Source organism: Vicugna pacos, chromosome 25 (assembly GCF_048564905.1).
Source record: "Vicugna pacos chromosome 25, VicPac4, whole genome shotgun sequence".
Classification (NCBI taxonomy): domain Eukaryota; kingdom Metazoa; phylum Chordata; class Mammalia; order Artiodactyla; family Camelidae; genus Vicugna; species Vicugna pacos.
The window spans coordinates 11,567,353-11,628,300 of NC_133011.1; the positions used below are offsets into that span (position 1 = coordinate 11,567,353).

At 49.9% G+C, this 60,948-nt stretch overlaps 1 long non-coding RNA gene across 2 annotated transcripts; it reads right to left on the minus strand.

The window, feature by feature from the left end:
* Positions 1-29,491: 29,491 nt before the first annotated feature.
* Positions 29,492-60,248, minus strand: LOC116285598 (uncharacterized). 2 transcript variants are annotated; one of them, XR_012063985.1, is made up of 4 exons: positions 60,131-60,248; positions 46,446-46,582; positions 43,774-43,873; positions 29,492-29,760 (listed from the first exon to the last, which is right to left on the minus strand). It is a non-coding gene; the product is annotated as an uncharacterized lncRNA (long non-coding RNA). The 2 variants fall into 2 exon arrangements; XR_012063984.1 differs by lacking the exon at positions 60,131-60,248 and adding an exon at positions 48,891-49,016.
* Positions 60,249-60,948: the final 700 nt, after the last annotated feature.

Here is a 60,948-nt window from a genome sequence, read left to right on the forward strand (position 1 = left end):
CCCTGGAGTTCATCTCTTTTTCCTCTTTGCTGCTACAGCTTATGTTGTTAATTTTGCATTTTAACAAAAACCTCTACCACAATAAAAGCTTTTTATCTCGGGGGGGGGCCAGTTTAAAAGTGATAAATGCTTTTCTTTTTAATTTTGGAATATAAAAAAGAAAATAAAATCTCCCCAAATCAAAACGTCTTAGAGTATTTCTTTCTTGTCTTTTTCCTGCATCAGAGCATGAATGAGTAGCACATGTGTAGGAGAAACAGGTGGGACTAGCGTGCTGTGCTTGTGACAAACCTGGGACACGCCAACGCTTGTGGAGGGAAAGGACGAGGCAGCCTGCCAGGAGCTAATACTGCAGAGAGAGTGAGGAACCTTCTGGGGAGAGCAAATCCTGGGGGGGCGAGAAGGTCAGGCAGTGAGAGAGCCTTTGTTATCGGAAGAGAGGATGCATGTGAATATAACCTGGCTCAGCTGGAGTTCAGAACCTGTGGAATCAGGTCTGAGCTGTGTGTGTGCGTGTGCGTGCGCGCACACGCGCATGTGTATGAACAGGAGGTCCTAGCCAACCTCAGCAGACAATGCACAGCCGTTTGATAAAAGTGCTGTAAGACTGGGGCTCAGCCAGCCTGGGTTTACAGCGCCCTGGTGGAGGGTGACGCTGACGGGGGAGAGGTGTGCTCTGCAATGTCACCCCAGGTCCAGGACCTGATTCACCATACCCTGGTACCCTGCAGGGGTCGGTCAACAGGGCACGGACCAGAGCAGGGAAGAGGAGGGAAACAACCGTGGAAACCATGCGTTAAGGGCGATGCCTGGACTTAGGCCCAAGCCCACGTGAAATACCCATGAGAAACTTCTAGCAACACCTAGGGAGACCTCGCAGAGGCAGACGGGAGCAAGAACCTGTGAAACTCAGGAGCCTGTTACTGTGATGAGTTGTTTCACGACCCTAGCGAGACAGTGAGACCCCTGAGAGCAGGGCCCTGTCACATTTGAGTTTAGCCCCCACCACGCAGCTCCCAGCCTGTTTGATAATGCAATTTAATGACACGGTTTCCAGAATCATATTGTGATTTTTAAAAAAAGGGGTGGAGGGACTGTCTGGACAGAAAAATGAAGTTGGAGATGATAACAAATTTAGCCTCAAGAAATGTTGACACTCCCTTCCCCGGAATTCCATGGGTCTCTGCAAGTCATAATGTCTGGAAACATCAGGAGTAGAAAGATGCCAGCATTCTCCATCAACACCCTTGAACTCTGACACTTTTCTTCATAATTTAAATGGAATCATGGAGAGAAGAAGACAGCTCAGAACCACCCGTGTCATTCCTCAGATGGACAGGAGCCGGGGGGCCCGGCCTTTGTTTTACTGGTGACTTAGAGGATATTAACTGAGTGCCAACCATGTGTCCGGCACTGTGCTGGGTCTCCTCTGTTTCTCCTAGAGAAAACAACATCCTAGTCCTTGCCCCCAGGGAGCTGATCACTAGTTAGAGAGACTAACTGGCTAAACACCTCTGCGCAACAGAGCTGTTCAACGCTGCGTATAATCAGGAAGCTACAGGTCCAGATAATGTGGCGGGGGGATCTGGGGAAGCAGAGGTGGGGGGGTGATCAGAGGAAGGAGAGGGCTTGGAACAAGTGGGCTCAGAGGACAGTGTCATCTTGGAGTCAAGACGGAAGACGTCCAGGTCCACAAGCTGGGTGCCATCCAGCCCCACTCCTTTCTAGCCATGTAACCTTAGGCTGGATGGTTCACCTCTCTAAGCCTTGGCTTCTATAAAATAGCTCTGACCTCACAGGGTTGTTGAGGAGGAAGCAAAGCCAATACGCATGAGGCCCCCAGCCTAGTGCCCCGCGCGTAACAAGCACTCAGCGCAGCCGATGTCAGCCTTTGTCTTTGTTATCAGGAGGGGCTGGTAGGGTTGAGAAGCGAAGAGGCTGGCGAGGCTGGAGAACTTTTGGAGTAGTTCAGTTCAAATGAACACCTGCTATGTACAGGCACTGTGCTTGGCTCCACGTGGTACAGAGGGGCCCTGCCCTCAAAAAAGCTGCAGGGCGAGTGTGGATATAGTCAATAAATATGTGGTTACAACCCAGCAGGAAATGTGTGAGGTGCTCTGGGCTCACAGAGGAGGTCACCAGGCCAAGGCTGCAGGTAGCCCGAGACCACTTCCCGGAAAGCACATCTCTGCTGAGATCTGGGTGTGAGCAGGAATCAGCCAACGGTTAAAGGGTGTGGAGGGGAGAGGAAAGAGAGTGTCTCAGGCAGAAGAACCTGTCACCATCTGGACAGCCCAGTCCATTCAAGCCACTACAAGTCAATTCCATGCGTCTGGACTCAATGAGATGAGGACGCAGCAGAAACTGGTCAGAGCGCCTCTGAGGGCATGGGGATCCCCAAAAAGAAGTGCTGTAAAGTCACCTGTGCTTTCAAAGGTCACCCCAATGCTTGATGGGGGGGCAAGGCCAGAGGAGACAGACCATGACATTTTGTGATTGTCCTGGTGAGAGACAGGGGCAGCCTCAACTGGGGTGGTTGGAATGGTGACAATGAGATAGATTCCAGAATTACTCAGGAGCGAAAGTGACAGGAGCCAGTCCTTGTCCTCAGGGATCTCACATGCACACCGCGTTCACATTAGATGTGAGAAGATGCACAGGGACCCTGTGAGACCGGTAGCAATGGAGCAATGGCTGCTGGGGGCGCACAGAGGAGGAGGGCACAGCAGTCTGGCAGGGGGGCCAGGACACCGATAACTCCTGCTGGGGTGTTAGTGGTGGCCCCGGAGCTGTCGGGCAGGGCATGGATTTACACAGTCCTCGGGATCCCAGCAGGATCATATTTGATGATATAGGTTGCATGGATCTCCTTTGGGCCCAAGAGGAAAGGGAGCAGCGGAAGTGGAGTGTGGGAGAAAGCAGCCACCCACAGGGATGATTGCCGCGGGAGGGAGCAGGAGCCCAGAAAGGCAGATGTGCTGGTCTGGGCCCAGGGGAGAAAGAAGAGGAGGTGTGAGTAGGAGAAACACTGCAGGAAGTGACTTGGCTGATGGAGGGAGGCAATCCTTCGCAGCTCAGGGAACCAGATTGCAGCAGTGACCCTGTAAGACTGGGTAGCTGGAACCAGTATGATTTGGCACCCAGTGCAATGAAGTCATTATAGCGGTTCTGCTTTATTGAATGGCTGCTGTAGCCAGGCCCGAAGCCAGGCGACAGGCAGACGTCATGATGCTATTTCATCCTCACCATCACCACCTTTCATGTTGACTGCTCCCCCGGCCCCATTTTACAGATGAGGACACTGTGGTTCAAAGAGGCTAAGAAACTAACTCAGGTGCACAAGTGATGTAGGGCCGTTAAGTCAACACACCTTGCGAGCCAATGGTGTGAGTTAGCGTCATCTATGAAACGTGAACGTGTTCGGAGAACATGGGAAAGGGCCTGGGACAGAGTGAGCATTTTCCAAGTGTTTCCTGTTACTATCACGTGCCAGACACAGCATCAGGCCCTGTAGAGACCATGGTTAACAAAACATGAGATTCCTGACCCCCGGGCCTTAGCGTCCAGTGAGGGAGACTGACGTGAAACAAAGAAGACGCAAGTAAACTTAGAACACAAATCACAGGAAGGGAAATGGACTCCAAGTTACCAAGCCTCCGTCTGAGCCCAAGGCCCAGACCCCTGGACCACAAAGGATCAAGGCATTGGTGGTCGGGCCTGGGCTCTCCAGCTAGCTCTGAGGCAGTACGAGTCATGGGGGCCCATCCAGGCCACGGTTTCCTTACCAGAAGAAGCAGAGTCAGGCTACAGCAGCAGCTTTCAAACTATGTTTACCTGAGGACCTTCTTATTCAAACATGATCTTAAGCAAATGCCAAATCCAAGATGCCAACAAATACAAATTCTGCTGCTCTGACTGAGGACGGAAGTGCCCCACTCGATCCCCTTCCCTTCCCGCTCCTCGGCAGTACCGGGGTAGCCTCACCGATTCCCAGGGCTCCGTGGAGCCCAGCTGGAAAACCACGGGCTCGTAGTCACAGATGGCATTAAATGGGCACTTACTAAGGAAGAGCTCCACTCATCACTATCTCACTTAAATTTCTCAACAAACCAATGAAGTCATCATTTTACCAGCGAGGAATCTGAGGCTTGGAGGGGATAATAATGTAAATCAATCAATCAGTAGCTGCTTGTTGCTCATGGTCTGGCCCCTGCCCGGTTGTCCAGCCTCATTGCCCACCCAGCCCACATCTGCCTACATATACTCTCTCTTTAGATCATAGGTACCCATTTCTCATCCCTGGCCTGGCATATACTTTTCCATTCTTCTCCTAGTGTGTTGGTTCCCTGTTGCTTCTGTAACAAATTACCCCAAATTGGTGGCCTAAAGCAACACAAATTTACTATCTTACAGTTCTAGGGTCAGAAGTCCAAAACAGGTTGTCAGGTCTTCCTTCCTTTTAGAGGGTCTAGAATAGGATCAATTTCCTTGCCTTTTCTAGCATCTAGAGGCTTCCTTGGCTCATGGCCCCCTTCTAGCAACGCAATCATTCCGACTTCTGCTTTTATTGTCACATCTTTTCTGACCCTCTGCCTCCTTCTTATAAGGACCCCTGTGGTTACACTGGGCCCACCCAGATAATCCAGGAGAATCTCCCATCTCAAGGTCCCTAACTGAATCACATCTTTCTTGCCATGTAAGGTAACATATTCACAGATTCTGGGGATCAGAACGTGAACATCTTTGGGGCCACTATTCAGCCTGTCACACCTCACAACCCCTCTCAGCCTTCAGATCTGAGCTTAAAGGTCATGTCTTCATAGAAGCCGTGCCTGACCTCCCTGATAAGATGGTCACGTGCTGGGTTCTCACAGCATCCTATTGTTGGTCACAGTCATAACTTAGCATTTGTTTGGATATTATTTGATTAATGCCATGACTCTAAACTTCAAGAGTGTGGGGAGTCATTTTGTGTTTCCATTTGTATTTTCAGTCTGGCACACACTAGGGGCTCAATTAACATTTGTTAAATAAATTGATGAACAAATAAATGAATTTGCCTGAGGTCACAGTGCAAGCAGCACAGGCAGGACTTGAACTTGGGCAGTGGGTTTACAGAGTCCTGTACTCAGCCTTCCGCTAGCTTGCCTCTCACGGCCCTGCGGTAGCCCAGGTGCAGGGGGTATAGTTAAGTATTCCCAGCAACATCCCAGCAGGCATGTGGTTGCCTGGCCAGCCCACACTTGAATCCCTCCGGGACCCACCAGTCTGACATCCTGTGATTTAGGACATGTTTTGATGTCAGGGGGCAAGTTCTGTAAACCTTGGCCATGTGGGGGTGGGGACCGTGGGTGGCCAAGGCTGGAGAGGTAGCAGTGGTGGGAGGTGGTGTGTGGTCCCGAGAGGATGAGCCCTCCAGGGGATGCAGTGGGCACATGCTCCAGGAAAAGCCTAGGGCAGTGCCTCGGTCACGCCCACGATGAGAAGCCTGGAGGAGGCGACGTCAGCCAGCGAGGAAACGAGCTGTCAGAAATCCGGAGGAGACGTGAGAAAGTGCAGTGTCATGGAAACCAGGGGAGTGAGCACGTCCATTGGTTCTGGAAGAGGCGGCTGTGGAAGCATCAGGTGCCGCCGCAGGGAGGGAGCAGGAGTGGGAGGCCCAGGGCCACCTGTCCTCCAGCTCAGATGCCCTTCAGCAGGGTGATTTCAGCAAACTGCATGGGGGCTGGAGCGCAAGGCGGAGGATGAGTGGGTGCTTCAAGGATTCAGGAGGAAACGGTGGAGACCACACATTTCCGGATCTGGCAGGGAGAGCGGAGGGTGGTTGCTAGGAGCGGCGGTGTGGACAAGGGGAGCCCGCGCCCGTGGGTTTGCAGGCACCTGGGAAGAGCCTGGGAGACAGTCTGGAGAAGCCAGGAGGAGGGCATGTTGTGGGAGTGCACCTGGCTGGACAGGGAGAGTCCGAGGATGAGTCAGCTCCCACGTAGCTCCTGGTTCCAGGCCTTCTTACACTGGGCATGTCCGTAGGGCCTGGGAGCTAAACTTTCTCCCCTCCACGTTCACGCCAGATTGCTCTGGAGGGGACCCTGAAGACCAGGGGCTCAGGCCACTGAATGCAGACCCATAGCACAGCTCTTGTCCAGGGGCCAAGTGCTCCCTGGGCTCTGGGAGACCTCAGAGGACCCCCTGCTCTGGGTGGGGAGTCCAGTGTGAAGCCACCGGGAGAAGGGACTGGATAGAGAAGTGTAGTGCCCCTCCTACAGAAGGGTCTAGAACTGCCTTCCTAATTCCAAGGGGTCTGACAACCATCTTTTGAAGATGTGAGTCCAGTTTTATGCTTTGGACACTGTTGGCAGGCTGGTAAGGCCTATGGACCTTTTCTCAGAATAAATGCATAAAATAAAATACCAGTGAAAACAGTTATCAAAATGTATATTTACAACCAAACCTCTAATATCATAATATATGTGCTTCTTTCTCAAATGTGTTAAAGAACAAGATCTAGAACTAAGCCAGGATTTTAGAGTAGTGATGAGCATCGATGACATTTGGAGATATCTGTGAATCTCTAGTGTGGTATGAAAATGTCTGTGATTTCTTCACTACTGTGGTCTCTGCCTACAGTTATAATGGAAGGAAGTGCTCAGTGTTAGGTGGGGGTTAGTGAAAATAAAGATGTGATTTTTACCCTTTCAAGTCCTTGGATCCCCTGAATTATATCCAGGATGTTTAAAATGTTAAAAGCTTCTGTTCTGTAGCAAGAGTCAAAAGCCTCAGTGCCTACGGGGTGCAGGCAGGTGGCATCGCGAAGGTGAGCAGCAGGGCATGGCCGCAGGCCTGGTGCCCCAGAGAGCACACACCTCTTCCAAGGGTCGCAGCACTGCCCGGCTCCTGGAGCAGCAAGCCTCATATTGCCCAATCTTCACACTTTTAAGAGATGCCAGAAACACAATTCTTATGTGAATTCTCCTAATTTTAAATGTTAGCCCAAAACTCGTATTTTAAAGGATACTTTGGTGCCAATCGCAACACAATCGCTGGTCAGATGCAGCCTGGAGACAACGGATTTGGGATCCCTGTCAGGTAGGGTCCTTGGTGGGGTCTGGACATCACCAGGTCTCTAGTCTTCTATGAGAGGCCTATCAGATCATACACAACTCACAACTCCATTCTAAAAATGTACTAGGCAATCGCCCCAGTCCACAGCAGAGTACCACATCACACCCAGCACCTGTCGACTCTGCCACCTCATGGGCTCTGCTTCCCCTCTCCACCCCACCTGGCGGCTGACAGGGTCAGGGCTGTCTCTCCACGTGCATTACTCCTGGAAGGGAGTTGGACCTGGAGTGAGCCCTGAGTTTCAGTCTTAGCAATGCTACTTATCAGCCCAGTGACTCTGAGAAGTCATGAATCTCCCTCAACCCCTCCAAGGTCTCATCTACAAAATGGTTTAATGGGTTAATGGCACGTTGTAAGTTGCAGGATGCCTGCTGGTTATTCCCCTCCCCACAGGTTTCTTTTTGTCCTCTGCTCTGGTCATCTGGGTCCCTGTGGGGTGAGGGTGTAAGACATGAGGGAAACCCAAAACATCGCATCCTGGACAATATCTGTAAAATGCAGGAGCGTGTGCAAGGCAACCGTGACTTATTCAAACAGTGATCGCCTTGGAAGGGTCCAGGGATCGGACAGTGACTGTAGTCATTTTCTGGCAGCACTGAAATCGGCATCTTGCAGATTTAGGAGGGGAAGGCAGAGATACTGCAGGCCTTGGGGATGGCTGCTTTCATTTCGCACGCACCGCGTTAGAGCCGGCCCCTGGGGGGGTTTCCTCTCATTTTCGCATGGTGCAAACCGTGCCCAGCAGCAGGTTCTCAGGGGTGGGTTGTTATGGGAGCTGGGAAATGAGGCTGGATAAGATTCCTGCCACCACACTGTCACATCAGAGCTTTTAAAAAAAAAGAAAAAGAACTCCCTGTGGCTCTGTGGGAGTTTTGCCTGCGTTTTCCGGGTAATTGCCTCGCCTCCGCCCTCTGTAAGCTGGGCTGCAGCAGGCGCTGCCGGCTGGGGGTGGTGGCCAACGTCTGCCTCCTTCCCTGCGATCAGCCAGGCGGGGCAGGGCGGGCGGGCTGCCTGGGACACGGGTGCGGGAGCCCCAGCCTCCCCCAGCCGGCCGGGCCAGGCGGGAGGAGAATGAATTAGGGTCGTGGGGAAGTGGGAGCCACAGGGGAACAATTTATCCAGGGTGCACAGAAGAAAGCCAAGATCCATTGTCGGCAAATGAATCTTCCAAGAGGCAGATCCAATAGAGGCTGAGGGCTCATGTTCAGAAGCCCGACTCCTGGGTCAGAGTCCCAGTTGTGCCCTTGCACAGCTGTGAAAATCTAGCAGATATTTAGAGCTCTCCGTACTCTGAGTCTCTACCTGCCTTGTGTTTTACTGTGAAGATTAATAAATTACTACAGAGAAAGCCTTCAGAGCAGCTTAAAGAAAAAACAATGTTTCCTCTACATGTAATAGGTTTCTTCTGTCACCAAATGTGTGGGGATTTTCCAGCTGTCTGGCAAATTTCCAACTGTCCGGACACCAACTGGGTATTCTGCAATTCTGTCCTGACACTAACTGCCCGGAGTTAGCGCAGACCCCACAGGCTGAGGCCTCCGTCCCACAAGATTGGCCCCCACTTCAGATGCCAGTCACGAGTCCCAAGTTGTCACCTGTACTTCTGACCACCTGCCCATAAACTGGGGGCTCCTACAACCCCCTCCTCGGGTTCGATCATTGGCTGTACTGGCTCACAGAACTCAGAGAAACACTTACTGACATTTCTCAGTTTATTATGCAACAAAGGATACAGATACACAGTCATATGAAGAGGTGTGGGCCCAGCACAGGACAAGGTGGAAAAGAGGGGTGCCACCCTCCCAGCACCTCCCTCTGTTCACCAACCCAGAAGTTCTCCAAACCCCACACTTTAGGGATTTTATGGAGACTTCATCACACAGACATGATCAGTCAACTCCGTCTCCAGCCCGAGCCCTATCTCCAGAGAACGGGCAGTGGAGCTGAAATGTCCAAGCTTCCATTCATGCTTGATCTTTCTGGTAACCCACCAAGAGTCACACACTAGAATAAAAAGCACTCTTATCACCCAGGAAATTCCAGGGGATTTAGGAGCTCTGTGTGGGAGACGCCTATCACCCCATCACTCAGAAAATTATGAGGGTTTCAGGAGTTCTGGGCCAGGAACTGGGGACAAAGACCACACAGATTTGTTGTTATGCCACAGCAGCTCATCCCAAGTGCACGACAAATGGTTGCTTTCATTATCCTATCAGGAGCACCCCTGCCGACTCTAAAGAGCCCACGGGGATATACCTGAAAAATCTGGGAGATGCTTGTGTTCTTAGTATCCCATTCAGAAACCAGTGAGCCTCCGTAAGGACCCAGCTCAAGTGCCACCTCCTCTGTGAAGCTCTTTTTTTATGTTCCTCATTATTAAGTGATAGCTTTATGCTACGATCTGTGCTGAGCGCTTCACATATTGATTGTCCCATGCAGGGGCAGATCCAGCTTTTGTGGGGTCTCACACTTAGACAGTCTAGGAGGAATTCTTTAAAAAAAATTATAAAACTATCTGATTTTATAACATTTGTAAAACAAAAATGACTGAGCGAGCACATAGGTAGGGCCTTGGAAGGAGTCTGAGCAGGTGAGGGGCCTTAATGCTTAAGCTTCATCAGCTTCATGGTAAACCCATCTTTGGTTTCACGTAATCCCCACAGTAGCCAATGCGGCTGGTAAACACTGTCCCCGTAAGGGTCTCCACATACAGATGTGCAGAGTTAGACCCGAGACAAAAAGTCATTGGCCCAAGATGGTACCCGTGACTGGCGTTCCTGCTCTCCCTGATGGGCAGCCAACGCCTTCGGGCGCATCCCTCCGCTGCAGGGCTTCCCCTGTGAAAGCACGGCACTGTAATCACCAGCTGCCCATCTGTCTCTACCATAACGTCAGCTTCTCTCAGGCTCAGAGGCAGATTTCATTCATCTTTCCATCTGGGGTGACCACAGAAGGCACTCAATACACGCACACTGAGTCAACGTAGACCTCCTCCTTCTGTTCTGTGCCCTTGGTCTCCACCAATGAATCGATTTCCTGCTCCTGCTCAGGGGTTCCCAGCCCTAGCTTAATGCTTTAGAAGAAGTTTCTAGGGAGCAGAGGGGGAAAAGAAAGAACTCTTCCTATAAGACCTAAACAGACCTGCAGAAGAAAGTAGTCGGTCCAGACATTCAACAACCATTCATCAGTTACTTCTGTAGTAGGAACCAGCAGCGAACAAAACACACAGCCATCCCTGCCTCCAAGGAGCCTGCATGCCACTGAGGGGAAGTAGATCGCAACAAAATAAATAATAATGCCCCAGTCTGTCAGATTATGATAACTGCTGTGGAGAAAAGTCAAGCAGGAAAGGAGATCAGGTCTACTGGGGGGAGTAGGGTGTGTGGGAGGGCTTCATGGAAAAGGTGACATTTGATTTCTTGAATATGTGTAAGCATATTTGACTGTTCCTTATGATTGGATTACTGCATTCTGTTGATTCTTATTTTGTAGTTGGCTTTATTCCTTTGATAACTATGTAAGTTTAAAAAGCTAAAGATCTAATCTGTTCTTAGAAACAATAGTTAGTACATATATGTAAACTAAAAAAATGTGCAGTATACCATATATATATATTTAAATGCAATATAAGGTATATGTGCAGTCAAACTGTAAATATAATTCTACCTAATAAAACTGAAAAAGGAGAGGAAAAAAAGGTGACATTTGAGAAAGCCCTGAAGGAGGTGAGGAAGTGAGCCATGTAAAAATCTGTGTAAGGGTCTTTCGGGCAGAAGAAACTGCAAGTGCAAAGGCCCTGAGGTAGGAGCACGCCTGATGAGTAGGAAGGACTGCAACTCTTGTTTATTGTGAGTTAAGAGAGAAGAAAAGAGAGAAGGTCCGTGAAGCAACAAGGACCAGAAAAGACAGGCTCTGCGGGCCACTGTGGAGAACTGGACTTTCCTCAGAGAGAGAAGGGAGTCAAGCCTTTGGAGGGCAGTGAGCAGGGTGACCTGATCTGACTTCCATTTTAGAAGGATCCCTCCATCTGCCAAGTTGAGAATAAACTGTGGAAGGCAAGACTGGAATCAGGAAGACCAGTGAGGGACTATTTCAAGAATCCTGTGGGAGGTGGCTGCAACGTGGACTAGGTTGTTGGCTGTGGAGGGGTGAGAAATAGCCCATTTCCAGGTGATTTTGAAGACAAAGACGATGGCTGTGAGGATGTGAGGGAAAGACTAGAGCAGGGATGACTCCAAGCCTCTCTGGTCTAAGAAACTAGAAAGTTCAGAAAGCCTAGAGGCAGAGAAGCTTTAGAGGATAAGTTCAGGATGTGGGGTTTGGACATGTTAAGCTTGAGATATTTCTTGAAGGTGAGTGTGCATTTGGATACAGGAGGCTGGAGTCAAGGGAGAGGGCCAGGCTGGAGAAGCAATGTTGGGAGTTGTCCACACGTTGTTGGTGGTCAAGGCCAAGAGACTGAATGGGATCACCAAGGGACCATAGGCAGAGCAGAGGGCCAAGATCTGACCTCGGGGTCTGCCAGCGCTGAGGTTGGGGAGATGGAACTGGGAAGGACAACAAGGGAGACTGAGGGAAACCAGCAGAGCGTGGTGTCTCCAGGAGGTGGGAACAATGCTCTGAGTCTCATGCTGCTGGTGGTCAGGCAGGTGAGAGCAGGGATCTTTGGCTTAAGGACATGAAGACCTTTGGTGACCTTGCTAAGAGGAGTTTCCATGCAGCAGTGGGGCTGGAAGGCCAACTGGAGTGGTCTAAAAGGGACACAAAAGAGAGGAACTGTGGACACAAGTGTAGACCACTGTCCTGGGGACTTCTGAGGGGAACAAAGAAAGAGACAAGAGCTGGTGAAGGAACTGGGGTCAAGAGGTGGTTTCTGGCGATGGGGAGATAACAGCATGTTCCCACACTGGGGGGAAGGAGTCAACAGAGATGAGGGGTTGATGATGCAGGAGGGGCGAGAGAATCAGGGGAGTGATGGGCTTGAGTAGGTGAGAAGGGTAGGATCGAGGGTACCTGGGAGCCTTAGGTCAGAGCACCCATAGTGGCAGGAAAGAAGGATAAGGTTCTGGATGCTTCTACAAAGTGAGAGGAGATAGGGAGTGGACGGTCAGGAAGAGACTGAGGAGGGCTGGTGAGAGGAGCTGGGAGGCCAGGGAGGAACAGTGGAAAGGGGCTGGGTTCAAGGGATCCAGTCCCAGTAGGGAAGGAGAATTGTTAGAGATTGTGGCAGGCTGTTAGCTAGTCCCCCCAGATGCACCCTCTCCTTCTTCCTTAACTACAGAGTCTGGCTTTGCACATTCTTGCCCAGGGAACACCCCAGGCCTCAGCGTGCCAGCAGCTAGGCGCAGCCACATGACTGAGTTCTGGCAGTGGAAGGTGACGGAAGCAAAGTGTGCAAGTTCCACACCACTGGCCTAGGAGGAATTTGTTTCCCCTGCACCTGGATCCTTTCCCCTTCTGGAATGTTGACGTGCGGCCGTTCAGCTTCGACCAACGGAGGGAGCACCAGACGGAGCAGCACTTCTTGACTTTGGGTGTGCCTTGGACCCCTCTGGCTATCTGGCAAAGCCTGTGGGCCCTTCTCTGAATATGTCCTTAAATTTATGCAATAAAGTCATAAGATTCCCAAGGAAAACAACTGTGCTGAAATATTACAAAAATATTTAAGAATTATAATTTAATAGTACATGGATACTTCTTATCAACACATTAAAGAACAATCTAGCAATGGATCTAACAGCTACTGTGCTTTCAGAGTAACAGCCACGAGCACACATGTACTTCACAGCAGGAGTCACAGATGTTTTCCTGTCACGTTTAGTTGTTGCAGATACCATACTTGCCAACGCTCCTGGTAGGCTTCCTGTCATATGGGAGAAAATGCTAATTTTCAGGTAGATCTTGACATAAATCAAGATGTAATTTTTTCCCATGCAGGCTCAGACAGCCCCTGAACTCTGGCCAGCACTGTTCAGATCCCAGGTTTAGAACATCTGTCTTTGGAGATGGGAGGACCACGACACGGAAGAAAACTGCATTCCCGAATAAGCGCTCGAAGTGGAGCCAGACCGTCCTATGAGGGAACATTAAAATCTACCATCTTTGGGGCTCTTTTTGTTACAGCACCTTCTCCTGTACCCTAGCAGAGAGGCAGACAGTGACTAAGCAACTTTTAACACGCAACTGCATGAGTCAGTGAATTGCCTCGCCCCATAGCAACCTGAAACCCAGCTGTGGGCCTCTAGACCGTGCAGCCTGGGAACTCAGAAGTGAGCCCTTCTCATTCCACCCTGTACCTCCCGAGGCCCAGAAGCAGGCCTCCTCACGTCCCACCCCCGTCTGGGCCTCAGCAAAGTCCACCTGTTTCCTGTTCTTGTCCTGGATGAGCTGTGCCCTGGCCTCACCCGCACCACGGCTGGCTAACAAAAGAGCAGCTGCCGCTCCCCCTCCTCCACCCCCTCCCTCTCAGGCGCAGACACACCCGGACAGACCTTGGGGCAGATCCCTGACTACAGTTCACAGGAATGTCAGTAGAGAACTCGGGTTGGTTGGGGCCATGATTGCTGGCAGGATCTCAGGACTCCAACAGGGACTGAACTGGAGTTGCCTGTGCAGCCGGCAGCAGCAGCAGAAACGCCCCTAAAAAGGGAAAGGAAGGATGCCAAGGAGAGAGCCGATGCCTGTGCCAGGAACACAGAACTCTCAAGAGGTCTGCAGAGGGAATGAAGCCAACAATCAGAAGGACTAGAGCTGCCTTGGACTGAGCTCCTACTAACTGCCAGGACTGCTCTGTGCTTTCCACACACAGCCTCTTTGAACCCTCACAACAGCCCCCTAAGTTATAGTTTACCATCTTTACAACTCTGCAAACCAAGGCTCAGAGAGGTAGAGTCACCTGCCTGGGGTCACACAGCCAGTGAACTCGAAAGGTGCAAACTTCCTCTCAATAACAAGGACTGGAGCTAAGCATGAGGGGCCTCTTTCTGTCCTAGGAAAAAGGAGGTCTGACCCTCACTTTAGAAATTCTTGCTGTTCTGGGAAAATGTGTGGCCTTCACAGAAAAAGACAAAGCTGGAGTCTCCAGGAAAACTGCTGTGTCCTGGGGTGGTAGGGACAGAACATGATAACCACACAGAGCCACAGGATGAAGATGGAGCCAGAGCTGGGAGCCTGGGCTGGCCAGTCTGTCCCTCCCTGCCCTGCACAGGACAGGCTGGACAGGAGCTCTGTTTTGGGAAAGCCACAGAGGATGGGCTGTGGAATTCCAAGTGCCTGAGGAAGGAAACAGGCTGGCCTGAGATTTTGTTGAGAGGCCCCAACCTCCGGGGAAGGGTGGAGTTAAAGGAGCAGCCCCAGCCGGGAAAGGAACACGTGCTGTGGGGTCGGGCAGACCCAGCACGGCCCAAATACGCAGCCTCAGATGAGCAGGTTTCTTCACCAACAAAGGAGAATTACAACCACGCAGCATCTGTGTGGCCTGATAATTGAGATCACATGCACTCTGGGTTATAAACACAAGGGTGCTGAGGAGAGTGCTCGGCATATAGTGTCTGGCATTTGGTCACCCTAATTTCTGTCCTGGAGCTCTGGGTGAGGACAGTCAGGTCATGATGTTGCAGCCACGTGTCCTGAGAAGTGGGCGAAGGCTCGGGGGGGAGGGGCAAGCAGACCCAGCCTGCTCGTGCTGCCGGGTCCCGGCTGCAGACCTCAGTGCTGTGACCGAGCTCTCTCCCCCAGGCCAGGCCTGCTCCAGGCTGGGGACCGTCTGGCTCCAGGGCAAGGAACACAGAGAGGTCTGCTTTGGCCTTCTGCCCACTCCCCAGGACTTCTCCCTCGCACCAGAGGCTTTGCCCTGCACACATGTTGCAGGAGCAGAGCCCATGCTTCGCGAGCCCCTGGGGGAGTCTGAGCTGGTGCCCCGCCTCCCCTCACTTTCCCGGTACCCAGCCCTCCCCAGACTGCTCTGGGCCAGGTGAGCCCTCCATGAGCCACAGTTTCTGCTGTCAACTGCTCTCTCCCACTGCTGCTCGGCTCTGCCCCCAGCCTGCCTTCAACCAAGGACTCTCCCTAAGCAGGGTCCTACTGTCCCACAGCAAAGTCTGGTCCTCAGGTGAGGTAGTCTGGGGCTGTGAATTAGAAAGTGAAGAAATCAGGGCAGAGGTCCCCAAACCTCCATCCACAGCATCTTCAGGTGGCTGTGCAGTTTGGGAACCCCGGCATCAGGGTGATTCATTCATTCAACAAAGCATCTGTGGGACACGTCTTCTATGAATTAGACCCTGAGCTAGAAGCTGAAAATACCACCAGTAAATAATCCAGCCCCAGATCTTAAGGAGCTCCCTGTTTAAGGGATAGACAAGGCAACACAGTCATCCATTCCCCACAGTCACAGGGCGGAGAACACAGTGGGATGTGTGCAAGGGGCATCTGCCTGCCCCTGGCTGCTCAGGGAAGCTCAGGGAAGGCTTCCTGAAAGAGGTAGCTTCCCAGCCAAGCCCTAGCACTTGGCCAGACAAACCTGGGAAGTACTTGGGGCAAAGCACAGAACGATGTAAGAAGGCTGTTAGAGGGAGCTTGGCATCGCATTAGAGACCAGCAAGGAGGGATGCAGGTGGGTGGGGTAAGCAGGAACCACTGAAGGGTTTTTACAAAGGAAGAAATGGACTGAACCAATCTTTTAGAACCAACATCCAGCTGCAGTGTGAAGAGTGGATGGGGAGGACAAGACTGGCGCCCAATTAGGAGGCTGCTGCAGGGATCCAGGTGCTAGGTGGTGGTGGCTGGAGCCAAGGCAATAAGGGTACAGATGAGGAACTGTGGGTAGGACTGGGTGGTTGAGAGGATGTGGGATTAAGGGAGAAGGAGGAGAGAAAATAACTCCCAGGGCTCTACTGTGAACTGCCGTGTGGGTGGGTGGTTGAGTTGGTCTCAGGGGTCTAGGAAGGGAACGGGCTTGAGCAGAAGGGAAATGATGAGCCCCTGTGGGACCCGGGTTCAAGGTGCCTGTGGGGACTCCCAGTGGAGACAACCCAGGGGGCAGGTATACACAAGAGCTGGGCATTCAGGAGCCCACCTGGGGAAGGGGCCTGAGGGAGCACATAGGTGGAGCAGAGCATCCAGGCTGGGAGGCTCAATTAAAGGGGAGACCCTGGGGGGAAAGAGCAGGCAGAAGGGACAGCATGTTCGTGCCCACACCTGGGAGACCAAAAGTGATTCCAAGCTGCTGGGACAGGGAAGCTTTAGCTCGAGGGCAGTACATTTCAGCAGTGCTGTGTGTTGCTGCAATTGGCACTGCATTGACAGAAGAGGGGAGATCCATGTGTAGCATGAGCTGCCGGAACATCAGGAAGTCACAGAGGCTGCAGGGACATGGGAGGAGGAGCACGATATGAGGAGTCCTGCTTGGTGAGCTTGGGCCAAGATCCTAGATTCCCTTGGCCTCAGTTTCCCCATCTGTAGTACAGGGGTTATAATACTTGCCTTCTTGGCCATGTGTGAAGATTAGGTGGGGTGGGTTTGAAATTGTGGTCTAAGGGGCTATGAGAGGGTATGATGGGTATCCATGGATTCTGGATGGGCACAAAAGCTTTTTGGAATGCATTTGGAAGGATCCTGGAAGTGAGGGAGGGGAGAGAACACAGATGCCCAAGTCCAAACAGCCTATTGACTCACCACGTGTCTCTTTTCTTGTCAAGAATTGATGAATAACCTTGGCCAGGCCAGGAATGAGATGAAGGACATATGAGGGGCTGGGGTCAGCCTGAAGGCTTCTGGTTGTAAATGACAGAAAACCCAACCCCACTGAAGCACAAAAAAGACTGTCAGCTGCATCTCACGTCATTCTTCTACTCACTTCATCTCACTCTGAATCTAGGGTCTCAAATGATATTGTCAAAGCCTAGTGTCCGTTTTCCCGGCTCTTAGCTGACTTCCTCGGGGTTCCTTCCATTCTCAAACAGCTCCTCTGGGTTGGCAAGCTGGCCACACCAGCTCCAGCCTCACAGCCTCCCAGGTTAAATGCAGGGGTAAAGCTCAGATCCACCCTCATTCTGTCTCCCTGGCTTGGATCGGGTCATTGGCTCCTCCCTGAACAAATCATGCAGCCAGGAAACCAAACCCAGGGAGGGCTGGGGTGGAATGAGATCCCCCAAAGCAAAATCGCTACGTGCCAGAGAAAGGGCAATGAGGCCACTGCTTCTCACGGAAGCAGTGATCTTGAACGTTGCTTTCCTCTGTTCGGAAAGCCAAGGCCAGAAGCGAGGTGCGGGCTCCAGTTCCACGTTCCCCTTCCCTACCCACATGCCGGCGCCTGCTGGCAGTGCCCTCAGCCCGCAGCCTGTTCTCCTAGGGGCTCTGTGCATGCACTATGGGTAGAAATGTATGATAATGATAGGATATGATAATATAAACTTATCTCCACGCCTAGCACTGCTTCTGTCTTCCCAGGGTGTGCTCCAGAAAGCGCTGGGTCTGGCTGCCACTGCATGGGCAGCCCAGGTTCCCAGAGGCCTGACAGCAAGTCCTTGAGTCATCAAGAGCTCTGTGGGGACTCCTGGCCTTTAGCCAACAGGACTACACAGGCCAGCTTTGCCATCTCTAGCTGTGGGACTAACCACTAAGCTCTGAGTCTCCATTTTCTCACCTACAAAATGGGATTAGTAACACCTCCCTCGGGGCTAAATAAAATAACATGTGAAAGTTTAACAGAGTTCCTGGGGCTTACATCAGTGCATTTCATACTATCGGTAGTGGAGCAGTATTTGTGTAAAATACAATAAAAATGAATTACTAGGAAAGTTAAATTTGAAGATATCCAATTTTTACTGTTACATTTAACCAATATGAAATTATTCTGTCGAATAGCTATAAAAGTTTCTAAAGTCAATTTCTGTGCTTTTTCTCATGTGCAAACTAGCTAACAAACACTTCCCAGACCAATCTGGATCCATGGACCCAATTTTGAGTAGCACTGATTTACAGGGCTCCCCACAAATGGTTGTGGACTTTTCCATAATCCACTCTTGTTCCTGTGATCATTACACGAAAACTGATTTTTCTCTTCCCCCTCTTGCAAATCCAGGTTTCACTGGAGTGTGAAGCAGGCTTGTTGACTGGTTGAATGGTGGAAACAGAGAGCTGTGTGTGAGGCCAGGAGAGGTTGAGCATCACCCCTACCCAGGATATCATGAGCAGCTGCAGCAGACATATGGAATCTCTGGTCCCACCAAGTTTATAACCTTGCATGACAGAGTCCTCTAGGTGTTCTCCAATATCCATTCTTCCCTTTTTCTGTAATAATAGTTTTAAATGGAAACATGGTCGCCTCGCTAAAGACTACATTTCCCAGCTTCCCTTGCAGGCAGTTGTGGGCATGTGACTGCATTTTGGCCAATGGGATACAAGCAGAAGTGACTTCTGTCCTCTCGATTGGGTGAGTGCTCACTGTCTCCCTATCCGCCTTCCCATCATCTGGCAGATCACAAGAACTAAAGCAACTTTGGGGTCAGAGAATCTGCGCAAAGAGAATGGTAGACTCTCCCCAAAAGCTCTGGGTTGCCGACCTTCCAGCAAATAAACTTCTATTTTGTCTGAGCCATTATATCTGAGGTTTTCCTGTCACAGTAGCCTAGTCTGGATCCCACCCCTGAAATGAACAGTGGCAACAGATCCCAGTGGATCTCTGACTTCACCTGGATTCTGCATGCTTTCCTAGTGTCTTAGGAAGATTTGGCAAATCCTCTTCTGACAGTGAATAAGGCTGTTGCTGAGACCTAAGGTCTGAGAGATGTGCAGAAATAATAAATAAATGCAATCTTTTGACATCCTACAAGTACTAACATGCCAGAAACAATCACCTGTAATCCTCACAATAGCCCTTGGAGATAGGGAGGGCCTGCTACCACTCCCTGAGCTTCTCCTGAGTTCTACCTTCTCTCTGATGGGGCCCAAATCAAGAGCACCTGGATTCAGGCTGGCTCTGGAAGCAGAACATCTACAGAACTCCAAATGGTCTGTAGAGCTAAAGTCACTTAACTCCCTCATTCAGCAGCTAACTCATAAGCACCGACTGTTTGCCAAGCTGTGAGCTAGAGGTACCGCAGTGAACAAGCTGAATAGTGCCTGCCCTCTGAAGCTTGCTGCCTCTGGGTGGGAGACCCAGCCTAAACAGAAAAGCATGCAGGAGGTAAGTATTTACAGTGGGCATGAAGGTGAGGAAGGAGGAGACTCCTGGGCCAAGGTCCCAAGAAGTTTCAGGCAGGGCATACAGATCCATGTTTGGAAAACACCATAACTGGGTTGGGGGCTGAACCTTTGGGAGCTTGGGGAGATGGCAGAGGAAGTAGTCTCCCCAACATGGGCACTTAGGCATCTCACCAACACAGGAAGGCTGTCTGCATGTTTATTATGACATCCCATGAGCATGGCACCTCTGTGCAGAACAGTACTAAAACACTGTGTCCTGAGTCCCAAAAATCTGAGATAAAGACTCCCTCATACCAACTTGGTTTCACCCCAACATGATGATTTTCAATATGTTTTAAAAAGAGCTTCTACTTCATCTACTAACAACGACAAACTCCATCATGTTCCTACTAAAAAAGTCGCTTTTTGTAGTTGAAGAACTCAGAGCCCACTTGACCAGTGTTAAAAGAGCCAGAACTGTGAGCTGGACCACTTTCTCTTTGTGTCTGTCTGTGCAGCACAACAGGGCTGAGAAGCTTCTGGAAGCATGTCTGAATTGTCATTTAGGGATGTATTTGTCTGGGAGTCTCCAACTGATGACCTAACTCCTGAGGCCTGGTGCATTGTCATCTCCTGTGATTCTCATATTTGTTTTTGCAGTCCTCCAACTCAACAATGAAATAAACAAGGTGGAGGTATATTTTATGGAAGGATCAGCAGTTTAAATAGTAAACGAGCAAAGATCTGTCTGTCCAGCCAGCAGTAGGGGTATCTTATGTAAGATAATTGTCTGCCCAGCTCTTGGGGTTGAACCTGTATATAGGTATGGCTTCCACCCAGTTTAGATTTATACTGGGAACTGGGAGGCTGCTGATAAGGCTCCCCTTATGGTTTCTTGGTGAGTGAGCACTGCTACTTTTTTCTCTTCCACAGAAATCTGGGCCTCGGGTGGCGTGGTGGGGTGGGGGGTAGGGGTGAGCCCAGAGCAAGCAGGCCTTCCTGGACCTGTGTGGGTGCTATCAGTGGGGCCAGGCGGAAGCACAGACAGGCAGCTGGGGAAGGGAGGTGGCTGTGGGAGTGATGTAGAGTGAGACCCACTTGGGAGTGCCTCCAGTAACAGTCTACACTCCACAGAGTCACCAGGAAGCGGGCCCCAGCCTTCAGCCCCCAGGACGAGGACGGGCTCCCTCATGATCAGAGGAAAAGTTCTGGTGGGCCCTCAAACAGGAGCCGGTACCAGGCCTGTGTGATTGCCTGTCTCTGGGAACAGAGTGGCGGAGGTCTAGAGGGGAAAAAGTAAGCTGAGTCAGAGCTCCAAATCCCCGCGCCTCTGGCCTTCTCCCTGACCAGCCCCTCTGTCCTCCCTTCTCAGGCTGACACCACTCCCCAAGGGCCCAGCAGCTGCCCAGTCCCCGGGAAGGAAAACCACGACATCCTACCAGGCAGTAGCACCTGGAGAAAGGGAACCCTGCGCGTGAGCAAACACAGACATGCACGTGCACGAACGGAACATGCTTGAGGGTGATAAATTCTAGTCACGCGCTTTAAAAATCAAAGGCAGGAACATAATAGCTATTCAGCAAAAGTTTGTGAGTTTCACCATAAAGTGTTAGCGGAACAGAGGCCATGGACATGTCCCATATGGTTCAAGGGAAGGGAAAAGAGGTTTGGAGGGGAGAAAAAGCACAAAGGAGGGGAAAGACTAGATGGCAGTGAGTTGAGACGAAAAGGGAGGAAGCCCACTGGGCTTTGCTCATGCGCTGGCCTCCTTTACTGTAATAATTCATCACCCACTGTGTGCAGGCTATTTACTTCCATCACTTATTTTGACTTTCACAACAAACCTGGAAGGGGAGTAAGATCAGCCCTATTTTGATACTCCCGCCTTAGTGGAGGGGATCCTGGCACCTCATCTGGGTCTGAAACTCTTAATGCTTCCTACAGCACCTGACACAAAGCAGGTCCTCAAGAAATGTGCAGTGAATGAGAGAAGAGAGGATGTGGAGGACCAATGGAGAAGGGAGAGCTACTGCACTGCTACCAAGATGGGGAGGGGAGGGCAGAACAGCAGTGCAGACCCACACAGGTGCCCCGTGTCTATGGGAGCTGTGCTTCTGCCACCGCCCTTTTACTTCTCTCCAGGCTTTCCCACCCAAATCCCCATAAAACTCCACCCTCTAGCCCAGGCTCTCTCCCCGCTGAATCACCTGGGGAGCTGTGAAAACAGCTGCAGCTTGGGCCCCACCCCCAGAGGTTCTGCATTAATTGGTCTGGTTTGGGTCCCGGGCAGCAGAATTTATTAAGTCCCCCAGGTAGCTCCAATGTGCAGCCAGAATTGAGAACCCTGCAAGCTCAGCCTACCACGTACATCCAGCCCCTGCTAGGTGCTGCCCACCACCCTACAAGGTAGGCATCCTGTGCCCCTACTACAGGTGACAAACCAAGTTTCTGCGAGATTAAGAGCATTGTAGTTGTCACTACTAAGGAGAAGAGGTGTGATGGGAATTCAGATCTGACCTCAGAACTCCAGCTCCCCCATCCAGCACACAAAAGCCCATCCATTTGGAATGGGCCTTGACTGGGGTCGCCCTGGGTTCTCTTTTAGGAGGCTGCCACACTGACTTTGAGTCCCCCAGCATACTCTCCCGTGAAAGGTGTGCCCAGCTCCTTAGCCAAGGAGGCCTGGGAGAGTTCCAGCTACTAACAACAGAGTTGCCCTGAGTACAGCTCTTCCCATTCACCGAGCTTTCCCCACACTTTATCCCATTTAGCACTCATACCTACACCACGAGGTGACCCCGGCTGGAGTGATCATTAAGTCCACTCTACAGTGGAAGGAAGTAAATCTCTGAGCAGCTAAATGATTTGGCCAAGGTCACAGAGCTAATTAATTGGCCCGGGGAGACTAGAATACAGCTCTTCTGTTTCTGAGACCAGACTTTTTTTCCTTTTTTCTTATTCCTGAGTCAGGGTTTGGAAAATCTGCCTTTGCTAGAGGAAAGTGCAATTGGCCACAGAGCAGGCAGCCCAGCCCTTGAATGGTCTAGAGAATGGCACTTTGAAAAATGCCATCTACATGCTTACAAAAATGTTAGTTATTATGATTATTATTATGTGGCACAAAAGTGTTCTGGGCCCTGCTGAATCTAAAATCAGGAAACACTATCCGGTAAGTTCAAGTTTTAGGCTTTTTTTTTTTCTTAAATCAGGATTGAATTGGAGACCTTTCTGTTTTTATCTTAGCAACCCTCAAGATGGTCACTGGACCAACAAGGGCAGGGCCTGAGTAACCTGATCTCAGAGCCTTCCTGCCTGGTGAAGAATGTACTCTCTGACCTCTGGCATGTCCTGTGACCTTGGCAGAGGGGAATCTGTCCTGTTGGAAGGGGTGTGGTTAGAGGCCAGCTTGGGTGTTGCAGGGTGAGATCTCTGGCTGTGTGGGTGTCGGCAGCATGTGACTCGAAGGATAATTGCTGTTTGCCACAGGTCCTTGAGGACTTTTGACTCACCCATCTTAGCTAAATGGCATTGTTAAGAAGCCTGAGAAAGGAAAAGTAGACAGCAGAGCTGGAAAACCAGGAGATAGAGTCCCACATGTGCTCAGCTGACCCAGCCAGCGCGGGAGCCTGAACTCTAGAATAGGGTCCAGGGGCACAGTTGGCTTTTAATGCAGCTTCCTAGGCCTAGTTGAAGCTGCTTGGATCCCACGAGGGCGGGAATAGAGACGAGAGGGCAGGAAGAGGGTCTTAGGCAGCCAGGGGACCTAGCCGAAGCCTCACTCACTCCTGGAGGGCAGCCCTGGTTTGCTGCCTCTGTGCTGAATCTCTCCGGTTTAAGCTTGTTGAAGTTTGGTTTTTGTTTCTGTTTTTTGCTGCCTCACATTTTCCCAGTTTAAAAATGAGTATGGTCCTAGAGAGGGTTGGATCCAACCACTGAATTCATTTTAATAAACAGTGATTGAGGAATTACGAGCTTCCTCGGGGTAGAGGGTCCAGAGTGAAAGACCTCACCTTTGCAGCGATGATATCATGCTCTCCACCTTCCTCTCCACATGTTCCCAACCCGCGCCCCACCCCCCAACTCAGGATGCCACACCACTGCCTGTTCTGAGGCCTTTGCACATGCTGTTCCTGCTGCTTAGGTGTTCTTCTCCCACCCCCACCTTGGAAAGCACCAAACCTTCAAGATTGAGCATCATGAATAATTCATGTTTATTGAGGACCTACTAAGTACCAGGCACTGTGCTACGCATTTTATGTCCATCACTCCCTGAATGTTCAGAGCAGCCCTGTGAGGTTGGTACCGTTAGCATCCCATTTTAAGGACGGGGTCCTGAAGCTGGCACAGCTGGTCACAGGTAACTCTAAGTGGCAGGGCTGAGATTGAAACCAGGGCTGCCTGCCTCCATACCTATTGCTTTACCAAATAGCCTCTAGTGTCACCCAGGAAGTGAAAGGCTCACTGCATGCCAAGATGGTCAAGTTAAGATGAGATCATTTCAGTTATGATTGGTGTCCTTACGAAAAAGGGAGATTTAGACAGAGACGGACCAGCACACAGGAAGCACACCATGTGAAGATGAAGGCAGAGATGGGATGATGCGTCCCTGAGCCAAGGAACACCAGAGGTGGCCTGCAAACCACCGGGAGCTAGGAGAGAGGCCTGGAACAGCTTCTCCCTCACAGCCCCCAGCAGGAACCACCGTGCCCACACCTTGATCTCTGAGTCCTAGCCTCTAGAACTGTGAGAGAATACATTTCTTTTGTTTCACTCCAGTTTGCGGCAGCCCCAGGAGACTAATACAGCTGGGGAGGGTCTCCGCTGGCCGGCTGGGGGTTTGGACCTTGGCAGCCAATGGGAAGTCAGTGAAAGCTTCTGGGAAGGAATGGTCCCAGCCAGATACTTGTCCGTCTGTTCTACCCCAATGAAAGTGAAGGATTCTCTGGGTGGAAAGATCACTGGTGGCCAGCATGGAAACAGGCTGAAGGAAGCTTCTCCATCCATATTAATGGATTGCACAGCATGGGCTCAGCTCTACCCCAGGGGCTGTAAGTTATGGTGTCTTCCCGCCACTGCTCACAGTGGGGGTGAGGGGCAAGACAAACTTGCAGGGACAGTGGCGAGCAGCTCAGATATGGTCTTGCAGTGATCCTGCATTGGGACAGAGTAGTGCATGACCACAGCTAGAGCAGAGGGTGGTTACCTGGCAGTAGCCCCTCCTGTGGGCTCTGTTGGGCCTGGGATGGCTTATCAGCTCAGGTTATTGGGGGGTTCCAATCTGTAAAATACAATTCTAACTTGAACAAAAAGAGGAATTTATTGGGCATATATAATCAGTGTGTGAATAATGGTGAATAAAGATTGAATGAATGGAGATGAGTTGGCAAATAATTATATGCAAGTCAGTGACAGATACCAAAAGAAAGGTCTGAACAAAATGCTGCTAGGCAGGAAGTGATCACATCTGTTGAAGGAATCCAAAACCATCTCCCAAGGGAAGCTCCCAAATGGAGGAATGGCTGCCCACCGGAAGGATAAGAGCAGGCAGCTCTGAGGGTGCGGAGTGGGAACCCTGGAGGTCTCTGAGGGGTGGACATAGCTGTGGCAGCTCTGAAATCTCCCCTAGGATGCCAGTTCTCAGGGAGAGAACTGATTGGCTTACCTTGGGCCTTGGGCCCACCCCATGGGGGCGGGGCCTGTGATTGGCAGCTCAGGTCGAAGGAATTAGTTGCCCAAAGGAAAACAGGACCATTCACTAGAACCAGGTGGAACAACAAGGGATTCCGAGCAGGCAAAGCGGGAGCCACCCTGTGCAGGTGAGGAGAGGGCTTGAAATTCAGGAAGCTGAATGACGAAAGAAAAGAGTTGGAATGAATCATGGATGAGCCTCAGGCTGAGAGGAGACACACCCGGTGGGAGCCAGGTGCTAGTGTATTTGTGGTGGATATGTATCCTTTCATCTGCCTGGAAGCCGTACCTCACGCCCCTGCCCTCCTTCTGAGAACTTTCTCTCCCCTTCCCTGCCCCAAACTGCATCTCTGTGGTTCCTGTGGAAGCCCCTCTGATATCCTGTCCTGGTGGACCAGTCCAGAGCTGGCAGTTGTCCCAGCTTGGGCCAACCATAGTAATCAGCCCTTCACCCTAAATCCTTCCTAGTAGGTATTCAGGGAGTTTAAACTGGATTTATGCCCCTCATGGTTGTCTAGATTTAGGATCCTTTCTACTGCCCAGTTTCTGCCCTCAAGGAACTCAAAATAAAGCAAGGGCGACAACAATTAGAACAGCTAGAATACAGTGTGAATATACTTAAACACCATATTTACTTGCTACCGTAAGTGAGCACACAGATAAATCCTTATAAGTCATATATATGCATTCGTGTACAAAGGTACTGGAAACAGATGAAACTTCATAGAGGAAGAAGGGCATTCCAGGAGAGAGAACAGCTTGAGCAAAGTGTAGAGGTGAAAAAGCACTTGACAGTTTTGCAGAATGTAGTCCAGCGTGACTGCAGTACAGCGTATGTGACAGGGAGTGGCCAGAGAGGGGGTGAGGACCTGTTAGAGATGAGCTCCGATGTGTCCTGGAGTTGGGAGAAGAGACAGAGCACACAGTGTTGGGTGGTCATGGTAATAAGAGAGAGGATGACTCCCTGATTTCTGGCTTGAGCAGCCCAGAGTGTGGAAGTGCTGTGTCCAGCAGGACTGGGCAAATCCAAGGAGAAACAGGTTGGCAGGTGGGGGTGGGGCTAGGAGTTCACTTTGGAGCCTGTTGGATTGGAGGTGCTTGTTGAGCCCAGTAAGCAGTTCGATGCACAGGCCTAACTACATTAGCCCTTTCCTGAGGGAGGGTGAAGTGATGTGGTGAAAGAGGGCAGGCCATAAGGGAAGGAGGGAATCAGAAAGATGTTATATTTGAAAAAGGACCATTAATTGCCAGGGGATAGAGCAGGAAGACAATCCTTACGAAGCAGCCAAAAATGTAGGTATCGAGAAGTAAGAATTTTTAGATAAAGCAAGGAAGTCTACAGCTGATTCACCAATGACAATCTGTAAATGGTGAGTACCGGTAAGATTGCCAGCCTTTGTTGTAAAGTTTCTACCTCACTCCTGTGGGCTGGTTGAGTCCACTATGCTGTCCTGAGCAGAGGGGGAACAGAGGAGGAGAGAGAGCTGCCACATTGCTGCTCACTCCTCGGACAGGGAGTAGTAAGAGGCAGTCCCAGGCAGATCACGTGCTAAACTGTAGTGGTACAGACTCCGTGGATTGGAGCCAGAGGAGAAAGCTCTCACCGAGGTTTGGGGTAATCACGTGTAGCCTCCTAAAGGCTGGATAGGATTTGAAGCACTGTGAGCAACATTAGTGAGTCAGGGTGAGGCTAGCCTCAGGACAACCTAGATACTCAGGCCACATTCAGACCTAACAGGCATCGGAAGCAGATCCGTGAAGGTTTTTGAGCAAAGGAGTAACAGTGAGAGGCTGGCATTCTCTAGGAGGAATGGTCAATGCCACGTAAGAGAGACAGAAAGCTAGGAGAAACAAAGGTGGTTTTTAGGGAAAGTTCATTTAGCAGACATTTCCTGGGAACCGAGTATATATACCAGATACCAGGTAGAGCCACAGAGATGATGATAAGGACAAAGATCTGGGAGAAGGATCAAGAAAGCCTTCCTGGTTTTGAAGAATAAATGGAATTTGCCAGTTAACCTCTCTGCTTAAAAATGTCTTTATTTATCTTCAGAAACACATATAAAAAAGTCAAACAATACGTAGGGATATGCGGTAAAAGTAAATCTCCCACACAGGTTGGCCCGCAGGGCCCACCTCCTGAAAAAGCAGCCGCGATCATTAGCTTCTAGCCTAGAGCAGTGATTAAATTCACAGATTCTGGCACCAAACTGCCTGGCTTCAGATCTCAGCTCCACCACTGGCTAGATGGTCACCTTGGCCAAGCAGCTTAACTTCCCTATGTCTCTGTGCCTCAGCCGCATGAAGAGCGTGATGACAATAGAAGTACCTCCAGGGTTGCTGGAAGAATTAAATGGGTTAAAATATGTAGAGTTCAGAATGGGTGCCTGGAACATGATGAATTCAAAGTACATGTCCTCCTGTTAGCGCTCCTATTATGCTCCAAGTGTGGGATGTGTATGTGTAAAATCACCTGGCACGGATAGGGATGAAATAAGATAATACATGTAAAATACTTAGTATAGTATGCAGCCAAAAAAAGGAAAAGTGCTCAAAAATTCCAGTTGTAGCTGTCATCCTTATTAGTGCCCCAGTGTAGCTACTCAGATGGCCAGGGAGAGTCAAAGGCCAGAGCTTCTGCCAAGGATGGTCCTCTGTACATGTGTGTTGAAAAATGAAAGGATGAGTGAGGGAGGGAGGGAGGGAATAAGCCCTTCACCTTGTAGTCACAAGAGTGCCTTACCAGTTCCACGCTGTTTTGTTTATGTGTTTCTTTTGAGGGAGGGGATAATTAAGTTATTTATTTGTTTGTTTGTTTGTTTGTTTAAATGGCGGTACTGGGGATTGAACCCAGGACTTCGTGCATTGAAAGCCTGCGCTCTACCAATGAGTTATACACTCCCTCGTAGTTCCATGCTTCTCATTCTAATTTTTTTTTAAGTGCAAAAGTAGGAAGAGGAACGTTCTGTCTGTACCAGAGTGTCTTTGCACCATTCCCCACCTTCTATGCATCCCCTTTACCATGGAGGCTAAGAGCCTGGGAGCTACAGATCCCAGAATCCCTTGCTAGCAGGGATCTGGATTTGATTGCCCTAATGAGAGGTACCTGTGCAAGATTTGGAAGGCGGATGAGAAGAACTCCCATGAGATTTTGCAGTGGCCTCTAGGAATTTGCCTGAAAATCATATGCCATGGTCTGCAGACAGCTGTGATCACGTCTCCTCTGGTTCTTAGAGCTTCCTGACTCTGAGAGCTAGCAGCCAACCTGGGAACTCAGGCTGGTTTGCCTTTACTTTCGTTCCTCCAGCCCTTTCAGCAGTTGTGTAACCACTTAAGTCCCTATATTAAACCCCTTCCTGCTTGAACTACCTGAGTGGTGTCTGTCTTTCTGACTGAACCATAACTAAAATTTTCCTTTTTATGAGGAAAGAAAAACTCCTAGAGATCCACCATTGAACTTTTACTCATGTCTAATTGGCTAGAACTGTTCACAAAGCCCAGCCAGTCGGCAAAGGATTACCATTAACAGGCTTAACCCAGTCATGACTCACGGCCACCCCCCACCCCCCAGGGCCGGGCATATCACTGCCTCGTACCTGAACAAAGGAGAGGTAAGTGGCCATTCTGCAGGCACCTGTACTTTCTGTTCCTCCCTCAGTGTTTTGGGACCCAGTCTTTCTTTTTTTTTTTTTTTTCAGTGAGGGTACTGAGGATTGAATCTGGACCTCGTGCATGCTAAGGATTTGCTCTGCCACTGAGCTATTTCCCTACTCCCGGGGACACTAGTCTTACGTGGAGGGTCCTAGTAGGAAAAGTTGGACTGGGAGTCAGGTTCATCTTCCAGTTCTGGCTGATGGCAGTAATGATTGTCTAAGGAACTAGGCTTCATGATCAGACTGAGAACCCACTGAAAAAGAATCAATGTGTTTGTATTGATTCGAGATGAGTACTTGCGTTTTCTCTGCAAGGCTAGGTATTCTTGGGACTTATTAAAAAATAAAAGTACAGTGAAGTAAAGCAGGACTAAAAATTATCCATACATTATCCATTGAAAGACCAAATAATGTCTCTCACAGCTATCCTATGTTTTAATTTTTTAAAAATATAATACTCACTTTCATAGCATTTACAATGAGCCGAGCGTTTTTCCAAATGCTTTCTGCATAGTAAGTCATTTAATCCTCCCAATAATATAAAGTAGGTATGTGCCAAAGGTCACACAGCTTTACGTGACAGAGCCGAGATTTGAACCCAGACAGTCTGGGTCAGAGGTCATGTTCAGAACATGTGAATGAGTGAATGAATCCCCCACCTGGAATGAGCTGGGTGTGAGTTATACTATTTCTTGAACCTTTGTAGCTGCTGTCTGGTTAGCAAACTGTACATGCATTACTGAATTCAAGGTGGCCTTTTGTCATTTGAATATATTTTATTTGTCAATAGATGCTAAAAAAAAAAAGTCACAGGAGGAGCCATGACATTTGTTCATGTTTATATTCGTCTCCAGTTGCTGCTGTAACAAATTACCACAAATTTAGTAGTCTTAAACAACATAAATGTACTCTTTCACAGTTCTGGAGGTCAGAAGTCGAAAATCAACACAGCTGTATTCCTCCCGGAAGCTCAAGGGGAGAATCTGTTTCCTTGCTTTTTCCAGGTTCCAGAGGGCGCCAGCATTCCTTGGCTCACGGCCAGTTCTTCCATCTTCAAAGCCAGAAGCAAAGCGTCTTTTCTCCTCTCTGTCCTCCGGTGTCCCTCTTCCAAGATCCTCTGTAATTACATTGGGCCCACCAGGTAAACCACGACAAGTTTCCCATCTCAAGATCCTCAACTAAATCACATCTGTAAAGTCCTTTTGACCATGTGAGGTTTCCTATTCCCAGCATCCAGAGAGCTGGACATCGCCATCTTTGAGGGGCCGTTATTCACACTACCACAATGTCAGAAAGAGATCCTACCCCTGGAAACGGTGGGAGAGGCCTCTGCTAACACAAGGAGTCCATCGTACAGATAGGAGGCGGCAGAAGTCATCTCGTGATGGCCTAAGCCCTTCCCTCCCTCCTTCCCACGTGTGGCTGGTGGGGCTGGCAGGCTCCTGGGCTCTAAGGAGAGAAGGGGAGAGGGAGCCCTGAGGGGCAGAGCAGCCAGTCTCCCAAGAGAGCCCCTGCCCTCGGCTCAGCAGGGCCAGCTCTGAGAGGCCTTTCCAAAAGGGCCTTGTCTCCCAGAAGGAAACTTAGGGGGGGATAGTAGACCCAAACGATGAGAACTAGATGAAATCTCTGAGGACATCCAGATGGGCTTTGTGCCTCTCATGGGGGACCCTCAGATTTCAGCAGCACAGGATGCACAGCGTGGCCCAGTGAGGGGGATGCAGGGAGACCCTGCAGCCAAAGCCCAGGCAGGCACGCTTCACTGGGTCTTCTCAAGGGTTTGGGGACTGGGGGTGTAGGCAGATGCACGGTCAGCAGTGTCTGGTCCCTGGGGGAGTGTGGGGGTGCAGAGGGACAGACAGGAGGCTCCTGCTCCCATTTCTCTGGAGAAGCTCAGCCTTCTACATGGCCACGGGTCATGTTCCAGCTTCACCATCGTCCCTAACAACAAACATTTATCTGCATCTTTTAGTGAGGCCTGGACTATGAGTCAGGCAAGTGGCCTGAGCTGGGAGGGCAGGGGTTGGGGTGGGGTGGGGGAAGGTAGCTACCAGGAGGTACGGGTTGTTTTGGCTTCCTGCCGTCTGTGGCTTCCCGTCTACGTGAGGAAACGAGGCATGAGCACAGAATGGCCACAGCACAGAGGACATGCCCCTGAAGTGCCGCCTGGCTTTCTGAACTCTCATTTGTACGTGGAAATTATGGAAGAACAATTCAGTCCTTTGCTCTGTACAGAGCGTGTTCCCAGATCCCCCAGCGAATCTCTTACTGCAGGAGAAGTCACAATAAGGCTCTTTCCAAAGGCATCCCATCCCGCAGCTGAAATAGGTCGTTGCCTGCAGGGCTCCTTCTCCCGGAGGGAACGCGGAGGTTTCTGTGCCTGCCAGGAAGTTTCCTCTTCACCGCCTGGATGAACGCAAACTCCGTCAAACAGGAGTTCAGGTCTGCACGTTGCCTGTGAGCACAGCTGGGCCAGCGTCCCACAGCTGCCAGCTGCAGAGGGTTTATTTTCATAGCAACTCGCCCTGTTCTTGACAACGGCGGCCTGGGGCCCAGCTCCAGGATGACAGGTACAGTCAGTGGTTTGCAGCAGTGGCTTTTGTCCCAGCCGCCCACGGGGGCCAGCAAGGCATGTTGGTTCCTGCCACTCGTGAGTGTGAGTCCCCACACCCGACTCAACTTCCTTCGGAGCTGGGCCTTGCTCGAGCTCTCGGAACCCTCCCCAGGCTAAGCAAGGGCCTAGGGAATGTAGACCTGTCCCCGGGAACCGAGTAGGGGAAAGGAAAGGGTTACAGGAAACTCAGGAGACAGAGAACGTGGGGAAGGCAGTCAGGCCCCAACACGGCTCATGCCAGCAGGCAAGGCTCCTTCTAGCCCAGATTCTGTCCCTGAAGGCCAGAGCTGTGAGGGCACATAGCCAGCTTACCCTCCTGAGCAGACTCCTGACTCTTGGGGCTGGAGGTGCCTAAAGATGACCAAGACCAATCCTGTCATCGACTAGATGAGGAAGTTGAGGCCCAGAGATGCCAAACACAAGCACACGCTCAGACAGTGGGTGGGCAGCAGGACTCCAGTTAGAATCCAAAGTGAAATCAGTCGAATTAGCTTCCAACTTCCACCCCCAGCACACACACACACAGGCACATGCATTGCAGGTGACCTATGACTTCCACACCCTAATGAGAGCACCCTTGACCCGAGTTTGCATACAAATGTGGGCTCAGGGGGTGCCCGGAACCCACTCCATGACAATTGCAGCAGCCCCTTTTTGCCACTCAGCTGTGTGCCAGGTATGGGGCCAAATGCCTACCTGCAGTAGCTCATGTAATCCTCACAAGGTCTCAGTGGAGTAGTGATTATTCCCAGCTTACAAAGGAGGAGCCTGGGCTCGAGGGGGTTCCTTCACTTGCCCAAGCCATTCATCTAGAAAGAGGCAGAGCCAGGATTTGTGCCCAGGTCCGCTGGCTCCAGACCCATGCTCTCAGCCGTGCCGGGATCTGCCCGCATTTAGACAGGACCTGCTTCTGTTCCTCCCTCTAACAGCCTCACAAAGGCTTCTGGGGTTCTCCCCTGGGCCTTCTCTCCAGGGAGCAGAAAGGGAGGGTCAAGGGCTGTCAGTTTTGAGGAGTACCAGTCCACATGCAGGTGTGTAAGAAGCCCATGGACCAGCACGGGAGCCATGCAGACCCCTCGAGCTTACCTGAACCTAGACTGGGGAGCGGACTGAGGTGCGCGGGCCTGGGGCCAGAGGGAGACTTACTTCACAACGTATACTGTTTAATATCTTTCAAATCAAGTATTGTATGTATATCTTGCCCTTTAAAAACTAAAACAAATGTTTTAAAAAGTCACCTAAACATATTTGGAAGGAGTTATGATCCCAAACTGACCCACAATACACACTTTTTGTGGCATAAGCTCTTGTGACACCTGCTAGCTTCCAGAACCAGCCAAGTGCTTCACGCTTCACGGAATTATTGTGATAAATCATAACCTGTCACCACCTTGGTGGAGCAGCATAAATGGGATCTCGCAGCTCCTGGCCCAGTTCATACTTTGACTAGCCCGCAAGTTCCACTTAGCAGAGGCCCGGGGTTCTAGCCTCCTTCTTACTCTTCCAGGAAGACACATAGAGGTACAGGAGATACGGTTGTCATCAGCCACCACCCACCCGCTCGCCTGCCAGCACGGTCCTTGTTGCTTTCTTTAGAGCACTTTACACTGCTTGAAATGGTCTCATGTACGTATGGTTTCCCTGCGAATTGTATCTCTCCCCAACGGGAGTGGGGACTTGGTCCTGTTCTCAGCACCTGGAACAATGCCTGGCACATAATGGGCACACAAGAAGCCTTTCCTTGGATAAATTAGTGACCACATAGACTCACAGACCGTCAGAACAGAACTGCATCCCTATCTTATAGAACTGAACTGAGAGTTAAGTGAGAGAATCCATGATGCATGTAAAGCTCTTAGGAATGGAAGTTTTGCGCCCAGCACAGTGCTTTGCTTAAGGAGCTTAAGAAATATTGAGTGAGTGAGTGATGACTGAATTATCATGATTCATGATGAATGAATGAATGATGAAAGGGACCATCAAGATAAACTAGCCCAAACCAAATATCTGACTGAAGACAGCAAGCAGAGCAAAGTGGCCTTCACTCATTTCACCCTCCTTCTGGTTATGAGCCAGATTTTGGAGCCTGCTAAGTAAATGCCAAACCCTGCCCCAGTCCCAGCCTGGGCCTATAGCCCACAAGAGCGTTCAGATCCCTATAGACAGCCCTGTCCTTCCCTGAGCATCAGTGAAACAGCAAAGCAGAGCATGAGTCCCCTTCTCCCCACTGGCATGGCAAAAGATTGGCTTTTGATGCTATTATCCCAAGGACTGTTTCTTAGAAAATCAAGTGTCTCTGTGAGCTCTGCATTCCAGAATATTTCAAGGAGAGGCCAGGCTGCCTGGACAGCCTCTTCTGCTGGGATCCCTTGGCCTGGCTCTTGGTTTAGCCTGTCAGCCCTTACTCCATCTCTATACCACACATTGAAACTCAGACCCTGCTCTGCTCTTTCAATTCAGATCTACCCTGGGCTGGCCCAGAGCTCCCAGGCCACGATTCGGATTTGAGCACAACGGTCCAGCCCTTCTCCTGGGTTCACCACTCCAGCCTTGGCATTTGCCCCTCATTTGGACTTGCTCCACGACCTGGCCTCCCAGCAGGCCCCAAGCCCAGCAGAGAGCCCCCAGCCCCATCCCTGGAAGTCAGAGGAGGTGGCAGAGGCAAGGCTGGGAGTAAAGGAAGGTCATCCGACAGGGAGTTGTGGATTAGCCCCGCCTTCATGAGGATCTCCCTCAGTTCCAACCTGTCCATACAATGATGTGCATGCAGTAGAAAATCCCCACTGAATTGAGTTTCCTTTCATTCTCTCTCCCCAGAAATCCCCTCACTCACATAATTCAGTTCTCTGGGTGGTGGTGAGCACAAATATTTAATCAAGGCAAGTAACCAGATAAGCTGACAGAATTAGAAAGAAACTGGAACAAACACCCTGAGAGACGGTGTTTTCTGCCCACTCCTCCACAAGCCAACTTCACATCTGGTTTCTGTAGGTGCAGATACCCAGGCAGGGCCAGGCTGCAACCCAGGCAAACACCCAGGAAGGAGGGGGCTCATTTCCAAACCAGAGGGAAGAAGCTGGTAAACAGCCTGAGTAGGTCAAAGGGCAGGGAGAGGGGCCATGCCGACTTCACCCTGTCCCGGCGTGGGAGCAGGCCGGTTCAGCAGCGGATGGCAGGCACCACAGCAAATACTTGATTGACATTTCCTGGCACACCCCCGTGGCTTGGCAATTTCCTGCTCCTGGGACATATGGGTGCCTGGGAACAGTTTAACCCAGAGGCAAGTAGGGAAGGTTTTTGTCTTGATCAAGACTCCTCCAGCTGACGTGACAAAAAATCCAACTCAAGTAAAAGTCAAAACAGGTAACACTATACAGCATTTACTGTCCCCAGGCCCTGTCTGTACCTTATCTGCTTTTCCTGTCAACAACTCTAGGAGGAAGGAATGATTAGTGTCCCCATTTTACACATAAAGTCACTGAGTAGCCTGCCCAAGGTCACACAGCTTGGCAAGTTCGGATGAAAACTCAGCCATGTGGTGCCGCCTACACTTTCCTGACTCCAGCTCAAACAGGCAAGAAGAGGTCTGTGCTAGCTTGGGTCCCACCTCCACCCCCATCATGGGAGGGGGTGGATGCAGGTGGGGCTCAGAAGACAGGTGACAGGAACAAGGGGAGCTTCAGACTTTCCGTCTTGGTCTTTAGTCCCTCTTTTCCTGTCGGCTGGGCTGACCCTCGTCACCTGCAGCCTGATTTCCTCCACACACAGAGGGGAGCTGCAGTCAGCACGCTCTCCCTGTGCTCCCAAGTTGGAACCTTCCAGAAAGGGCTCTCTCCTGGCAGGTCTACAGCAGGCAAGGTGGGGGGAGTGGTCTGTAAGAAGGCGGTAGCTCCCATTCCAGTTCTTGGTCAGAGTCATGGAAGGTGCCAGTTCCAGGAAGAAGAGGGGAAGAGTCCTGTCTGGACCCAAGGGCCTCAAGTCCACAGCCCAATAGACAAGAGTGAGAAAGGTCTCTCAGTCTGGCCCCCACGCACTGCGGGGCCGGGATCCTCTGGGCGCTCCCAGGGCGGGGGGTGGGGCAGAGAGGAAATACGAAGACTAAGACGGGTTGCTCTGGGAGGAAGTGGTGGGGGAGCAGGGAAGAGAAAGGAAGTCAGGAATGGACACTGGCACGATAAGGTCCCTGAGACAGATAGGCTGGGAGAGGACACGTGAGTATGAAGGACAAAATGCTTAGATTCCTGGGTCAAGGGTGAGGAGACAGTGCGAATCCTTGCTCTGCTCTTCCTTCTTCTTTCTTTAAGACTTTATTTTATTTATTTATATTTTAATGGAGGTACTGGGAATTGAACCCAGACTTTGTGCATGCTAAGTACACGCTCTGCCACTGAGCTATACACTCCCGTCCACTGTGCTCTTTCTTCTACACGGACAGTCTCCACGGCACATCAGGAGGCCTGCTGGAAATTAGTCCTCATGCTTCCTCCCAGCTTGAATCGGACCTATTCCTGAACAACAAAGCACCCCAAAACTTAGCTTAAAACTACAGTATTAGTTTATTATCTTTCTCAGTTTCTAAGAGTTAGGAATCTGGGGGCTGCTCGACTGGGCAATTCTGGCTGGGGGTCTCTCGTGAGCTTGCAGTCCCACAGCGGCTGGTCACCCCTAAGGCCTCCACACTCACAGGCCTGCTGCCTGGCCCAGGGGCTGCCACAGCTGGGGCTCCCCGGGCATCTCTCGGCTCTGCTCTGAGGCCTTTGCACATGCTCTCCCCAGCACAGCCACTTCAGGGCACCCAGACCCCTTCCGCGTTGGCTCAGGGCTCTCAGACACACCTTCCGAGAACGGAGCAGAAGCTGTGTTGCCCTTTATGACCTAGTCTCGGAGTCGCACAGCCTCGCTTCTACAGCACTTGGTGGGTCAGGAAAATCTCAAAAGTTCTACCCGGGTCCAAGGGGGTGAAACATACAACACCTGTCCATGGAGGAGGGTCATTGTCACTCTATAAGAAGAGCAGTGGGGTGGATAATCACACAGTGGGTGGATGCGGGATGGATGTTGGTGTGGCTGTGTTTGGAAATTACAATCCACCCACCATTCCTCAGGAGCAGCGTGATTCAGAAACAGGAAGAGAACCAGGGCTAGTGGCTGCAGTCTCACTCAAGCTGTGCCTCTTTTTTGTTGTAATTCAAACAATATAGACCATACAGCAAAAAAATCCTGCCTCCCAAAGGAAACCTCCCTAACCAATTTGGTATTCATCCTCTCGGATCCTTTTCCTAGGCATTTACAAATACGTATGTAAGTCTTAATGTGCTGGGAACTTTTCACTGGCCCTCCAGGTCCACTCTCCACCCCCCGCCCCCATGTGCCCTGGGAGGCTAACCCACAGTAAAGGTCTCGTCCCCTTCTGGCTTCCCGGTGGGTTTGGCAAATGCAGAACACCAGGTGGAGACTGGCGGGACGGAGGAGGGTGAGTTCAGGGAATTGATTTTCCATGTCCCTCCCTGGCTGTCTCAGCGAAGTAACTTGAGGAAAGTCACAAGTCGTGTGGGGTGACCCCTCCACGTCGGTCTGTCTCTGGGCTCCCACAGGTGGTGACAGAGCCCCCAGTGTTACGCTCCCCAGGGCACCAGGGCCATGCCTGCTGGTCTCCCATGTCCTGCCTGCCCACAACTCTACAAGGATTCCTTTTATTAAACTCTCCTCGAATTACCCAACACGAGTCTGCCCAATTCATACAACATACCCTCCTATTTTTAAGTGGTATTATGCTGTGCATATTGTTGAGCAAGTAGCTTTCATCACTTAATATGTAATGTACACCGTTCCACATCAGTGCATGTAAGATCCACCTCGCTCCTTTGAATATCTGCCTGTACCGTCTAGAGTGTGTGCGCCCTAACTGGTGTGACCCTTCCCCTTCTGACAGACATTTGCATAGTTTCTAGCTGTTTCCCCTTTACAAACACTGACACAACAAACATACTCATGTGTGTCTGGCTGTCTAAACTGTGTTTCATTGCCTGATACAACTTAAAGGGTAAGGGGTGGGTTCTGGAGCTACATCTCCCTGAGTTCAAATCCAGTCTCCTCTACCTAATGGCTGTCTGACCGTGGGCATATTTGAGGCACTGACACTTCAGGGCCCTCATCCATTAAAAAGGCAGTAATACTTACACAGGGCTTGGGAGGGGAATCTCAAGGACTGGCCAAAGGATTACATGGTATGAACCATGTAAAGCATCTAGCACATTCAGCCACTAAGGTTCAGTTTTCCCATCTGTGAAATAGTACTGTTACCTCCCTGGTTGGGTGATTTTGAGGATTAAGTCTCACAGAGTTGTAAAGATTAAGTGATAATCCAAGTAAAGCACTTAGTGCTGAGCCTATCCTGCAGTAAGTGCTCGGTGAACGTTCGAGCTTTCCTTCTAGCAGCCGTAATCTCTACCGAGTGTGATGTTTTATTGCAGATATTAAGACTGTAACAGCAGTTATATTTTATGTTGATTATGGTTCCTAACAACTAAAACTATTTGTTGAGAGTAATCTAGGCAGAAGAAGTTGCTTAAATAGACCCTTTAGGGATAGAAATGTACATAGAAACATAGCTTATTAATTTGTTTCTTGTAATTTCCTGTTGGGGAAATCGACCAAAGTTCCTTCTTTAGCTGCATTATGTAAACGAGCGTTTGGGGGCCAGTGGGGTGAGTGGAATGGCTCCCTTTGATGATTATCCCCATAAAGGCGGACCCCAGATTTATCTTTTCTTCCATGTCGTTCTCTCTGCCAACAAACATATCTGCTCCATCCACTTGCCTCGGCACTAGAGAGCTGACAGGAGACATGGAGGGGGAGGGAGCCCTTCTGTAGTTCTTGAACCTCTAAATATTGGATTAGAATCCTAATCCCACAGCGCATCCCAAATCCCGAGAAGTGTCATGGTGGCTTCAGGATATACCACCTTCCAGAGGCCAGGTGGTTCACAGCTGGGAAAGAGGAGCCTGTGGATTTTCAGAACCAACATGCCTGCCAGAGAACTGCTAGTCTTAACTGCAGTTATGACCATTAAGCAAGAGTCTGATAAACACATTGCTTAACACCCATCTATCCATAGGCCCGCAGCTGCCTTCTCCTAGAACTTGATGTCTCTATTTGGGCCATCTCCCCAATGGCATCCCATGCAGAGAAAGTTCACCAGGAAGCCACAGGCATCAGGGCTTGTGGTAGCACTGCCCACTAGGGTAAAAGCCACCAGGACCGGCATCTAATCACATGGGGCTGTGGAGAGCCAGAGCGAGGCTGGGGAGGGGGTGTGCTCTTCCTGCAGGGCCTGCTCCGCCCTCCCCTGTTCTTGGCACATGGATATGTGTACACTGGGCGGCCGTTTGCCCTGAGAAACTGGGACCAGGCCACGGGCACTACAGGGCCTGCACAAACAGGGAATGAGATCCCTCCTGCCCAGCCCTCCACCTCATGGGATGCAGCCTTCCTTACAACACCCGTCTGCTGGTTCTCAAAATCCAGCAGCATCAGACCACCTGGGGGAGGACGGGGCCGAGAGAAGGCTTGTTAAGAAGGCAGAGTCCCAGGTCCTCCCCTGGAGCTGCTGACTCTGTGAATGAGGCTCTGCTTCTGGGAAATACATCCACTTCAGAATCACAAACTGGTGGGCAGTTCACCAAAATGAGCCCTCAGATAATTTTTTTTGTATGTCTGTACCATCCTTAAAGACAAATATAAGATAGTACACCATAAAACTACGAGAAGAGAACATAGGCAAAACATTCTCTGACATAAATCGTAGCAAAGTTTTCTTAGGTCAGTCTCCCAAGACAATAGAAATAAAAGCAAAAATAAACAACTGGGACCTAATCAAACTTACAATCTTTTGCACAGCAAAGGAAACCATAAATAAGACGAAAAAACAACCTATGGAATGGGAGAAAAAAAATTGCAAACAACACAACCAACAAGGGCTTAATTTCAAAAACATACAAACAGCTCATACAATTCAATATTTTTAAAAAAGCCAAACAACCCAATCAAAAAATGGGCAGATGACCCAAACATTTCTCCAGTGAAGACAGAGATGGCCATCAGGCACATGAAAAGATGCTCAACATCACTAATTACTAGAGAAATGCAAATCAAAACTACAAGGTATCACCTCACACCAGTCAGAATGGCCATCATTAAAAACCACAAATAATAAATGCTAGAGAGAGTAAGGAGAAAAGGGAACCTTTCCACACTATTAGTGGGAATGTAAATTGGTGCCGCTACTATGAAGAACAGTATGAAGAACAGGTCTCTTAAAAAACTGAAAATAGAGCTACCATAAGATTCAGCAATCCCACTCCTGGGCATATACCCAGAGGAATCTCTAATTTGAAAAGCTACATGCACTCCAATGTTCACAGCAACACTATTTATAATGGTCAAGCAAACTAAATGTCCATCAACAGATGAATAAAGAAGATGTACTATATAGATACAATGGAATATTACTCAGCCATATAAAAGAATGAAATTTTGCCATTTACAGCAACATGGATGGACTTAGAGATTGCCATACTAAGTCAAAGAAAAACAAATATTGTGATATCACTTATATGTGGAATCTAAAAAAAATGATACAAATGAACTTATTTACAAAGCAGAAACAGACTCAAAGACATAGAAAACAAACTTACAGTTACCAAAAAGGGACTGGCAGGGGAGGGATAAATCCAGAGTTTGGGATTAACAGATACACACTACTTTATATAAAATAGATAAACAACAAGGTCCTACTGGATAGCACAGGGAACTATATTCAAAATCTTGTAACAATCTATAATGGAAAAAAATCTGAAAAAGAATATACATATATGTGTATAACTGAATCACTTTGCTGTACACCAGAAACTAAGACAACTCTGTAAATCAACTACACTTCAATTTTTTAAAAAATGTCTTTGCCATCATGTAAAATGGGAAGATTTCATGTAAAAATCTTATCTCCATCCAGAGCATGGCCAAGACCCAGGTCTGTTTACCACGTGGCAGTAATAAACCAGTGTTAAGCAGCGTCCACCCCTGGAGGCAGGGCTGGTGCTCCCTAGTTCGCCATAGGGCCAGCCCCCCAGTACACACACAGATGCACATGCACTCACCCCTGGCTCTGTCTTCTGGAGGTGCCCCGCAAGCTTTTGAGTTCACAGACTCTGCCCTACACTGCCAGGGCGAGGGATAGAAGAGGCCGAAAGATCGCGCTTCTCTGCTTTCCCAGCTGCAGCCCATGGTACTAATGTCCTACTAACAACAGAGTTAAGTCTCCTAACTCCATTATCCTGTGTCATCCCCTCACAAGGATGGAACTTTCACAAAAGCAGAACCTTTGTCAGTTTCGTTTTCTATAGAATCCTGTGACTGGCACACAGTAGGGGCTCAAAAATATGTACTGAGCAAATCAAAACCACCATGAAATACCACTTCACATCCACTAGAATGGCTACAATCTGGAAAAAAAAAAACCCAGAAAATAAGTGTTGACCAGGACGTGGAGAGTTGGAACCCTCCTGCGTTGCTGGTGGGCATGTAAAATGGTGCAGCCACTATGAAAACAGTCTAGCAATTCCTCAAAAAGTTAAACACAGAGTGACCATATAACCCAGCAATTCCACTCCTAGATATATACCGAGGTATTCAAACAAAAACTTGTATACAAATGTTCATTGCAGCACTATTGCCAAAGGTAGAAACAGCTCAAATGTCTATTGACCAATGAATGGATAGCAAAATGTGATCTATCCATATAATGGAATATTATTCCATCATAAAAAGGGATGGAAGACTGATACCTGCTATGCCATGGATGAACACTATAAGCAAAGAAAAGCCAGACACAAAAGTCTACACATTGTATGATTCCATTTGTATAAAATTCTCAGAATAGGCAAATCCATAGAGACAGAAAGTAAATTAATGGTTGTCAGAGGCTGGGAGGAGAGAGTACTGAAAAGTGACTACTCTCACTGGATAGGGAGTTCTTTTAGGAGTGATGAACACTCTAGTTCTGGAACTAGATAGGATGATGGTCATACAACATTGTGAATAAACTAGATGCCACTGAACACTTTAAAATTGTTAAGATGGTAAATTTTATCTTATGTATATTTTACCACAATAAAAAAAATACTGAATGAATGAATCAGCCCCTGCCATGGAATTATCCTGCGGCCTGATGTACCTCTGTTCTGGGCCCTGGAGAAGCAGAAGGCTAAGGTCTGGCCTGGACCACACAAAACCTCGAGGCCAGAAGGGGAGTGAGCTTGTGTGGAGGTAGGGGTGATTTGGAACTCTGCAGACAATTCTGACTGCCTGGAAAGCAAGGGAGAGGAGGAGGTACCTACAGAGGTGGTCAGGTTACAAAAGAACTCACAAATCAGGCCAAGGAGCTCAGAAGTTATCCCAGAGGTGGTAGGGAGTCACTAAGGAATATTCAGCAGGGGAGTTATATGATCACATTTGCAGTTTTCATGCCCTTTGAACCTACAAATGTTCCACGAGGCCCCCAAAGCAGTTCTTAATGCAATTCCCCTTCAGCTCTCTGGCCCTGCTCACTCTTCACCCACACACATCTGTTAAAGGCCTTTCTCATAGGTTAGGTACCCGGAAACAGTCTCCAGACAGATTTGCATGTCGGGAGGCTTGCCGAGGAGAATCCTGGAGTAGCTCCTGCAGGGGAGCGAGGGCACTGGGTAGAGGCCGAGGCTGAACTGGGATGCAACTGACACAGACACCTCAGATGACCTGAGGGGAGCTCTGAAGCCGGATGCCTCAAAGAAGGCAAGGAGTCCCCGTCTACGTGGCCCTCCTCTCTGACTAGTCATTGGATGCAGGCTGCCCTGGGAGAGGGCAGAGCCTTGAACCTGGTGGCTCCCTTCCTCCAAGTGCAATTCCTGGGGAAGGATTCAGCGTTGAGCAGCCAGCAGGCAAGGCTCCCTGCAGCTGCAGAGGGAGTGCCTGGGCCCTGAAGGGAGACCTGGACGTGGACCCACAGCAACCACTACAGGCCTCGCCCGGGGCTCAGAGTTCTTTGCAGCTAAGTGTTCAGAGAGATGCTTGCTGTTTCCCCAGCTTCTGCCCACATCTGCTACTGCCAGAGCCAGCCCTCTGAAAGTTCCCCTCAAGAGTTTCAAGACATCAGCTAGGTCATAATTTTCCATCTTCTCCTCCACCCCTTTCCTCCTCCAGGTCTCCTCTGCCAGGGACCACCTCATCACCAGGTGCTATCACTGTAGCTACTGAAATCCTACCCCTCCACCACCACCTGACTGCCCAGACATGAACAGAGCTACGTGGTCTTCTCTGGCAAAGCTGGGGAGAAAGTCCCCTCCCCTAGTGACCCGCTTCCCTAGAGGAGCTGTAAAGATCTCCTGCGCCTCAGTTTCCAGGGTTAGCACCTTTACATTGCCCCTGCTGGGCTGGGGGGTTAAAGAACCTCAGGAGGGCCTTCTCAACCTTGGCTGCCCACAGAATCCCCTGGGGAAACTTTTTAAAAATACCAGTGCCTGGGCTCCACCCCAGACCAATGGAAACTCACAGGGTGGGGCCAGGCACTGGGAGTGCTTTGCAATCTCCCCTCGTGATTCGAGTACCTGCCAAAGCTGAGAACTAGTGACCTCGATTATATTTTTTTACAAAGATCAGTCAGGGAGCGTGGAGGACAGCGATGATTTAGGAGAGAGAAGTCAGGGCTTGACCCGGCCCAGAGGTGATGTGTGTGAGTGGAAAAGACGAAGGCAGAGATTATGTAAGCAGAGTGAACAACGGCCCAGGCAGGGTTAAATTGGAGGAATTTCCCAAGAAGCCAAGAAGTGCTCCTGCCCGGGCCCCACCCCCAGGGATCCTGATTTAATTGGTCCAGGTGGCTGAGCCCTGGAGGGCGGGGCGGGCATCAAGTGACCCAGGTGATTCTAATGGGCAGGTCAAGCTGAGAGCCAGAGCTTTCTGTCCTGTCACAGTCTTGCCTGGCAACCCCACCAAGCAGGTGTCCAAAGTTTCCAGGTGGCCTCCACCCAGTGTTGACAAGCCAGCCATGTTTCTTACCACCTGGACCCTGGAGCGAGGTCTTGAGCAACTCCAAGTTCCATCCAATCTAAACTCTAACGCCAGCACGCCCAGCCTGCCTCCTGGGAGAGTGGGTGGAGCTGCTCTGCAGGGCGTGGAGCTGGACAGCCGTTTGTGGCTCTCCTTCCTGGGCACTCAGCTGGTCTTCTGCCCCTCCCACCAAAAGCGCCAGCCAGTGCTTTATCCAGTTTGGCATTTTCTCATGCAGGTGATTTTTATTTTCCAGAAAGGAAATCACTATTTTTCTAAAGATAAATATAATACATAATTGGTTTTCTTTTTAAATCTTTTTCCAGAATATGAAGTAAAAAGTGAAAATCACCCTTAATCCCCACACCCAGAGGCGCCCCCAGTAAGAAAGAGCAGAGCAGCTCCTGATGGCTGGAGCTGGCCTGTACTCACAGCCAGGCCTTGGTCTTGTGGACAAAGAATGTCGCCTGCCATTCTCCTGTTGAGCAGAACCAGCTCCACAGAACACCAACATCAGCCAAGGCCACTGCCACTGTGAAGAGCAGGACAAAGACAAGACCATTCTGTGATTGTGTCTGAATGAAACAAAAACAAGAGCATCGTCCAAACTCCAAAAATAACCAAACATCCACCTCTTCTGGCAAATCAGTGACTGTTGTTTTTGTTTTGTTTTGTTTTGACCAATTATAGCCTCATTTCATTCATCCTGATGAGAATTATTAAGACATCCAGTCAAAATTACCCCTGTTTCCTGGTAGCATCCAATCCAGAGCACAGCCCTGCTTGCAAGCTCAACACTGATACTAATTCCTTTCTAGCATCTTCTGTCTCTTTTTTTCATTGGGAGGGAGGTAATTAGGTGTATTTATTTATTTATTTATTTATTTATTTAATAGAGGTACTGGGGATTGAACCCAAGACCTCATGCATGTTAAGCATGCGCTCTACCACTGAGATATACCCTCCTCCACTACCAGAACATTTTATAAGAGGAAAATATCCAAGCTGCCGGTAAACCCCACTGCACTTTGTTCCTGGTGGGATATAGAGCATTGACACCATAATTTTGGAACATACCCTTCCAGATGTTTTTTCTCTGAATATAGATAAATTTTTATTTGAAAAAATGAAGAAGACTGTAATTCTATTTTACGATCTACTTTTTTGTGAAGTTAACAACCCCTTAAGAAAATTATTTTCAACAGCTGCCTCTCCTGCTGTATGGATGCTGTGGACGTGCTAAGTCCACTTTCTAATCGTGTGATTCTGTGTGTCTTTAAGCCTTTTGACAGTCGGCTCATATGCTTTTTTGATATCTGCCATGGGCTGCTGGCTTTCTTCAGAAAATCCTGAGAGGGATCACCGCTTTGCCAGGCTTTGGTGCGGGGAAGCCACGGGTGAGGGTGGAGATACTGCAACTGTTCTCCGGGGAGCAGAGCCGGGGTCCTCTCAGGTATGGCAGGAAAAGTTGCCACTGATGCAGAGCCAAGCTTCAGAGCTGAACCTGAGAGGAGGTCCGCACACTCCCCGCCACTCCCAGTGTCGCCCATTCAAAGATCAGGGATCTTCAGCTTTCAGAACACCCACTGCCTCGGAGGGGATTCCATCCAGGGTAATCGAGCTTGGAAACCATTTTTGTGGATTTATATCTTACAGGAAGATTCTCCAAGGTAGTGAAGCCAACAAAATTCCAAAACAGCAAGGTCAGTTCAGCTCCGTTAACTAATTCGAGGCCATAAATCAAGGCCAGGAAACGGGCTGTGTTCTAGTGCAATGCTTTCAAGCCTCCAGTCACCTGGGGGTCCTCACAACAGAGTCTTGATTCCAACAGGCGAGTCTGAGAGTCTGCAGGTCTAACAAGATCCCAGGCGATGCTGATGCTGCCAGAGTAGCCAGGTCCTCACTGTCTGGCTGGCACTTACCCCTAAAAGTCTCCCGTGAATTCACTCTCATTGTTTGCCAACATTTGGGGAGAGTGTGATGATTGCCAAATGTATCAGACCTCTCTTCCCACCTCGGAGAAAAGAAGTCTCTAGTTCCCTTCAAGGGATGAAACTTTAGCCGGGCAAAAGTTCTGCTCTCCAGACAGGAGTTTGGACACCACACCCAGCTCACACACAGCTGCACACAGGCAACGTGAGGTGGAGGAAATGGGGAGGGCTCCCACCTTCTCGTAGCAGGCTTGAAGGAGAGCTTAAACAGACCTGCTCCCAAAGAGCCCGGTTTCAAGGAATGAATGACTCCAAGGCCCAGAAGCCCCCAGACGGCACCCCCTGTGCACGTCTATGATTATCTCCATATAAAAGTTCACTATTCCAAATTGAGAGATAAAAGCAAAAATAGGTTCTAAAGAGTTTAGCTAATTTCATGACAGATTCATAAAGAGTCACTAAGAGGGGGGAAAGCTAGCAATTTGGAAAGGAATCTCTTGCCTCCTCTGGCAAGCATTTCTCTCTTCCTTCTGCTGTGGGATGCTTGTTCCCATCAAGTTCGGCGTTTCTCATATTCCTGGGCACTCCTCACTGTCTGCCACCCCCTCCACCACCGTCTTGGTCTCTGACCCCCTCACCCCCACTCAACAAGAAGTACAGTTGCAGAGGGCCCCTGAACAATATCAGATGAATAGTGGCCATGCCCTGGTGACTCGGTTCTGCATCAAGCAGTCCTGAGATTCCATTTTCTTGTCTTGGAGCTACGTGTCCAATATGGTAGCAGCCAGCCACACATGGCTTTTTAAATACACATTAGCTAAAATTAAATAAATTTTAAAATTCAGCTCCTCAGTTGCACAAGCCACATTCTAAGTGCTCCAGAGTCATGTGTGACATGTGGCTACTCTACTGGGTGTGCAATGATAACATTTCCATCCTCACAGAAAATTCTATTGGACAGGGCTATCCAGATGTTTCTCACCAAAACCCAACAAGTCATAGGGTATGTTTGTGTGTTTTAGGAAGAGGCACCTCGTCCTCAAGACACCTTACTGACCCCTACAGGAAAAAACAAAGCAATCAATGTTCAAATCTGCAACCGTGCTGTACATGGCAACCCGACCCCGCCCCACGTTGTGCAGTGCACAACCCACTCCATCACAGGCAGCAAACCTGATGAAAGTCCTTCACTGATCCTTAGAGTTTCACTTCTGTCTTCATCACATCAGACCATGGCCCCCTTATCTTCTCCTTTTGGGGTGGGGGTGGGCTGTGGTTTGCAGTTGGTCCTTGTTATTAATTTCCTGTAGCTGTTGAAACAAATTACCACAAACTACATGGCTTAAAAGAACAAAAATTAATTCTCTCACAATTCTAGGGACCAAAAACCCAAGGTCAAGGTGTTCTCAGGCCTGCACTCTCTCCAGCTTCCCTTCCTTGCCTCCTCCAGCTTCTGGTGGCTCCAGGCTTTCTCTGCCTTGGTCTTCACACGGCCTTCTCCTCTGTATCTATGACTTCTCCTCTGCTCTTACCAGGACACTTGTGATTGGATTTAGGACACACCTGGGTAATCCAGACTGACCTCATCTCAAGATTCTTAATTACATCTGCAAAGACCCTTTTTCAAAATTAAGGTCACATTCACAGGTTTAGGGGGCCAGGACATGGACGTATCTTTGGGGAGCCACCCGTCAACCCACTAGAGTCCTACTGTGCAAGTGTCTTAATTGCATTCTCCCTCTGGACACACTCAGCAAGCCTCTGGCGAGTCTTCCTCTGAACTGAACTGTGTGGACCTAAAGCAGAAGCTCACCCACCACCAGGAGACATGCCCCTGTCTGCAGGCAGGTCCCTATTCCATTCAGTGCAATAGCGGGCGACTTCTTCCCACCTGACAATCATCTCTAGGGGCTTCCACACCTCAAACATTTGGCACAGGTTCATTTCCACGTGAGAGTCTATATTCTTCCAACATGCCAGGCCACCCCGTAAGGACGGCTCTGCTCAGCCAGGAAGACAGCACGTTGATAAAGAGTGGACTGGCGATGTGGGAGGAGAATAATCATAAATGTAACAGTAACGGTGGCTACTAACACTTATATAGCCCCTCACATCAGAGGCGAGGGATCTGAGTCGGAGAGGGATTAAGGAACACGCTCAGGTCAGAGAAGGTTCAGAACCTGGATGTGGACCCAAGGCAGTCTGGCTCCAACAGCCACGCTTCAGCCAAGAGAAAATATCACGTAGGCGGCATGTTTCTGGAGACTTAGAGGAGCTGCAAGATGTGACAGAGAGAAGTGCTTCTGAGAAATGCTACTGAGTCGATCCTCAGCAGAGGAGGTGTAAGCAGAGCTTGGAAGCCCTTTTTAAGGACGTTTGGTTAACAAGCTGTGCCTCTGGGAATACAGACTTTGGGCCAAGAGCCTGGGCTGTGCAGGGACCTGGCTGGTATTACCACGGCCAGCCTCCGTCTCCTCCTGCGGTGCCCCATCCAGCCAACACGTGTGTGAGAGCAAATAAAGAAATACACGCGTGGAGGTCCTGCCCAGAAGAGACAGAGCTCTCTCTCTTCCCTCCCAGCCTCTCCAGCCCCAGCTCCGGCCCTCTCCTCACCACGCCCAGAAGTTTCATGTCATCTTACTGCTCTGAGGTGCTGACAGGGAGGAATAGTGACCCAGCGGGCAGGAGTGTCAGAGATGTGAGAAATGCCCGAGATAAGGAGGGCTTGAGCCCTCTGTGGGGGACATCTGAGGAGGGCTAAAGGGACAAGGACAACTCACAGGATCCCTCGGGGGTGGGGGTGGGGCATCGTGGGGGCTTATATCCTACTGTTTTACCAAACTCAACCAACCACACTGGCCAGGTTTAAGAAGCTGATTTTCAGTCTGTCAGGAATTACCAAATGCACCACACCAGAGCTGAGGCTGGGGCCAATTCCCAGTGTGCCACCAAGACCACCACAGCCTGGCCCTGAGTGCTCCTTCAGCTCTGTGAGAGGAGGGTTGAAAGCATGGCAGTGGGGTTCCTGGCGTGGACACAGACAAGTACAGCTATTTCCTTTCAGAATTATTTTCTAGTGGAAATTTCACAGTCACGAGCCAAGTCTTGGGGGCAACGGGGGAGACAGTAGATATTTCCTCCTGAGCTAGGCCAGAAATTTCCTGGGCAGCAAAGAGGAATAGAATGGGCCCAGGTTTAAGAGTCAGGGTGGTCTGGGTGGGAGTTCTGATTCTAGCACTTACTGCGTGACCTGAGGAAAGTTCCACAACCTCTCTGGGCCTCAGTTTCATCTTCTGTAAAAATGGGAGTAAAAGCACCCCACAGGAGATGCTTATCAAAGCGATGCTCTGCTCACAGGCTGTCCTTCCTTCCCTTCTCAGCACTCCAGTGAGTACTCTGGTCCACCATTCAAGCTGTGACTTCCCAGGGCAGGCCCTTTTTCTCCCTCCCTGTCCCCTCCCTGTTCACTAGGAAAGGACACAAGAACAGCTCCCACACGGGCCTGGGAACAGGCCCTGAGGAGGCCTGCCCCTCCTCAGAGCTAGCAGAGCAGGGGGCCCGCAGGGGTGGAGGGTCTGCAGCTTTCCAGGGGCCTCCAGGCAGGCAGGCTCCACTCACCTTCTTGGGAGAGACCGCTGGACCCTCACCCAGTGATTTCCCACCAGGGCCCTGGGGGAGCAAGTGCCCACACTTCACCTTCCCAGGGCACCTGCGGGCAGCACACAGACAACTGGCTGTGCAGCTAATGCCCGCGGACTGGCACTCAGCCTTGCAGGACAGGCCCGTGGCTCTTCAGTGACCTCAGCCCCAGGGAATGTGGGGAAATTCAGTGGGAGGCAGGGCTGACAGGCCTGAAGGAGAGGTCAGTGCAGGCTGGGGCGGCCACAGGGTCAGCTGAGGTGTGGCTCGGTGTTACTGTACCCCAGGGGGTCAGGGCAACCTATCAAGCTCATGGGAGGTGGCCCAGCGTGTGGTCTGGGGGCCCTGGCACACATGAAGATGTGCTGGCAGCTGCCTGGAGAAGCCTGAATTGTTTTCAGGTTGTTTTCAAGGCTTCCTTGTGCAGCTGCTGGGCCCTGCCTGCTCCCTCCGGAGAGACAGAGCTCCGAGAGGAGGCCCAGAGCCTTTCCCAGGGCCCCACATGGCAGCCCTGGAGCCGGAGCCGGAGCCGGAGGCCTGGTCTCCCTGGAGTCCCCTGCACCAGGCATGCCCCTGCCAGCCTCTTTTCCAGAATTCATTTTCCTGCCTTCCCCTGCTGGGGTGAATAAGAGGCCCACTGAAGGTTGCCAGATTGAGCAAATGAAAATTACGTGATGGCCAGTTCAATTTGAATTTCAGATAAATGACAGATAATTTTTTTATTATAAGTATGTCCCATACAATATTTGGAACATGCTTTTATATTAAACAAACTATTTGTTGTTTTATCTGGAATTCAAATGGAACAGGCCATCTTGTATTTTATCTGGCAACCCTGGCCCCACCTCATTCTTTAAATTCTCAGAATGTCCCTCTTCTCGGCTTCTTATCTGTGGGGAGATACTCGAACATCAGGGCACATGCAAGGCATTTGTATTTTTCATGTTACTGTGGATATGAGTCTGGTTTTAAAACTCTGGAACACTACAGATGCTTGCAAATATTTCTTAAACGGAACTGTTTTATTAACTATCTATTCACAGTCATCTGTTGTAATAAAAACCTCCAGTGGATAATTTCTTTTCCTTTACTTTTCTTTCTTATTTTTGTTACCCTTGTGTGTTTTGGAAATGTCCTTCTAGTTTATAGGAAACCACCTTATTCTTACCTTATTATCAATGCTGTTGAAGGAAAATATTCTTTACCTTTCTCTTCTCTTCCTTTTAAGAAAAGCCCAGCTACCACCATGTACCCTATTTCTCTTTGGAAAGGGAAGCTGCTAGGCAGGTCCCAGCTTTCTCAAGAGTGAGGCTCACTGGTAAATGACAGAGCCCTGATGGATGGACACTCTCGAAATTATGCCCTAGACTTGGACTATGTGAGACTCAAGGCCCAATCCTATGGGCCCGGGCCACAGGGGATCTCCAGTTGGGTATGCTTGGGGCTGTGTCCCATCTATTTCTGTCTCTTTCTGCTCCTCTTCCCACCTCCCCGCCCCCACCCCCAAGGTATTAGAAATAGCAATGTTCCCACTTCCAAGGTCACAGGAGTAGGATGTGGCCAAGGCTTCCCCAGGGCAGGCACAGAGGTCCTGGGTGTCAGCTTCTGGACGTGTGGCAGGGACCTGAACCACTTTCCAAACGCCCCTCAATGTGGAAAGTCTCCCCTGGCAGCCGCCTCATCCCTCCAAGGCCCCAGTGTTCCTCCAGATCACTTGGGAAGAAACCTTGGGAACATCCCGCCCTCTCTGAGCAGCACTTGGCAAGGGCCCAGCTTGGGGCCCTCCCTGGCTCACAGGGGAGCCAGCCTCTGCCCAGCCTGCTGCGTCCTCTGACGCAGGCTGTCCTCAGCCACACCAGGCAGAGCCTCCGGGGCTGGCCCTGCAGCGCCCCAGCTGCAAGTTCTCCCCGCCCTCCTCCCTCTTGCCTCCTCCCACGCCTCCCTCCCAGGATTCCCGAGGACTTTGTCAGGGTGCCCCGTGCCAACATCACACCCACTGTGGCTCAGAGTGTGAGACAATGTACATGCCACCCAGGGGCGGCTCTGGCGAGCTCCCAGGTTGACAGCAGGGTAATGGCTTAGTAGCACTCACCCACCTGGCCTGAACCCTGGCTGGAGGCTTTCCTTCCATCTCTCATCATCTTCTTCCATCTCTTAGGAAGCACAGTGGCTAAACTCTCAGTCTCAGATTAAAATGGCTGCGTTCTAATCCTGCCTCTCTCGCCTACTAGGTTAAATTACCTAACTTCTCTGTGCCTCAGTTTTCTCATCTGTGAAAGGGAGACGATCATCCCTCTCTCCTAAGGCTATTGTGAGGATTAAATGAGGCAACGCACGTGAGGAGCTTAGAAAACTTCCTGGCACCCGATGAATGCCTACCAAACGTTATTCATTGGCTATAATCTAGACTTGCCAGGTGTCCTCTGTGGTCACACTGACTGACGCTTGTTCTCACTCTCTGCTCTTGGGTCCCCTTGGAGAAAAATCTCAAAGCATCTGCACAGTAAATTTCTCTTGTGGTTTGTGGTCACATTTGCATGAATCTTTTGTCCATTTTTTGTTTGTTTAACATTTTTTATTGATTTATAATAATTTTACAATGCTGTGTCAAATTCCAGCATAGAGCACAATTTTTCAGTTATACATGAACATATATATATTTGCATGAATGCTTTGAATGCTCTACCTGGTAAAATTCCACATTAGATGTCCATCCTCCCCAAGGTAGATGCCAGGAACTCAATTTCCCAGCCTGCCTCGCATGACCTAGGCTCCACCAATCAGATGCCTTCACGTGAGAGCTTGAGGAAGCAGGAGGCTCCTTCAGGCACCTCAGAGGCAAATGACTCTCCTCCAGGCTTCCCTACACTCCTCTCTAGAGGCTGGTATGGCTTGAGAAGAAGATATGTTGGAGTCCTAAGCTTTAGTACCCCAGAAGGTGACCTTTGTCAGAAATAGTCTTTCCAGAGATAAACAAGTTAATAAGGCCATTAGGGTGGATTCTAATTCAGTATGATTGGTGTCTTTATAAAAAGGGGAAATTTGAACACACAGGGAGAACACCACATGAAGATGCAGGCAGAAACTGAGGTGATGCAGCGATAAGCCGAGGAAAACCAGAGATGACCAGCGCCCCCCAGAAGCTAGGAGGGAGGCCTGCATCAGATTCTCCCTCACAGCCCTCACAGCCCTCACAGCCCTCACAGCCTCTCAGAGGGAACCAGCCCTGCCAAGACCTTGATCTTGGATTTCTAACCTCTAGAACCGTGAGAAGATACATCTGCTGCTTAAGCCACCCCCAGTTTGTGGCACTTTGCTACGGCAGCCCTGGGAAATGAACGCAGAGGGGAAACTCCTGTGTTTTTGCATCAAATGTAAGCTCTGGGAGCAGGAAATTTTGTCTGTCTTGTTTTCTGGCACATAAATGGTGCCCAAGAAATAAATGTTCAGTAAATGAGTGTGTTCTTCACAGTTCACAGCACAGGGTGCACAGGACAGAGAAAGGGCCTGCACTCTAAGACTGGCCACTTCTCATCCATCACCATGGACCTTGGCCGTGGCTGGAGGCTGCGGGGCCCACCGGACACAGCGGGGCTGCAGGGGCTGGATGGACGGCCATGCGGCTTGTGGCTCTCAGGCCTGACTGGCGGCTGAAGAGACCTTAGAAATTCTACTCCAACTCCTTCATTTTAAAACACAAAGCCCACGAGGCCCAGCGAAGGTTTAAGTAACTCCCTGACAGGTCCCTTCCTGTGGCACGGCGCAGCCACCACAGTGAGCTCAGAGCTCAGCTGGAGGATGCATCAGCTCTGACCCCTTCCATCTGTCTTCCATGCCATCCCGCCTCCCCAAGGGTTTCCTTCTTTCTTTCCTTTATTTTTTCCCATGCATAACAGGGTCACACCAAGGAGGCAATTGGCAGGGAGCGCCTTTGAGTTCTGAAGAGAAGTGATCATTATGCCTGTGGTCCATACAGTGGCTCTTGTTACGTACTACCCAGCCTGATTTTGGGGGGAGCCTAGTCTAATTTCTCTGTGGCAATGGCCTGGGGGGACGAGGGAAGGGTCTGCATAACAGAGCTAAGTCGTCCAAGTATGGTTAGGTAGGGATCTTCTCTCATTTGGCTATGAATGTGTGAGTGTGTGCATCTGAGTGCATGGTGCACACATGAGAGAGAGAGAGAGAGAGAGAGAGAGAGAGAGTGTGTGTGTGTGTGTGTGTGTGTGTGTTGGTGATGGACCTAGGGAGTCTCTTCCCAGAGGAAGAAGAGGCAGCTGCCCATGTCCTGTGGAGCCGAGTGGCCTGCCCCAGAGCCTCCATCTTCATGTACAGACCAGCACACATTGAGGACTGAAGTCACCCAGATGGGTCACCAGGAGTCCACAGAGCCCTGCCCAGCAGGGTTCAGCCTACAGGCCACATCCAGGCCAGTCTGGGAATGGGCCTCCTTTGTGTTAGGAAACGTGAGCCTCCTGGATTGCACATGGGGCTGGGCGTGTCCCTCACAGAGAGCCCTTTGTGCCTGGGAGGGGGTTGGCCCCGTTTGTTCTGGCGGAAGTCCAGGCACTGCCCACCTGCAGCCTCCCCACCCCGGGGCTCCCCGCCTTTCCTCTCCAGCGGCACCTCCCTTCCTCATGGGGTGCAGCCACCCTACTGAGGGCAGAGCACTTGGGAGGAGGCCTAGCCTTTGCCAGAAGGGTGACCCTGAAAGCCCCTGGTGAGAGACCAGGGTGACTCCAAGGACAGCTGTCCTGGAGAGGAGAGGGCTCTGGGGCTACACTGCGCAGTCTGACAGTGGAGCCGAGGACAGGCCCACCCTGGGGCACTCGGGCCCTGAGATCTCTGAGGCAGAAAGCCCTTCCTGGCCATCCTGCCTGGGGCAGGGTGGACGACTCTCTAATCTGGCTTGTTGGTGGGGAGACACTATCACTGAAGGTCCACAATTATAATTGCAATCGTTCATGTTCCTTTAAAAATTAAATTAAAAGAAAAAAAACCCACGAGAAATCTCATGCTTGTCAGAGCCTTCCTTCCCCGCTTTCGGCTTCCATTATGAATCCCTGGCATCTTCTGCTGAGAGTTAATTACATGTTGTATGAAAGATACAGGGCTTCCTTTTACATTTTTTCCTCCTTGATGGGTCCTGACCCTTTTGGCTGCCTTCCTCTGCTTCCTCCTGGTGCTACAGGAAAGAAGGTCACGCTGGGAGGAGGAGCTGGCCTGACCTGCTGCCCTGCGCTCCCCAGAGCCCGGCTCTCAGCCTGGCTGCTCAAGGCCTCCCTGAGCCAGTGAGTTGGCGATGGCCCTACCCATCCAGGTCTCATTTCAGACTGCGGGGCTATCCAGCTCCTGCCAGGGCTCTGGGGATTATGACAAAGCACACATGGAAGGTGTTATTAAAAGGTTCCCCACACTTCGCCTACCTCCTTTCGCCCTCTCCCTCCCCAACAGCGGGGGGCAGGGGCAGGGCGCCATGCTCCCTGAAGCCATCCATGTGAGGGCACAGAAGAGTATATGGCCCTTTCCAGGAAGCTAGATACAGGGTTTCACCACTGCTGTTCTTGGTTCTTTTTTCTGATTGCTCCTACACGTAGCTGCCTTCATTCTTGGGCTATTTAATTCTCAGGCTGGCTCATCTTTTCTCCTAGGAGGCTATGACCAACTCCGGAAGAAACAAGTGTGGACTAATACCTTGAACTACTGCCTCTTTGTGGTGCTGAGTTTCACTTACTGATGAGATGGCTAATTGCACAGCTGTTGGGCCCCCTCCAAGCATGCTTACAGCTCCCCTCGGTCTTGACAAGTCACAACACCTGGAAGGGATTTCTCAGCCAGCCCATGCCCGGAACCAACACACACCTCAAAGTGGAGAACTTTCTACTGTCCTCCAATATCACTCCCTGAAACCTGTCAATAAAGGAAATCTCAACTGTAAATCAACTACTTTTCAATTTAAAAATTAAAGAAAAAAAAAGGAAACCTCAGGTTGTGAGTTAAAAGCATTATGTCTAACTACTCAACCATAAAAAAAGAATGAAATAATGCTGTTTGCAGCAACATGGATGACCTAGAGATTATCATACTAAGTAAGTCAGGCAGAGAAAGACAAATATCATATGCTATCACTTACATGTGGAATCTAAAAAATGATACAAACTAACATATTTACAAAACAGAAACAGACTCACTGACAGAAAACAAAACTATGGTTACCAAAGAGGGAAGCAGGTGGGAGAGGGATAAATTAGGAGTTTGGGATTAACAGGTACAACCTATTACATATAAAACAGAAACAAGGTCCTACTGTACAGCATAGGGAACTATATTCAATATCTTGTAATAACCTATAATGAAAAAGAATATATATGTATAACTGAATCACTATGCTGTACATCAGAAACTAATACAACATTGTAAATCAACTATACTTTAGCTAAAAAAATAATAGTTTAAAAAAGTAATCACATCTATAATCATGATTCTCAACTAACGGCATACGAAATACTCACTTGTCAATGGGGCAAAGCTTTCCTTGTGGTTTCACGGCCTCCTGCAATTACCTTTCTTAATTCCAACCTAGGAGTAGCGTCTGGGAATGTTAACTCATTTTAGGCATCAGGCTAACATCGAGTAAGAAACACTATCTGCTGTTACTGAATTTCAAAATAAAATTCAATTATGAACTTCCTATTCTTTTGAATATTGTGTTTTGCAGCTTCCTGTCTTAGGCACAACCAAGAACAAGCTTTATAAAAAAAATAATTTCTCTGTTTATTTGGTTTATTTGAGCAAAAATGACTGGTGTGGCTAACCACACTGGATTACTGATGAGTGGGTTGTCCACAGCCTCTAAGGCAAGGGGAATTCAAACTCATGTGTGCAGAGCCAGTGAGAATGCAAATTCCTGGGCCCTGTACCCAGGGATCCTGATTTAGTAGGCCTGGGGTGGGGCCTAGAATTCTGCATTTTAAAATAAGCACCATGGGTAACTCTGAGGCAAGCAGCAATCCAACTACACACTGGAAAACTCTAGAGGGGTTACGGCTGTGCCTTATAAACCCAGAAATCAGCTGGACACCCTGCAGCTGCTACTCTCCTCCCAGCCAGAACTTTCCTGGAATATATATTCCAGGAAACTATTTATATATCTATTTTTAAAAGAACATTAAGGGTTTTTTCCTCCTTGGTGATAAAGCTAATGCAGAGAACGTATATAATGCCATAATAATAATTTTTAAAAAATCACTCATAATCCTGTCACAAGAAGAGGGGAGACTGTTAACATTATGTTGATTTTTTTCTTCCTTATATATATTTTTATAAAGTTGGCAATATACTGAATATATTATTTCATTTCATCTTTTCCCATATTACTAATTTTTTTTCTGGAAATATCATTTCTAAAGGCTACATAACACCACCCCCTCTTTTAGATGTGGCTTATTTTAATAACCATCCCTAACTGTGGACGTTGAAGTTGTTTCTAATAATTCATTATTATAAACAATATTGAGATGAACCTCTCTGTGCACAAAGTGTTAGCAGCACTTTTGATGACCTACAGCTGAAGTCCTAGTAATGAATCACTGGATTAAAGGACATGAATGCGTTGAGGCTCCTGGTAGATAGACTGCCAAATTGCTCTCCCAATTTGCCCTCCCAATTTGCCCCCTCCCCGGCACAGAGCGCAATGCGCGTGTTGACTGAGTGGCAGCCGCAGCCTGTCTATCAAAGGTATTGCTCTCTCCATATGTTATAGGTTGAATTGTTTTCCCTAAAAAAAGATACTGTGAAATCCTGGCCCCCTAGTACCTGTGAATATGACCTTATTTGGAAACAGGGTCTTTGCAGGTGTAATTGAGTTAAGAAGAGGCCAGAAGGGTGGGCCCTTAGCCAATATGACTGGGGTCCTTGTAACAAGGAGATTGCCATATAAAGTCACAGACATACAGGGAGAATGCCATGTGCTAATAGAGGCAGAGACTGGAGTGCTGTAGTGGCAAGCCAAGGAATGCCAAGGATTGCCAGATATCTGAAGCTAGGAAGCTAGGAAGAGACCAGGAGGGAGTCTACCCCGCGTCTCAGAAGGAGCATGGCCCTGCTGATACCCTCGTTTCAAACCTCTAGCCTCCAGAACTCTGAGCAAATACATGTCTGTTGTTTTACCCAGGCTGTGGTGCTTGGTTATGCCATCCTAGGAGACTAATAAGCCACATGTTCCCTGGATTGGTGTCAGCTGGGCCAGAAAGAGCTGCGGTGAGGTGCAAAGGACAGTTCTTACTTCCTCTCCAAAGGGTGGTCAGTGCAGCGATTAATCTACCCTTCCTGGGAACATTACCTGTCCCCATTCACAGGAGCAAAAGTCCAGGGCCTGGCAGGGGCCCTGGGCCCCAACATCCATTAGCCCAGTCTGACGTAGTGTTTTCGCTTGGGATCACACCTTATATGGTAGAGGGGCACACAAAATAGAAACCTTGCATTTTTCTTCAAACTCTTGCATTTGACTCAATGGGATAAGTATTTATGAGGCTGTTTCAACATCTGCATTAAAGCCTCATTCAGCAGCTCAGACATGCCTAGTGCCTGGGCAAAGGTCATCTTTGTCACTGATTGGGCCTCAGACTGATTCATTATCAGGCTTCTCTCAGGCCCTAAACCCACGACTGGTTGGCAGATTGTGCTGATCTTAAATTCCTTACTCCTCCTGGAGATGTTGGCCTTTTCTCCAATGGCTTCAGAAAAAAAGCTCGGTGCTCTGCCACTTTGACCTTCCTGACCCTTCACGGAACCTAGACCTAAAGAACCCCTCACGGAGAAGACCGTATACTTAAGGACGTTGCTATCCCAACAATTAGTCCAAAACGTTTTAAGCTACTCTTTACTGAGTGCCCACTGGGTATCACTTCCTTCCTCTGGTCCTCACAAGAGCCCTAAGAGGTAAGTCTAAGGATCTCTATTTTACAGGGAAAGAAACCAAGGCAGACAGATCAGCAGGTGGCCCGGGGCAGCAGAGCTCAGACAGCAGAGCAGCAAAACCAGAGATGGAGCCAAGATTTTTCTAACAGAGTCCCCCGCTCTCTGTTCCACTATGTGGTCAAAGACAACGAGAGAAGGTTAGCTTCTCAGTGGAGTGATAAATGCTATCAAGGGATGCCAGATGTTTTGAGGAGTTTGTGCCAAAATTTTTGAGGCAGATATTCCTAGTTCAGCTCAGTTTCATCTCCAACATTTCTGGCATCCATAGTAATACAGAATTTTGTTACATGACCCCTGAAAATAGTCTAATCTCTGCTAATTCATTTCCTAATTTTGTATCTCGGTTTCAATATACCTGTTCCCAAGAAATTGCAAGGAAAATGAGCCCTATAAACGAACCACATATTTAATGATCTGTTTTGCAAAAAGTTTCGTGAAGGGATGCAGCCCCTGATTTATTTTTTGTATGCATGTAGATTTACATGTGATAGACATGTTAGCTTCGTGGGGTCCACCTGTGTTCCTGGGTGTGCATGTTCATGAGATGGGCTGGCCAGCTTTAGTGAAGTACTTTTAGGTTCCATTGACCTTCTGCTCTAGTTCCAACTTCTAAGGGAAGGGGTGAAGCCTCTTCCTGCTGAACAGCTGCCAGGACTCAATCAAGATAACAAGCTGGGGTCCCAAAGGCTTGGCTGAACCATCAGGCAAAGAGCAGACTGGGTCAAAATCCAGGATGAGGCTCTCGTGGAAGCAGACACAGCAAACAGGATGTGCCACTGGACACAAAAGAGGCCTCTCAGGCCAAGCGTGGGGCAAAGGAGGACAGAGTTGACAGCTAATTCACTTCCTCATGAGTTCCTCCAAGAGGGAGCTGCAAAGATGCAACTCTGGGCCTCCCAGTAGGCTTCCGGGTAGAGAGGAAGCTGAAGACAGCAAAACCTCCTAGGCCAAGCAAAGCATGATAAGGGTTAAGTGCAGGTGCCAAGGCCACAAGCACTCAGACAGTGGGATGGGAGAAAAAAGTTTCATGGAGACTGTGGCAACTGTCTTTATGACAGAGACAGGAGAAATCAGAATTTGAAACAGTGGTAGCGGCAGCCTCTACCAAGAGAGTTCTCAGCATGAAAAAAAAAAAGTGGAAGTTGGGGGTTGCAATGTTTGTGGTTTAAGTATCCGGCCACAGCCATCCTCCTGCACCTGGCCTTAGCTCCCAGGATAACCCCCACTGGTCCAGCCCACCAACTTCCCCGAAGGGCAACCACACAGGGCCCAAGACCTTCCGCTCCTAGCTAACACTTTCCATACCAACCCCCTGCCAGAATGCCTGCCCTGTAATGTCACAGGGCCCCTGCACCTTGCCCCATCTCAGCAAATTAGACCCCTCAGTGTCCCTAAAGCTATCATTTTTAACTCTGCTACAGAGGCCTGGAGGACAGGGCTTCCCAGAAGTCTGGCTCAATGCTATTTTGGGCTGGGTGGGATTGGCAGAAATGAGACACCCATCCACACACTTGGGAGAAGGCTGAAGGAGGGGAAGGAGGCTCTTGCTCTGCCTGAGTTTGAATGAGGGTCATACAGGACAAGAGGCAGCTCATGCGGTCTTGTGAGGTGGTACTGACAACAGCTCTGGACGGACCCGGACGGGCTTTGTTCACCCAACTGTTGTGCTACTTCTGCCTGCAGGATGAGACAGAACACCCCCTCCCTGGGCTGGCATTGCGTGTTGAGCCATGGCTTTGGAAAGAACAGCAAGTCAAATCCCGGAAAGAGACTGAGAATGAATTCCAGCTGGAGGCCCACCAAAGGCAGTTGTGTCTTGCTCATCCTGGGGGGTCACGGGCTGGTAGGGTGAAGTAGGATGGAATGGGAGGGGAGGAAACCCAGGCGCCTGTGGAGGTTTGCTGCCTGTCTCCTTGGCTCTCCTCTCCCTTCCTTCCTGTTTGACAAGGGCAGGGAAAACTGTCAGGGTTAAAGAAGCTTCTAGATGCTACTTAGGTTACTGCAGGTGGGCGCTTTTTAAAGGGCCTTTTACCCTTCTGGAGCATCCTAGAAGCACAGGATGCAGGCTCTCTAAGTGGTTACTGAACACCGACAGAGGCAGACCATAGTGCCCAGAGACTCCCACCTCTTACCCAGAGGAAGAAGCCCAGACTTCTTCACAACCGTCTCATTCCTTCCTGCAACGAATCCATTTCTTACCTCAAGGGACTTTGACCTAAATTCTTAGGTAGTATTAAACTCACCTTTCCAAGGACTGCAGGTTTATCTTTGGCATGTTCTTTAAATTCTTCTTCCCTCTTTTTATGCTTCCTTCCTGCTTCCTAGCTTCTCACCGCTCACCTTCACTGGACAGCAACCCACCCTCCGTTTACTCAGACTCTCAAATTTTTCGACTCTTGGATATACATCCTCTTTGGCGGGGGGTGGGGGTGGTGAGGTGGGGGAGCATCCCTCCCACCGCGGTCGGCGGAGGCAGTTAGGTTAAGGTTAAGCCAATGCATTTCTTCAGGTCTAACCCTAAGCAAGCAGGGCCAGCCCTCCAGGCTTGGCAGAATTGTTCCCATCAAAGGGATCTGGGTCGCGTTATCCAGACACTAAAGTTCCCTAGGGCCCTGGGGCCGAGTGTGTCCACCGGTAGTTCTTCTCCTCCCCCAGAAACGTGGCCTGGGGCCTTTCCCAGCAAGGGCTTCTCCCTCCCCCACCCCGCCGCAAGCCACCCACCCGGCGCCGGCTCCAGCACGTGGCTCTAGGGCGCAGGTTTCCTCCCGGCCCCGGCAGCTCTGCAGGGTGGTTTTCACCCTCTCTTCCCCCCCCCCCACCCTCCGTGACTTCTTGTAAAGAGCTCCGCCCGTCCCCACCCACCGCCGCCCTCCCGCGGCTGCCAGACCCGGTCCGCCCCCCTACCGCCTCCCCCGGAGGCAGTGCTTTCTCCCCGCCCCTGGCAGCGGGCTCGGCTTCGGAAACTGTTGACTCAGAGGGTGGCCAGGCGGCCAGTTTCTGATGTCAGCTTGGAGTTGGGCCAGAGAGCGGAGGGGCGGGGGGAGGAGGATGCAGGAGGCGG